Source organism: Malaclemys terrapin, chromosome 7, assembly GCF_027887155.1.
Source record: "Malaclemys terrapin pileata isolate rMalTer1 chromosome 7, rMalTer1.hap1, whole genome shotgun sequence".
NCBI classification, from domain to species: Eukaryota; Metazoa; Chordata; order Testudines; family Emydidae; genus Malaclemys; species Malaclemys terrapin.
Window position 1 is genome coordinate 69,421,801 of NC_071511.1, and position 72,089 is coordinate 69,493,889.

Below are 72,089 nucleotides of genomic sequence, written 5' to 3' on the forward strand. Positions count from 1 at the left end.
GGAGCCGGTGGGGAAACACCAGCACCGGGGCGCTGCCGTTCGAGGGCGCTGTCCCGGGTCCCAAGCGGGTTTGGGTGGGGGCTGCAGCTGCTCCCAGCGCAGTCAATGGCAACACCCTCTGGTAAGCAGGGGGCGGGGTCAGCTCCTCGCCTAGCTCAGTCAAGGGGCGCCTCCCTCCGCTCCCTGCCTGGTGTCACCGCAATACCCGCCCCCCGCCGGGCCGAGCCGAGCCGGCCAGCGGCTGTTTCCGGGCGGGAGGAGTTGGGTAGGACGCACTTCCGGCCGCGGCGCCCATGCGGAGTTGCTGGAGGCACCGGAGCGGCGGGGGTAGGTGGGACGGGCCGGGCTGCGAGTCTCCCTTCTCCGGCGGGTGGGTGCCTGGGGCGGGCAGCCCCGTTGTGTCCGGGGCCGGATCCTGCTCCGAGGGAAATCAGTGGCTAATCTCCCGCCTGTGGGGGCGGGGATTTGGGGCTGACCCCAACACCTCCCCCCCCCGCTCTTTTTTTCCTATGTGTAAAGAAACCTGCCTCAAACTAGGGGGGGCTGTTGGTCGCGTGGCAATAGCGCCCAGGGCGCTGAGAGCGGGGTCCCTATCGGGACCCTCAGGCGCCAGCTCCTCCGCTGTCCGCCCTGGCCAGTCAGCCCCCATCCTTTGCCAAGCTCCCCTGCTCGTGCGGGAGCTGCTGCGGGGGTTTCTTACAGCCACCGCGCTGATTCTGCGTGGGTGGTCTGGTCTCCCAGACAGCCCCGCTCCTGCAATGAGCTCAGTGAAACTTTGTGCCCACGTGGGGCCTTGTTGTCTGTGTTGGGACTCCCCACTGGCAGAGGGCTTGTATCGGAGGCCACCCCAGCAGACTCGGGTCTCCCTGTTATAGGATTGGGGCCTAACTGTTAAACGTGCATTTTATCAGTGATTATTGCAATACTAACTGTAAGATTGGCAGCAGTATTTTGCAACATATGGACTAGTAGAAATAAAGTTAAACATTTGCTGTATGTCTGGAATGAGAGAGTGCTACCACTGCTGTTTAGCAAGGCTGTGGAGTGGAGTGCGGAGCAGTGGAGCTGCAGGTTTTTGCCTGGAGCTGGAGTGGAGCTGGAGCACAGCTCCAAAGCCCTGCGCTTAGTTAACTGTTTTAATGGAGCCCAGTGATTGCAACTTTTTATGTTAACCAGGGAGTTGAAGCTGCGTAAAGAAATCTTTATTCCTGATACACTTCACAATTCGTGCTGATTATAGGGCACTGATGATCTTGAGGTTAAAATACAGGACTTAGGAGTCTGGTTATCTAATGGATTTGTTTTCAAAGGCATGTATTTTCATAGTAGCTAAGCACTGGCCTTAATAGACAATTCTTCTTGCTTTGTGTGTGTGTTTTGATCGTTTCCTTTCCGTTCCTCAGTTGTCTTAGTAGGATGCTGTTTCTCAGGGGATGTAGGGCTTGCATTTGGACCTGAACACTGTTAAGGTTAGTGTCAGTTTAATGAAAAGAGTTCCACAGCTGAAGTCTTCCTACTGAAAATACTTTGTCCCTTGAACCACATCTGGAGGATCTGAAACATTTATCCAACATCACTTAGTCCAAGAACTAAGCCTACTTCCCAGACTTAACTGTGCCTGTCAGTGCCCCATGCCTTGAGTCTCACCGCTTCCTGCCTGGTCTCCCACTTATTGAATTCTACCCTCAATTAGTGTAGGGCCCTACACCCCTTCCCCGTACCACATACTTACTTGAATAATGTTGCTCCATATAAATTAATGAATCTTGAGTCACTCCTAAATAAAACTGCTATTGCAGTCCATCCAATGATAAATTAATGCTGGGCAACCCCACTTCTCCCAAAATCAATTTATACCATCCTCACCCATAGATCTCTGTGGAGATGATGAGTCTTCCATGAACAAGGCCCTCTTCCACAATCATCAAAGAAATATTCAAGTGGCAACTTCATCTGTCAGAACTCACTTGAGTTTCCTTTCTCTTAGATAGGCATGACCTTCCTAGAGGAAAATTCAGCCTCTTATGTCTTAGGTGAAAAACAGGTTTATAAATAATGCTGCTTCTTTTTTCTGTGTTTGTTGCGTAATAAGTGTTTTTTTTCCATATGCCAGCTATGCTCTGTATCATTGGCAAAAGCAATCCATTTGACACTGGTGACAGGTGATCCCTGAGAAAAGAGATGGAGGAAAAGGACAGGAAGAAGCACCGTAAGAAGCACAGTGGGCCAAAGGCTGACAAAAAAAGGAAACGTCATCTGAATGATCTAGGACTTGGAGATGATGAGGATGCTCGGAAGAGAAACCCAAAGGCCTTTGCGGTCCAGTCTGCTGTGCGGATGGCCAGAACCTTCCACAGGTATGGAGTCTTTTAGAGCTTGATGGATGGGCTTGATGGATTTTTTTTTGTTTTGTTTTGTTTTCCCCAGTAAACTCATTTTTAGGTGCTGATAGAACTGTGTTTTGTGAATTAGGCTCTGACATGCTCAATCAGCTAACATGGTTTACCACATCCACACAGCAATATATTTATTCTCTGTTATAAATGAGGCAATAGTGTGGGCCTAACTGGGTCTATCATGCTGCACTACTGTGTTTGTCTGCATTATGGGGAAATCTGTTTAGCTCTTTAGTCGATGGGAGTTGTGCATCTCTATGGGAATAGCTGAATCCTTAATGATTACACCTACGTGAATGAGTCTCTGAAACACTTAGCATCTTAAAACAAGTGTTCTTGCTTTTTTATAACTTCACATTAAACTTTTTTATGAATTTCTTCATAAATAGGACTCAGGATTTGAAGACGAAAAAACATCACATTCCAGTAGTTGACCGAACTCCCTTAGAGCCTCCTCCTGTGGTGGTGGTTGTAGTTGGCCCTCCAAAAGTTGGGAAGAGCACTTTAATAAAATGTCTAATTAGGAACTTCACGAGGCAAAAACTGATTGAAATACGAGGTCCTGTAACGATTGTATCAGGTGAGGAGGAAAAAAAAAAACAACTTTTGTTTGATACACAACATGTAGGATTTGGATAAATAGTCATAAATAGAAGGGTGACTTGATCTTAGCACATGTGCATGTTCTCACACACACACAATACATTTTGTTGTGAGCTCACATATTTAAAGTATTGCAAACAGGCAGTATATATTGATACAATAATCTAAGGAAACTCAATTTGAAAATATCTTTTAAAAAAAAAATGAGTTAAGTCATTTAAGGTACCACTCCCCGTACTCATTTTTGTAGTTTTATAATCCGATTTCTTTTTAAAACATTTCTCTCTCTCTGGTGTTGTGTGGAAAAACACAAGCAAATGTGAGAAATTGACAAACTATTCACAAAGTGATGTGATATATACACGACGTAAGCAAATATTTTTCTCTTGTTTTTCAATTGCAGTAATTTTAAATGTTTGTAACAACAGCAGGTAAATATTTTCTAACAGATGCCTGGCTTTCTTGTACCTTAAGAAAATAAGATACTTTCCTTGTTATAAATTTTTAACAAATTTCATCTATACATTACACATACAAAAACTGTTACGATATAATTAAAGTTGCAAAATCAAGCATCCAAAAGTTAGGAAATGCCATAATTAAAGTTGTCCAACTTTGTGCATATTAGTTATGATACAGTCTTTAATTATATGATCATATACTAATTTTTACACAGTACCCCATTTCATTCAGCACACAGATGGTGCTCAGTTAATGATCAGCTAATCAGTATTTTGTTTTCTTCTCATTCAATGTGTGGTACCAGGCCTTATTTACCACATGCTATTCAAACTCTGCTCTGAAGACAGAATCTTTAATTTCTTCATGGACCTTTCTGTGGCACTCATAACTATAGTATCTGAGGCCTTCACAAATATTATTGAGTTTATTTTCACAACACCCCTGTGAGGTGACGGGAACAAGGTGGTATCGTCTACGGCACAGATTAAAGTCAAAAGTGTCTATTGATTTTGGGTACCCAATTTGAAGTTTGGCTGATCTAATTTTTTGAAGTACATTGTGCTTTGAATATATAAAATCCTAAACCCATTGTCTTCAGTTGCAGCTGAGTTCTCCACACTTTTGCAAGTGCAGAACCCCTGGTCTCCAGTCAGGTCCCCTAAAGTGAGGAACACACAATTAATGACTACTTGTGAATAGTTTGGTTTAAGTATCAGAGGGGTAGCCGTGTTAGTCTGAATCTGTAAAAAGCAACAGAGGGTCCTGTGGCACCTTTGAGACTAACAGAAGTATTGGGAGCATAAGCTTTCGTGGGTAAGAACTTCACTTCTTCAGATGCAAGTCTCAAAGGTGCCACAGGACCCTCTGTTAGTTTGGTTTAAGTGGCTTGATTAGCGTTGCATAGGAACTCTGTGGTAGATAGAACCCAGTTCTCTGGGGCAGCATTCAACTGCCTTAAACATTATCCTGTTTTTGTAATCTCCGTCAAAGTCAATACACACCTACTTTCTTTAAAAATGAAACAGGGATCCTATAGATAAGGCTGTGAGTCTGTCACGGAGGTCACAGGTTCCGTGACCGCTGTGACTTTTGCAGTGGCTGGTGCTGGCTCAGGGGCTGCTTGAGCCCGGCAGCCCCTGGGCCAGCAGCAGCAGTTTGGGTGTGTGGGAGGGGGCTTAGGGATTGGGGAGTGCGGGGGGCTCCCCTCCAGCTCCTAGGTGGCGGAGGGGCCAAGGGGGGCCCTCTGCGCCGCACACTGCCTGTGCCTGCAGGCCCTGCTCGCAGGCCCTGCCCCCGCAGCTCCCATTTGCTGTGGTTCCCAGCCAGTGGGAACTGCAGCAGCCAGTGCTTGTGGCGGAAGCAGCGGAGCTCCTGCCCTGGCCCATGCCTCCACCGTGTAGGAGCTGCAGGGACGCGGAGCTGGGTAGGAAAGCCCTGCCTACTGGCCCCGCCAAGGCCCCCTCCCCTCATCACCAGCGGGGGTCCCGGGCCATTTCCACGGCCCAGTCCCCTCTCCTCCAGTACCAGCGGGGGTCTCAGGTCACATCCCCCAGCACCCATGGCACCCCGGATTGCCCCCCCCAAACCCCCCCCCCCCCCCGAAAAGAACCTGCGGCTCCCGCCCAAATTTTAGTCAGGGTGGGTATTTTTAGTAAAAGTCATGGACAGGTCACAGGCCCGTGAATTTTTGTTTACGGCCCGTGACCTGTCCATGACTTTTACTAAAAATACCCGTGACTAAAACGTAGCCTTACCTATAGATAACTCTGTTCTTCATTACTCAGTCCTGCTTCATCTCTAGAACAGGACTAGCCTGTGCTCCAAGTGAGGCAGAAGGCCTGTGGAAAAAATAGTATATGATCATGTAACAGACTGTCATAATAGAACCTTGCAACCTGATCTGAACCCATCAGAACCAGATTACAAGTGCCTGCCTTGGGCCTGGTCAGATATGACTTTCCTGAACATTTGAACTTGGGTCTCCTGTATTGCAGGATAGTGCCCCGACCACTGGGTTATGGGATGTTCTGGGGCAGGTGTCCCTCACCTCTCCTCTTTTACAAATAATTAGTCATTGGAGCAGGGACTAGAACTTGGATCTCCCACGTCCCAGAGGAGTGCCTTAATCACCAGGCTAGAGAGCCATTCTCACTTTTTTCCTGGCCAAATGACTGCTGATTGTCATTATGAATTACTGTGCTTTACCACTGTGGATGACATTGAATAATCATGGAAAATTTCAGCCCAAGTGGTTAAAGTTTGGCAAAGTTACAAGCAACTGAAAAATGAGTCTTAGAAAGTGGGGAATATCAGCCAACCAGAAGAACCAGGGGGTACTCCTAGCCCCCCCCATCATTAGGAGTTTAAGAAGTTTGAACTGGGAAGAAAACGTTGGCTAATTTTAGTCCATCCCCTCTCTTATGGGAGAGCAACCTGTAATCCAGGAGAACAGCTGCACAATAAATCCGCACAAAGCCAACAGGAATTTAAAATTCTGCCGTCTCTGTGCGTTTAATCTCCCTGGCTGCTCTTCTGTTGGATATTTTTTATAGAAAAATAAATTTATCTATCAAAGGTGGCATTACTTGGTTTGATCACTAACAATAAATAAATTTGAGTAGCATTCCAACATGTAAGCATGGCTAATTAGGGAAGTCAACTGTATCAACACAGTATTGTAGCAGAATTGATGAAATAGCGGAGACCATTGAGGTTGTATAAAATATCTTTAGTTGGTTCACTTTTGTTTTTCATTAAATTTGCGTTTTCTTCACAGGTAAAAGGCGTAGGCTAACCATTATTGAATGTGGATGTGACATTAACACAATGATTGATCTGGCTAAAGTTGCAGATTTGGTAAGCCAGCAATTGTGGAAATAATACCTTTACCTAGATCACACCTACAGATCATTAACCCGATCTTTACTCCCATTGCAGTCACTGGTAAAACTCCCTTTGACTTCAGTGGGAGCAGGATGGGTCCCTAAAAGGCCTAATTTTCTGGAGCAGTCACTGGAACTAGACCAGATGTAACAGGAGGGAAACTGCTTTTGAATGCTACGTGACCCTATGTTGCCCATTCTACTTCTGAACCTTAGTGAAAAATCTCTTAACAAACCAAAATGGAACAGCAATTTTACGCTAAACAAATTCCAGTTAATCCCTATTGATGTTTGAAATGGTTTGTTAAAACATAAGAACATAAGAATGGCTATAGAGAGTCATTAATCCCTTTGCATCTAGGGCTTGTCTACACTTACGATTTAGCGGGTCTAAACTTTAGCGGGGAGAGCGTCTCTCGTCGATGTCGCGTAGTGTGGACCCCGCGGTAAGTAGATGTAACCTATGTCAATTTGAGTTATGCTATTCACGTAACTCAAATTGCGTAGCTTAGATCGACTTTTCCCTTTAGTGTAGACAAGTCCTTAGGCTCCTTGTTGCTGATGAGCTAATTAGCTTTGCCTCATGTTCATGTGACTACAGGAGACGATTATCCTATGTCAATGTTCTGCTCGGTTATCATCTCTCAGTGACACATTACAGTAATTGCAACATATGAAGGAAGTTTGTTTATCTCACTTGTACCAAAGATCTGTTTATGATCTTAGATGCTCTAGTCCCTTAAGGCATTAAGGCAGTAGTCTCTTGAGGTAACCTAATCTTTGGTTGCATTTTTCAGATACCCAAAACAATCAAGGCCTTTATCTTTACTAATTTAATCAGACATTCCTGCAAATATTGATAAAAGCTCAATCTTGCATGTTTTAAGAGGGGACAAAGTTTGTTAGTTGAGGAGGCCAGATTCCGATACTCTTACTCCTGTTCAGTATTATCTTGCTCCTCAAAGAGCCTCATTACTGTTTGAGCAGTAAGAGGCTACTTAACTAAATAAGGATCTGTCCCTCCTTGCTGGGACTAACACTTTTTTGGGGGGGAGGGGTCGGGGGAGGGAGGGAAGTGGTGATTGTGCAGAGGGAGACTTTTGTTCTGACTCTTGTCTGCGGGTGGCTTTTTTTTTGGTCCTGTAATGTCCCTGGAGAGAGGGAAGCAAAGTGAAGAAAAATTTATAAATGTCTATAGATTTAGGAGAGGGGATTTGATTTATTAGCCTTTTCTAAAGTAAGAAGGGCTTAAGACACAACTTTTAAGTTAAAAGGCCACAATTGTCTCTCTAGGCTGTGTAAAAATCCTTGGGAAGACTGCCTGACTCCTTGAGATTAAAAATTTATCAAAGCCAACACAGATTGGATGAAGAGATGGATCCTGTTTAAAAGCATGACTATTAAATTAGTTGAAGGTGCTGCTGAGGGCATCTCAATAGCACCAGAGTAAATTGTTTTCATTCACTTTCAGGTTCTTATGCTCATTGATGCCAGCTTTGGATTTGAGATGGAAACCTTTGAATTCTTGAACATCTGCCAAGTACATGGCTTTCCCAAAATCATGGGTGTCCTTACCCACCTGGATACCTTCAAGAACAACAAACAGTTAAAGAAGACCAAAAAGAGATTGAAACACAGATTCTGGACAGAAGTGTATCCGGTATAATACCAAACAGTTATTTTTCATAAATGTTTGAACTGTGGAAATTGATTTAGGGGTGGGGAAAATATTTAAGTATTTAAATGTACTACATTTAAATACACGGGAGGGATAGCTCAGTGGTTTGAGCATTGGCCTGCTAAACCCAGGAGTGAGTTCAAGCCTTGAGGGGGCCATTTAGGGACCTGGGACAAAAATGTATCTGGGGCTTGGTCCTGCTTTGAGTAGCAGGTTGGACTAGATGACCTCCTGAGGTCCCTTCTAACCCTGATATTCTGTGATTTGCATTTGTTTGTTCACAAATGTTACTGAAAGAGAAGACTGCTAATGTACCATTTAGTATTGAGACTCAGATTATACAATCTTTCTTGAAAATTGACTTGTGTAATTGAGCTCTACCACCAAACAATAGGTCTGTTACAGCACTAGAGTCCAATAGTCATTCACACAAGTAATGATGTGGGTAAGGGGTTGCAGGATCAAATCCTAGATTCATAAAAGGTAGATGGTGTTGCTTTGCAGACTTTAATGTGGTGTCTAGCAATGCTAATGTTGTGTAGCTTCTGTATTTGTGTTGTGCCTGCTGCTAAAAGAAGAAAAAAGGCATGGTTTCTGTGAAACATACATCTGCCTTTTAACAGATTTAAAAGCAAGTCTTTGCTGCTGTTGTGAGCCTTGCATACCTGGTGCCAAATTGTTGGTGATAATTTTTTGCCTTGATGAAGGGGAGATAATTAACAGAAGTTAACTCAAATCTGTTGGAGGTAATTGTAGCTTGTTGAATGGAGTCTCTTGTTTTAGTTTTAATGAGGTAGGAATTTAATTGGGGTAAGTTTTTTGTTAAACTTTTAATATAAATGTGATTGATTTAGGGTGCCAAACTGTTTTATCTCTCTGGGATGGTACACGGAGAGTACCAAAAGCAGGAAATTCATAATCTGGGACGCTTTATCTCTGTTATGAAATTCCGTCCACTTACATGGCAGACATCTCACCCATATGTCCTAGCAGACAGGTACGTGGTTTTCTTTTTCCCTCAATTTTCTGTTTGATATTGGCTAAGTTTAAAGTTTAATCTTTTTTTATTACTGACATAAATGAGGGGAAATCAGTGGTGTAAGAGGTGTATTTTTCAATCCTCTGCATGTAAGTTTAGCCACGCAGCTCCACTCATGTCAGTATGAGGGAATGGTGTAATTCTGTTCCTGTACACTTCTGAAAAAAGATATTTTAATAACACAGTTATGTAACTGTTGGGCATGCAAATGACCAATTTATTGTCTAGCTAGAATTTTATGGAGTTATCCATTACTGTGGTAGCTGGTGCATGGTATTTGTTGCTCAAAATGAGTGCAACCCCACTGATTTAAAAATCAGTTATAATAATTTGCAATCTGACTTCCGTGGAGCTGAGGCCACTTAAGTCAGTGGTAAACTTGGCCTGGTAACTTCAGTGTAAGCTTGATTTGTTCACAGACTTGTAGGATGAGGCACTAAGTGCGTATTTAGAATGTTACAGGATACTTGAACACTGTCCATAAAACATTTAAACAGAATTGCTGCTTGATTATGTTGAACTTCTCTGAAAGCTCGGCATCCCAATAGCTTAGCAGCAGACAGTGAACATATCACCATGATCTCTAATCACTGGAATGGCTCCCCATTGAATACAGAGTCTACTTCAAGGTCTCTATCCTGAATTTCAAAGCTCTCCATGGGATTGGCTCTAGCCACCTGAGAGATTGTCTCTCATTCTGTGTCCATGATCTCACACAGCAGTTAGGTTCCGTTGGAACAATGAATCTGTCTACCAAAATGGGGAGGGGAAGCTTGAGTTCTGAAGACTGAACTTTCAGAGGAGCTGGACCTAGCTTGCTCTTGGAAGAGATTAACCAAAATCAATAAAAAAAACCAACAACCTTTCTTCTTTCAAAGTCCCATTCACGCATAAATGAGTGGGGAAAAATACCTATGAACTGATCAGAATATTTTTCTTGCAACTTGGGAAAGAAGTAAAAAACAGACATTTTGTTTTTTGCTTTTAAATACAGGGGCAATGCTCAAGTGATGTGGTCGGAGAAGTACTTAGAAGGATGATGCACAAAGTTCTCTGAAATGCACAGAGCACATTTGGGGAAACGAATAAAAAATATTCTCGAATCTTCCAGTTCCAGTTTTACGTGTTTGCTTAATATTATTGTACATGACAGCCTAAAAGTGAAATTGGCTAGAAAGTGACTATAAACAAAAATGAAACTGACTCAGCTGTTTTCCCTTTCTGCCCCCAGAGAAAGGAGAAATGCCCCAAATGAACACATTTAATCTTTCAGAGGTGTAATATTAGATGAAATGTTATACATTTAAAAATAAAATTATCTTCTAAAATATTCAACACATAAGAATCTTTAAAAAAAAAAAAAAATGACTTTAACATGACTCTGTGCCTTACTGTGTTCCTATTATCAAACACTGAAAATTTCAAATAATGAGATTATACAATGTTTGTGATTTTTTGTTTTTGTTTTTAAATCTGCAATAATAGTTTAATGTAGCAAGTGCAACAATTTGCTTCCGTACTTTCTTTATGGAAGATCATAGTTGAGAAAATATATTTCTAATATTTCTTCTGATATTCCCTAGAATGGAAGACTTGACAAACCCAGAAGATGTTCGAGTCAATCCAAAGTGTGACAGAAAGGTGTCACTTTATGGCTACTTAAGAGGGGCATACCTAAAAAACAAAAGCCAAATTCACATGCCAGGTAATATATCCAATCTCTTAAAATTCTTATAATTATTTTGCTGATTTATAGCTTGTAATGCTATTACTGTTAAAGGGATAGTTTACAGCTGTAAAAGACCACCATGCTGTAGTTAATATTTTAATATTAGTATTTTGTAAAACTTTTAATTGAGAAATCTTCGTGCAGTGTTAAATCTAAACACAATAACAATGTACTAGCATCGAAAACCAGAAAATGAAATTGATCAGTGTAGATCTCTAGGATGATTGAAATGCAAAAAAGGTAGTGTCAATAGTGAAAAGTAAGTTAGGCTTATTTAAAATGAAAAGTTTTACATAGTGTAATAAATGAATACTAATTAATAACTTAATGATTTAAGTTATTTTCTTTTTAACAATGTTGATATGATGTTAGTAATGAAGGCAAGTATATATTTAAAGGAGTGTGTTGCCAGTGATTTATAGTCCACTAGCTGATTAACTTGTAGAATGTTTTCCAGACTTATGGTAGGTCTTAAAAGTATTGCATGTGGTTTATCTTTGCAGTGTACCATTGATGTTAAATCACTGCATGCCACGATAGAGCCCCTTTACCTCTTTATGGTGAATTGTACAGGTTTTTTTTTTTTTTTTAAATCAGAGCTTTGTCAAAATCCTTTTCTTCCTTGTCCGTCACCCCAGGTGTAGGGGACTTTACTGTGAGCGATGTGAGTTTCCTGCCAGACCCCTGTGCACTTCCTGAACAGCAGAAGAAGCGTTCCTTAAATGAGAAGGATAAACTTATTTATGCCCCACTGTCAGGAGTTGGAGGTGTAGTGTATGACAAAGATGCTGTTTATATTGACCTTGGTGGAAGTCATGCTCATCAAGATGAAGAGGTGAGGAGAAAGTCTGTTTGAGTTCTCTGTCCTCCAGTAGAATATAGTTTCTGCCTAAAGAGCTAAAGAGGCAAAGCAACGGTGCTTGGAAACAGTTGTTATGTTTTGGTTTAGATTTTTTTTTTTAAAGAAACATCATCAACCCAAATGATATGCAAACATATCCTTATCCTTAAATATCTTATTTAACAACCTTTCTTAATACAGTGATTGAGAAACAAAATAGTTTTTGTTTGTTTTTTCCCAATTTCCCTCTCTCAAAAGCTGTGGAAAACAACTAAGGAAGTAATTAATAATAATTACTTACATAGTTAATGCTCGGAAAGTATCTGAAGAGAAATGAGCTAAGTGTCATGCCATCCCTGAGAGCAGGGCCCATGTATTTAGTCTCATTTTGCAGGTGAGGAAATTGAGGGAGAATGGTTGTATGTCATCCAAGGAAGTTGCTCTCCGAGGCAGAGCTTGAACTTTTTCTGTCTTGTACTTAGACCATTTCAAATATTATGGTGCATGAGATAAAATAATATTAAATGTACAATATGTTTGTTACACACTGGTAAGGAGCCCATCTCTGTAATTTGCATGGTTTAATATTGAGTCTGTTCCTGTTGCCCGTTTTTAGGCAGTTTTAACAATTTGTTGATTGTTCAATAGATATTTGCATAATTGATCTGTTAAACAGAAAAAAATCTTTTGGTTTGTCAGGAAGAAGTGAGACCAAATCATGAACTAGTCCAGAGCCTCATCTCCACACATTCCACCATCGATGTTAAGATGGCTTCAAGCAAAGTGTCTCTTTTCATGGACTCCAAACCATTAGGTTCAGAAGATGTGGAAAACCAAGAGTAAGTTTTGAATTTTACCGAGCAGTGGGAGACAGAACAACTTGACTAGAAGAGGCATAACACAGGCAACAGCTTTGGCCATTTGTGTATCTTAATTAATAGCTGTTTCAGTGGGCTGATATTAAAGGTGTGTGGCTTGCTTGCATGGCAGATGCACAGAAAGAGTTTGGGAGAGGTTTATTGTAGAAGAGAAAAGGGAGTATGGAGCTCTGAAACTTAAAGCAGACCTGTTTAAACTTCATGACTCTGTTCCCACACCTTCATTAGAACCAGATTAAGATGAGATCATCACACTTATTTTCAGTAGTGATTTTATCAGGGTTTGAACTTGTCTTCTGAGTTAAAAAGCACAGTTTCAGAGTTTCCTACTCTTTTCTGTAGCAGTCCTCCCCTAAACATGGAAAACATAATTCAACCTCAACTGAAAAATAGGTGGGCATGGGAGTAAGGATGCTTCAGGATGTGGACGTGGATGTTTATAGGAGAAATAATTGTAGGACAGGAGTATATTTGCTTTCACCTTCAGACATGCATCTATTTTTTCTTCTTTTCTTGGACATTTCTATTTTTGGGCACAGTAAATTATGATTATCCATTAGGTATTAACTTTTCAGAATGGAATAATCAGTACAAGGTTCTCCTTTTGTCAGGTCTTAAGAGGAAAAGAAATCCAAGCTTTATTTGCACTTTCTCTGGTTAGTGTTGTTTCTTCTGGAAGATAAGTAATCATGGTTGTAAATATCACTGGTCTTTGTTTGAGCAACTCTGGGATTGCGGACTTTAAAGTGATGTTCAGAATCTGCTCCAGGAGTATATTTCTAATTATAGAAGAAGTTAGTAATGCCACCCTACAAATAGATTGCTTACCACTTCCCATTATAAGACTGTTATCTGTTGCCTTTAACTCTATTTAACTGTTCAGGCTGAAATTTTCCATGCTGGATGTCCACCTTCGGCTAATTAAGCAAAAGTTTAAAATAATAATAATAATAATAAAAAACAGCTAAGCTGTTTCTGAGAAGAAGATTAAGGGAAAAACATGTCTTGCTCCTGTTTTTTTAAAAAAAAAATCTTAACATTTCATAAAGATATCCTTTAGGTACCTCTGTTTTCTTTTAATGAAGTTTTTTGGATGTAATTTCTACATAGCTGCTGATGACTGATACATGTCTGTGATGTTTTTGATCAGTTTTTTGTTCTCTTTTTAGAGACAAGGGGGGAGAGGTAATATCTGTTGTTTGACCAACTTCTGTTGGTGAGAGAGACAAACTTGTAAGCTTACACAGAGCTCTTTTTCAGGTTTGGGAAACATACTCCGGGCAGGGCTACAGTTAAAATGCTGCATTGGTTCAGCTGCGTCACTATAGTGCTTTAATGAAGACACTCTGAGCCGACGAGAGCTTCTCCTGTTGGTTTAGGGCATGTTTACACGTACAGCAGTACAGCTGCATCGTGTCTGGTGAAGATGCACTATGCCGATAGGAGAAGCTCTCCCACCGACATAGCGCTGTCCATAGTGGCACTTAGGTCAGTGTAACTACACCGCTCAGGGGTGGAGTGTAGACCCAGGGCTCAGAGCACCACAGCTAAATACAAGGTAGAACAGATTGCTTAGGATAAGTAGTTAACACACATTTCAAGGGACCATTCAAGAAGAAGTGACCCTTCTGTTAACACCCTTCTGGTAGGGAGGAGAGGAGGGTGGGAAAGCAGCAATATAGGGGGTTGCTGGTGGGTTGTCGATTATTGTAAAAAGCCATATATCCAATGTCTCTCTTCAGTCCGTGATGTTTAGTGTCTAGCAAAGTTATGAAGTTAAGCTTCCAGACGTGCCTTTTGAAAGTGTGCAAGTTTCCTTAGGGAATAGGACTGATAGGTCAGATAAAGAGTGTTCACTTTGTGAAAAGTGTTCACCCATAGGTGATGTGGTGTTTTTGTCTTTCATCATTTTCCTGTGAGAGTTCATTTGAAAGCATAGTAGCATAGTAATTGTCTGGTTTCACCTTGACACAGTTGCTATTGGGGCATTTAATTCACTGGATGAGGTACATCATATGTTGTGATAGGCATGTGTAGGTCCCAGGGATCTTGAAAAGTGTGTTGTGCTGGGTGTCGATCATTGTAGCAATGGAAATATGTTTGCAGGTTTTGCATCTATTGTTCTGGCAGGGTCTGGTGCCGCTTTGAGTTATATCCTGGTCTAAGGGGAGCTTGCTTCTGATGGTGAGCTTGGATTTTTAGTCTTGCTAGACTCTAAAAACTCATGGACTGAATAGACATACTGGATTTTAAGGCTTCTTACAACAATCTATAACCTGCTACCCCGTATTCTCCCTCTCCTCCCTCCGCATCATAGAATATCAGGGTTGGAAGGGGCCTCAGGAGGTCATCTAGTCCAACCCTCTGCTCAAAGCAGGACCAAGCCCCAGTCAGATTTTTGTTCCGGATCCCTAAATGGTCCCCTCAAGGCTTGAACTCACAACTCTGGGTTTAGCAGGACAATGCTCAAACCACTGAGCTATCCCTGAAATTGGTGTGATTATATTGTGGTATTTTGACAAATAAAATATGCAGAATTTTAAAATATTGTGCACAGAATTTTTAATTTTTTGATGCAGATTTCCCCCAAGAATAAAGTGTGTCGGGTAGACCTAGCCTAAGCTTTAAAGCGTCTCTCACCAACAGAAGTTAGTCCAATCAAAGCTATTACCTCACCAATCTTGTCTGTCTAATATCCTGGGACGGACATGGCTACAACAGCATTGCATACAACAATAGTTTTTTCATTTATTTCTCCATATAAAACAGTATTTATCCCCAAATTAGAAAGGATTGAGACTCCATCACCATTGAACACAGTCCATTTTTCCTTCCTTCCTTCTTTCCTTCCTTCCTTTTTTTAAATAATTCACTGACATAGCAACATGTGATACATTTTTGGTTTTTGTGAGGGTCCTGGGAGCATGGCAATCATAATCTTCAGTAAAAACAAACAAACAGCTTTAGTGCAGGCACTCAGTCTAAACTAGTGGACAACAGTGAAGAATCACTAATTTAGTTGTGACATTACCACAATGAGGCTTGAACTAAGAGATTTCTTTAAGTCAGACAGTGTTGCCACTTGTTTTAATGGCACAGGTAGCCATGCTTCTGTTGAGGTCACCCCACCAAAATGTTCTACAGTATTTGTTGGTGACATCAAATGTTTAATTAAAGCCAATTGCATTTTTTTTATCTTGTTCTCCATTGGGAAAGCAGATTTGTGATGCCAAAAGAAGAGAAACAAATTGATTTGAAGACTGGGAGAGTACGTCGGAAGGCAGTGTTTGAAGAAGAAAATGATGATGGAGCAAGTGATGAAGAGGCGGGTCAAAATGAAGAAATGTCTGAGGACGAGATGGATGGAAGTGAAGATGGTGAAGGTGATGATGATGTTGAGGGAGAAAGTGACAGAGAGGTACCAGGGCAAGAGCTAGGTCTCACGAGTGCCAAGCGTCTGAAAAGAGAGGAGACTACAGAAGAAACTGCAGTGGAACTGCCAGCATTTGCTGATAGTGATGATGATCTTGAGATGAGTTCAGGGGAAGAAGGGGAAACTGACCTTGATGAAAGCAAGGAAGAAGCAGAAGACCATGGAGATGAAGAAGAGAGTGATGAAAAGGAAAGTTCAGACAGCGATTCTGAATCTTCGAGCAGACAAATAAGTAAATTCACACCCTGTGAATTAGGCAGGGAAGATAAAGAACGAAGAGAGAATCATAACCTAGATCACCGCTTGGGTAAAAAAGTGGTTCCCACTACAGATTCTGGAAACTGCACAGCTGAAGAGGCATCTGAATCTGATGCTGAAGGATCCTCCCTGGAAGAGGAGGAAGAAGAAAGATTAAATGATGACTCAGAAGCTGAAGAGTCAGATAGGAAAGGGATTCAGAATGCTCCAGAGAAGAATGTAGATGGTGTTGAATGGGCTGAATCGAAGGCTGTAGAAGATGATGATGTTGAAAATCTACTGAAAGAGGAAGAGGAGTATGGAGAAGAAAATGACTTTTCTGCAGACACAGCAGGTACATTTTCAATTTCTCATTTTCCTTTACTGTTCATTGCTGGAGGTAGTCTTTTTTTTTTCCTCCTTGGGAAGTAGTGTTGTCCAGTAGCTAGAGCAGGAAACTGCATCTCAGGAGACCTGGGTTATATTCCTTTGTAAACCATTGATTGTCTGCTTAAGCCTCAGTTTCCCAGACAGTAAAATTGATAATACCTAGCTTTTATAGAGTTCTCTGATCAAAGGCCCTAAAGACATGCAAAATTGTTATCTTTACTGTGATAAGTTTTCAAAAAAGTGAAACTTCTGTATTGTATTTGGAAAAAGTAAACCACCTTTCAGTGATTTTATTAACAGATGTAATCAGTGTCAGTGATGAATTTATGATGATGAAAATAGTCTAGTTTAGTCTGCAGGCTCTGGTCTTAATCTTTCTTTTACCCTTTTATTCCTTCAAAAGTTAGGAACCATCTACACTGCAAAACCAACCAAATCACCGGAGCGTGTTACAATACAGGATGAAAAATTAGAGCCATCCATGTATATCTGTGTCACATAACGAGGTTAAAGTCCTGATCCTATCTACCAATTTTAAGTGTATTATAATTGACTCCCTATTTAAGTTTTCTCTCTACTGCAGATGGTCCCTTAGTCTAATACATTGCCAGCGGAGGAAGGAATTTACAGTGTTCTCTCTCTCTCTCTCTCCCCCCCGCCCCGCCCTCTTCAGGTGCACTTAAGTGGAAGGAAGACCTTACCCAAAAGGCAGCCGAGGCTTTTCTGAGACAACAACAGTCGGCTCCCAACCTTCGCAAACTTGTTTATGGAACAGGTAAAAATCCCATGTGTATAAGTATAAGTTTCTCTCCCAGCATCATGATGCTATTGCTCTGATCCCTGTATAGCCTTTTAATCATAGCCATATCAGTTAGCCATAGCTTTTGGAGTCTACTCTTCCATGGGTGAATGAGGAAATAATGGATTTAACTCTCCTTATTGGTAACAGGAGTTCACATTTAGTTTTCCTATATAAAAAGAGAATTTTGTTCTCCTAATTAAACATATCTTAGGCTAGTTTGACCTAGTATTCATCCAGAGGCTTGCTAAACATATATTTGTTGGGTCCTTCCTTTTTGAGATACAGCAATATTTTTCCAGGTGGTTAGAAAGTGTGTTAAGTTCCCTTTGGTATATAGTATTTTTCCAAAACATTTAAGCTCAGCTTTTTAAAAATAAAAAAAAATCTAGTAGTAGATGCTGTGCACATACCACCTATTTTGGCAACTGGCTATTTATGATCTATCTAATCAGGTGAGATTTTTGCTCTGATACATTTCCAAGCAAGAGACTGGCCCCTAAACATGTACAATTCCTGTTGACGTTACTGGGAGTTCTGCATACTAAGATTTGCAGTATAATGCCCTAAGAAATTACCAATAAATTCACAAACCCAGTGTTAGCAGTTTGCAGACTGGTACAAAACAAATGGGATTTGATTTTGGAGAAATAGACAGCCTTTTTCTAATAGATTGGGTTTTGTTTTGTTTTATTAATTTTGTGTTACATATGGTGTTGAACAAAGACATCACAATTGCTTAATCAAAGAACAGATTTTTCAGATAAATCCAATAATCCGCAAGGCACATGATTTTTCCGTTAAAGTATGTGAAATTTTACATGTGGAATATATTTTTCCCCACTGTCATGTCCCGTCTAATTAGTTCTCCAACTGAAGACCTGCCTTTGGGTTCTGATCTCAATATAGAATAATTCACTTGCTGCTGCTTTCTCTATAAGGGAATCAAACAATGTATTAGTTTTTCTGCTTTCTTAATACAAGTTGGAACACTGGTCTCCTTACTAATACACCACTTTTATGATTTAATTCCTCTTTCCTCGAACTACATCAGGCATTTAAAGATTTATGGAGCAAGAGAAGTTTTTGATTAATCTAATAAATACATATGATTTGCAGATGATGCTTTTAACTATGGCATTTTATTTAGTGGCTGAGGATGCCGATGAAGAAGATGATGCTGATGAAGAGCTTGGAGGGCTGTTCCACGTCAGCCGTCCTGACAAAGAATCCAAACAAAAGGCTAATGCCCTTGACTGCTCCAAATTTCCAGTGGAAACCCCCCAGGATTGGGATTTAGATGAGGTACTGCTTTTGGAGCGACAGCTCTTACATTCTGTATCCTTAGGAGCATGTCCAGTATGTATCCACTTACACCAGTCTTGAATTACCCTAATAAAGAACTTCTGATATGTCATGGAGACATGAAACTAACTCATATGAATTACAGACAGTTCTGCCTATGTGTCGTCTTCAGAAATTCTCATCTCCTCTTTATCCTCACCAGAGACATTTACGCACAAACAGGATCTTAGGTTTTTTGCTTTTAAATAGGAAGGGGAAGTTAAAGTAAGTAAACTTAATGATAGTGAAAGATGCTGGATGGATTGCTGTGATGACTGATGTCATCTTATTTATTCACTAAATGGTTACCCCAGAGGCTCTGTAAACTTCTGTGCTGACTTTGTGCAAAAGTTAATGAGCTTTTGCTTTTTTCTGGCAGGATGATTTCTGGGGGTAGGGAGAGGTTAATTCAGTCTCCTCCAACTCTCTGTGGAGGTGGCCAGGAAGACAGTTTTGATAGTTGTGTTACGATGTGGATAGCATAGGGGTGGGCAAACTTTTTGTCCCGAGGGCCACATCTGGGTATGGAAATGGTATGGCGGGCCATGAATGCTCACAAAATTGGGGAGATGGAGTGCGGGAGGGGGTGAGGGCTCCGACTGGGCGTCCAGGCTCTGGGGTGGGGCTAGGTATGAGGGGTTGGGGGTACAGGAGGGTGGTCTGGGCTGGGACCGAGGGGTTCAGAGGGTGGGAGGGGGATCAGGGCTGGGGCAGAGGGTTGAGGCACGGGGGGAGGTCAGGGGTGCAGGCTCCAGGTGGCGCTAACCACAAGCAGTTCCCGGAAGCAGCGCATGTCCCCCCTCTGGCTCCTATGCAGCGGCACGGCTAGGTGGCTCTGTGCGCTGCCCCATCTGCAGGCACCACCCCCGCAGCTCCCATTGGCTGGCAACTGAGGCCAATGGGAGCTGCGGGGGCGGTGCTTAAGGCAGAGGCAGCGTGCGGAGACCCCTAGCTGCCCCTAAGTGTAGGAGCTGGAGGCGGGGACATGCCGCTGCTTCCAGGAGCCACAGAACAGGGCAAGCCCCTGACTTTGCCCCCTGGCTGGAGCGTCAGAGCAGGGCAAGCCCTGGACCCCCCTACCTGGGGGAGCTCAAGGGCCAGATTAAAATATCTGAAGGGCCAGATGTGTCCCCCGGGCCGTAGTTTGCCCACCCCTGGGATAGCAAATGGGCTGAGAGCAAGCAGTCTCTCTAAGCCAGAACAAGTATTACGGACAAAGTGTGTCAGCTGTTGAAGTGCTTTGTAGTCGTGAGAAGTGTACAAGTAACACTTTCATTTTACAGGTTATGAACAGTATTCGAGACTGCTTTGTAACAGGAAAGTGGGAAGCAGATAAAGATGCAGCAAAACTGCTGGAGGAAGATGGTAGGTTTGATGCTCTTAGAATATGACTAATGGAGGAAGAACTTCTAGTGAATGCTGTGACTTAATATTTAACCCAAAACTCTGTTATGTATTTAAAAACATTTTACATTAGTAACACCCTTGCCAAGTTCTCTACCTGTTTTACATATTTGAAGCACTATGCAAGCATTAACTGATTTTATTACTATAGCTGGTATCCATCTGTGCACAAAGAGGAGAGAAATAGCAGATTGAGATAGGGAACAGTTTACACTCTTTGAATATAGAATCTGTTTATCATATAGAATAGAAAATAGAATCCCCACTCATGGCTGGTTGGCTTACACTTAGAGATAATCGGCTTTCAGTTTTGTAGGTGAGCTTAGCTGTTCCTTTTGAACAGATGGGATTGAAATGAACAGAAATCCTATTTGCAGAAAGTAAGTCTTGTCTCTTTGCCTTGCTGAAAAGTTGGAATTTTAGTGTTGGAGAATTTATGGAGATACTGTTTTTAATTTCAAATATAATTATATTATCTCCAAAGCAAACTGTTTGACTATTAATAACTTTTGTAGAGCAAACTTCCATTTTTTAAAACCTTTTTGAAATTACTGGATCCATTTTAGATTTTTACTCTCCCTGCAGTGTCTGCCTCCACATCCTGATGGAAGCTGGAGGCTCAGGTTGCTTTGCTGATAACTTAGCGGGCAGTGTTTAAGCAGAGATAATGATAGGGTGGCTTCCAATTGTGTGGCTTTCACTTTGAGAGATGCAGAACTTCACTTGAATTTTGAGGAGCTGGAGATGTGTGAAGAAGGTTGCTGATGGTGCATTTCCAAAAGGAAAAAGGAAGAGCTACTGAAAAGCTGGGTTGCCGCTCACTTTCTACAGAACGTGGAAAAGTGGTGGGAAGAAAATGTGATAAATCTGTACAGCAACCAAAATGTGAAGTATTATGAGAAATAAATATGCACAAAATAACAAAGGGCTTAGAAGTGTTACAGAGCAGTGCAAAAATGTTGCTAACTTATGGATTTCTTGGCTGCTGTATTTACAGAAGAACTGTATGGTGATTTTGAAGACCTTGAAACAGGGGTTGTGCACAAAGGAAAACCAGCAGCAGGAGGAGATGAGGTATGATCTCTAGCTTGATTGTTCATCAACTGCTCACATTTAATGTGTGTTTCTCTGCATGGTGGGTTGTTCTGTTTAGAACATCCTTCAACTTCGTAGCCCAACTGGAAAGTCGCTCGTAAATCAGTAGAAACAAGGCTGCTGTAATGAAGAGAACCTTTTGGTATCTGAGGGACTGGAATGAAATAGATACAGTCTCCTTTCTTTTATTTTCATTAGGATCAGATGTGCTTTTAATTTCAGGGGATCAAATAAACTATATTATTCCTTACATGGAGCTCATAATTGTAGGGGAGCAGAAATCAATTTACCATAGTTAACAGTAGAGGGCAGGCTTAATCAACTTGCTGGGTCTGAAAATCAAGTTTGTGGGTGATGGATGGTACAAGTCGAACATGATCCTGACTGGTAATACCTTGTATTTTCATGTTGTTTTTTCCTAAGTAGTGTCATAAAATAGTGGAAAACAAATGGAAGATTAGGGTGGATCACAGACAAAAGTTATCAAAGTGGATTTATGCTGTAGTGTTAAATGCTGCTATATAACATGCCCTAGTCTATGGGCTTGTCTACACCATGCTCCAGAGGCACAGCTGTGCCACTGCAGCGCTTCAGTGTAGATGCTATCTATACCTTCTGTCGATCTAGCATTATCTGCACTGGGGTTAGGTTGGTTTAACTACTCCAGTCTGATGTGTGGATTTTTCACACCCCTGAATGACGTAGTTGAGCTGACTTAATTTTCTAGGGTAGATCAGGCCTACATGCTTTGAGATCAGTATTGTGCAATATACATTTTATGGGAAAGGGCACGGTTCTAAACTTGGTCTCGTAATAATGATGGGGAAATTTGTTTTATGTTAGTGCTATGTTGCTTTTAAGTTTGTCATCATTAGGGCTTTCTAATTTTGCAAGGCATAGTAATATAGAGTGTACCTTTGTATTGGTGACATTCACCTTTTTGCAGAAAGCCAGCCCTTTTTTGAGGGCTATTGTGGCACCTACTTGGTGATAAGGCCTTGCGCTAGTCCCAGGTGGATGAATTTCACCCAGCGTTTGATCTTTCATGGAATCATAGTTTTTTCCTTCCAATTTCTAATTTCTATTTGGCCCACCTAACCCTGACTGATACAGGATTGTTCCCTGCAGTATATTCTTTGGTGACTTCAAACAATGGGCTTCCACCATTTCTCTGGAGGGACTATTCCACTGTCTCATAGATCTCACTGTTATATATATTTTTTCTGATATTCAGTCTAATTTGTTCTTTGCTTAATGTCATCCTATTACTTCTGTTTAAACCTGCCTGAGTAGTTCTTTGTTGAGCAATATATAGAGAGAGATACTGGGAAATGCACCTTGCTATTATATTGAAGCAATAGCTCCACAATGGGTAACGATGAGACTAGTTTATTGTATAAAATGTGATTTTTCTAAGTATGCTGAAATCTACATACTTATTTGCAAATTACTGTGCCTCATGGTGTGTCCAGGGTAGGATTAGTGGTTCTAATTTGAGGTTGTTTAACAAGGGGTTTCTGAGATGCAGCTCCCTTAAAAAAATGCATGACACGAAAATATTACAGTTCTTATAATTTTTTCTGTACACACTTGGGCCTCAAACTATGGCTCTGATCCTTCCCAAACTGGTATCATCTGCTCAGGATTGATTTCAGATAAAGAGCTGACTGCAGTAATGAAATTTTTCTAAAGCTTACCTGCAAAGTAAAATTGTCTGGGGAATTGGTATTCCACAATAGGAACTGAGATAGACTTTGAGAGAGGGAAGAGGAGAAGGTACTTTAAGATGAATGGATCAGTCTGACAGGAGCGCTAAGAGCTATTATATCAGCTTCTGTTCATTTTCCTGGGGTGGTGTTATTGATTTGAGAACATCCCACTGAGATGACTGAACCATTTCATACCTCTGCCACCCTCCTATGCTGCTGAGCGTTGTGCAGAGCCATTCCCTCTGAAGAGGAGTCTGGGGCTCCCTCCACTCCGTTTTGCCGCCTCCTGCTGGTAGACGTGCTTTTCCTAGCCCATCAGTCACCATCTTCTCTCTTTTTCCCATGGCTTCTCCAACACTACTGGAAGGGACAGGAGACAGGCACAGCTGGTAGCTGAGTGGGAGTAAGGTTCCAAGGAAGCCTTCTTGTGCCCTTCCCACTCCCACAATCATGGTCCTCTCCTTATCACCGCCTACTAAAAAAAAAAAAAAAAGGAAAATTCACTGCCCCAAAACTTTGTTAGTGGAGAATTAAGGTTCACTGGCAGTGCCTTGTACCCTTCCAGAGCACAGAGTGTCTATCCGTAGACCTCTGAAAACCAGGAAATAAAAAGTTAAGAGGATTAAGTATAGGCGCATTCAATGTTCTGGAAGAGTACGTGAATTCAGTTGACAATGGAATCATGAGCTAATCTGTAGTAATCGGGACCAAATTTATTTGGGCAAATAAATGTTGAAGATATAGAAAATATTGCAAATTTTAGATTTTTTTTTTTTTAATTGAAGATTTCTTTTGCTTATTTGTGAAATTATTGCTAATGTCCAAACTTCCCCCAGTCCATCTCTGGCACAGTACCTCACTCCTGATGGGCAACACTCGTGTATTATTCAAGTCCTGATACACATTCTTTTTTATTAATATGTTTATTTTAACTTAAGAATGATAAATTATGCCAATTCCAAGCTCTAAGCACTCTTGGCATACATTAAAAATGCAGTCCATAGCAATAAAAATGCCATTTATTTTAATATTCGTTTGAAAAGCTTTCTGATGAGGACAAAAGGAATGAGAGACCATGGAAACACATTTCCACTTCTTATTGAAGGCATTCTTCTCCATCTGGTGAATTTATTATTAAATAGTTTATCATTTTTGGATGAAAAGCTGTGGTTATGACCGTTTGCATTATTAAATAGACCCTGGTCTACACTTGAAATTTAGATTGACCTACCTGTGGCGCACAGATGTGTGTGACCTAGCCATTGTTGTAGATGCAGTTAAGGTCAATGCAAGAACTCTTCTTTCGATTTAGCTACCACAGCTTAGGGAGGTGGATTGCCTACATTGATGGAAAACCGTCTTCTCTTTCTTGCTAGGCTGGAAGTGAAGGAGAAGAAGAGGATAAAGAAGGAAAAGAACCCAAAGCAGGAGAGGAGGAGGAGAAGAAAAAGCGCATGGACAAGAAACGCAAATTGAAGGAGATGTTTGATGCTGAATATGATGAAGGGGATGCCACATACTTCGATGATCTCAAAGGGGAAATGCAGAAACAAGCTCAGGTACAAGCTGTCAACTTGGCTATTTGTCTGACTATGAAGCTTCTTAAGTATCACACACTCTTTCTCTGAGGGACTCTTAGGGCACATCTTCACTGGCAACGTCAGTGCTTTAACGTGGCTTGTGTAGTCGCAGCAGAGCGCTGGGAGAGAGCTCTGCCAGCGCTCTTAAAAAAACCACCTTCACCAGGGGAATAGCTCCCAGTGCTGGTGACTTCACTGGAGTGACTTTAAGCTCGGCTCCCAGGGCGGGTGCACTGTCTACACTGGCACTTTACAGCGCTGAAACTTGCAGCGCTCAGGGGGGTGTTTTTTCACACCCCGAGCGAGAAAGTTGCAGCGCTGTAAAGTGCCAGTGTAGACAAGCCCTTAGATTCAGCAACCACTGATAGCTTTTCAGCATTTATGTGCAAAACCCCATACGTTTAGAGGGATGTTCTTAATGGGTGAATAGTGTGATTCCATTACCATTTTTTAAAAAACAAAATACTAAGTCTTTTGAAGCTCTTCCTTTTAATTGACTTATTGAGTCATTATTGCTACTAAAACGTGGCACTCGCCTAAAGCTACCGTGTAAATGTTAGCTGTTTAGGGGTTCCCAAGCTGTGGTCCGTGGAACACTTAATGGTTGTTTGCAGAGAGCTAGCTAGTCACGTGTTTTCAATGGAAAGAAATATCAGCTGGGAAGGGGATATGAAATTAAAAGCAAGTGTAGTCTGTGATTTACCTTTAAAGAGATCAAAATCTTTATTGTACTGACTACAGCTAAAAATACAGAAATACTTTGCTAATAATTACGTATTCTTTTAAGCAATTGCTGTGGTTGCCATATGGATATTAAGGCATCACAAGCAAGTATAAATAGATGTCCACAAGGCAAAATGTATATCAGAATGTATTCCACACTTGAAAAATGTGAGAACCTCTGTTCCAGATGTGTGGTGATAATTTTCAAAGACGTTTGAGACACAATTTGAACTGGTAACTCTGCTGCAATGTTTAGTTGTTAAATGAAACCCTGAATGTCGTTTTTAACATAGCTTTTTGTATTACACTGACATCTTTCTGAAGAACCTTGCCGATTTATATCATAGTGTAAGGTTATTTAAAAAAAAAAAAAAAAAGACCCATAGTGTACACCATCTTATCTAACAAAATCTTTTTTGCTCAGATTAGCCATTAACTCAGTTGTACCAGTTTGCATTAGTCTCTGACATAAGTACCAAACAACTAGACCTTGTGTTCTAATGTGCTTGCATAAGAACACTTAAAATGTAAACAAGCCTCTTCCAGTAATAGAGAGAGCCAATTTAGAGCTCCTGCACTTAAGGCCTGTTAGGGAAACGTATTCTAGTGATCCTCAAGCAGTGTATTGCCAACACAGGCCAGAGAGAGAGCCCAAGTATATTGGAGAAATCCAAAGACTTCAGAAATGTACTTGAACCACAGGATTTATCCTATATGTTAGACTCCAACATCTGCACAAACAGCATCAAGAACAATCGGTAGTGGCATAGCAAAATATAGATGTTCCTAGCAGTACAAAAACAGAGGGAAAGAACTCTCCTGTTAGTTTCAAGGATCTTTTGTTAATTACATAGAATCTTAGGGCACGTCTTCACTACCCGCCGGATTGGCAGGTAGCAATCTATCTATTGGGGATCGACTTATCGCGATAAAATCGATCCCCGATGGCTCTGCTGTCGACTCCGGAAATCCACCGCGACAAGAGGCGGAAGCGGAGTCGACAGCAGCGTGGCAGCGGTCGACTCGCCGCCGTCCTCACAGCCAGGTAAGTCGACCTAAAATACGCTTGCCCCCCGTAGTGTAGACCTAGCCTTAGGTACACATAGCATCTCGCCAATAAAGACAGGCCCTCAAATAGGGCACAAGTGTTAGATGATTTAGGAGCTCACATCCCATTTTCATAACTGATTATGGTGCCCAGATCATTTAGAACTATAGAAGATTAGGGTTGGAAGAGACCTCCGGAGGTCATCTGGTCCAACCCCCGGCTCAAAGCAGGACTAGCACCAACTAAATCATCCCAGCCAGGGCTTTGTCAAGCTGGGCCTTAAAAACCTCTAAGGATGGAGATTCCACCACCTCCCTAGGTAATCAATTCCAGTGCTTCACCACCCTCCTAGTGAAATAGTGTTTCCTAATATCCAACCTACACCTCCCCCTCTGCAACTTGAGACCATTGCTCCTTGTTCTGTCATCTGCCACCACTGAGAACAGCCGAGCTCCATCCTCTTTGAAACCCCCCTTCAGGTAGTTGAAGGCTGCTATCAAATCCCCCCCTTACTCTTCTCTTCTGCAGACTAAACAAGCCCAGTTCCTTCAGCCTCTCCTTGTAAGTCATGTGCCCCAGCCCCTTGATCATTTTCATTGCCCTCCGCTGGGCTCTCTCCAATTTGTCCACATCCTTTCTGTAGTTGGGGGCCCAAAACTGGACACAGTACTCCAGATGTGGCCTCACCAGTGCTGAATAGAGGGGAATAATCACTTTCCTCGATCTGCTGGCAGTGCTCCTACTAATGCAGCCCAATATGCCGTTAGCCTTCTTGGCAACAAGGGCACACTGCTGACTCATATCCAGCTTCTCATCCACTGTAATCCCTAGGTCCTTTTCTGCAGAACTGCTGCTTAGCCAGTCGGTCCCCAGCCTGTAGCGGTGCATGGGATTCTTCCTTCCTAAGTGCAGGACTCTGCACTTGTCTTTGTTGAACCTCATCAGATTTCTTTTGGCCCAATCCTCCAATTTGTCTAGGTCACTCTGTATCCTCTCCCTACCCTCCAGCGTATCTACTTCTCCCCCCAGCTTAATGTTATCTGCGAACTTGCTGAGGATGCAATCCATCCATCATCCAGATCATTAATGAAGATGTTTAACAAAACCAGCCCCAGGACCGATCCCTGCGGCACTCCGCTTGATACCGGCTGCCAACTAGACATTGAGCTGTTGATTGCTACCTGTTGAGCCTGACAATTTAGCCAGCTTTCTATCCACCTTATAGTCCATTCATCCAATAAATACTTTTTTAACTTGCTGGCAAGAATACTGTGGGAGACGGTATCAAAAGCTTTGCTAAAGTCAAAATATATCACGTCCACTGCTTTCCCCATATCCACAGAGCCAGTTATCTCATCATAGAAGGCAATCAGGTTGGTCAGGCATGACTTGCCCTTGGTGAATCCATGTTGCCTGTTCCTGATCACCTTCCTCTCCTCCAAGTGCTTTATTTAGGCACTTTTTTAGGCACTTTTTGAAATTTTACCCTAACTTCAGTATTCTAAGGATCTGTCCAGAAAGTCACTTGTTTCTTCTGGGCACTGTACTCCGGGTAGAGCAACATGCCCAGATGTGTTTCAGACTTTCCTATGTAAAGCTGGATCTGCTGTTTCCTAAAGGGAGCTGCAAAGGAAAGGATTTGTGGTGGCAGACATCTGTTACTCTGAAGTAAGTTACTAGAACTATTAGGGCTATCCAGACAGATACCACATAAATTAGTGTTAATTTGCTTTTCAAGTAAAACTGAAACCTTCTGCACAAGCCTTGCTCATACCCATTAAAATTTTTCCTCTCCATCTTTCTCACATAGCTTAATCGGGCTGAATTTGAAGACCAGGATGATGAATCCAGAGTTCAGTACGAGGGCTTCCGCCCTGGGATGTATGTTCGAATAGAGATTGAGAATATCCCATGTGAATTTGTGCTTAATTTTGACCCTCACTATCCAATCATCCTGGGTGGTTTAGGCAACAGCGAAGGAAATGTGGGATATGTACAGGTATGGAGCCAAAGCTGTGTGTGCTGTGGATAGTGGTATAGCTGTGATTCAGTAGGCATGGTATTGCTGTTTATTTTTATTTCCTATTTGGCAAATGTAATTAATAGCTAAAAAAAATTGAGATAGATCCTTCATCTAAAGTCCTTATGCTGAAAAAAGAAAGAGCTTTCGGCATGGTTAATTTAAAAGTCTAATGTTTGAGATTGTAACTTGGCTGCTATCCTGTTTTAATACTGGTTTGATGTCAGAAGGAAAATGTTATAATTTTTGTTATTTTGGTATTTATATTACATTAGAACAAGGAGGCCCCTCCCCCCATTGTCCTAGTTGCTGAACAAGCTCATGCAAACACATTTGCAGTTCCCTAGGGTCTATAATCTAAAGCTTTGTCTACGCCACAGACCTTACAGCGGCACAGATGTAAGGTCTCCCGTGTAGCTGCTCTATACCAGAGGGAGAGAACTCTTCTGCTGGCATAATTAAACCACCCCTAACGAGCAGCGGTAGCCATGTAGGTGGGAGAGCATCTCCCGTCGACATAGCGCTGTCCACACCAATGCTTTTGTCAGTGAAACTTTTGTCGCTCAGTGGGGTGTTTTTTCACCCCCCGACTAACAAAAGTTTTACCGACAAAAGTGCTAGTTTAGACAAAGTCTAAATAAGGAAATTACAATCAAAGGTTTGGGAAAAGGGATAGATAGATGTGTATGTATGTAATCTGTGTGTGTATTGTATACACAGTTTTAAAAAATTTTAAATAGATGAAATGCCAGCTGTCTTAGTTTAAGTCACCCTGACCATCATGAATAGACATGTTTTAAAAAAATAAAGTTCTTTGGTGGTTAAACAAGCATTTAGGAAGGATGGAAATTGCTTCAATAATCACTGATATTAGGGCTAATTCTGTGCTTTTAATATTGTTAATCTTTTCTTTTAACTAGTTACGTCTGAAAAAACATCGTTGGTATAAGAAGATACTTAAAACACGGGACCCTATAATCTTCTCCTTGGGGTGGAGGCGATTTCAGACTATCCCTATGTACTACATTGAAGATCATAACGGGCGTCATAGGCTTCTTAAGTATTCCCCACAACATATGCATTGTGGAGCAACGTTTTGGGGTAAGGATTACTTAGATTTACAATCTACAACCATGTGGTAAACTGCAAAACTCCCTAGCCTTAGAGGAGGCATTAGGATTTTCCTATACAAATAACCATCTGATAATTTTGGGGAAAGGAAGAATCACTTAAAACAAATGTTTATTCCCCACAGGATATAAAATAATACTAAGAATTAGCAAATGTGCAGTATGGTTAAGAGAGAGAAGGGAGGTCGAGAGGGAACTATCTAACTCCTTCATGCAGGGCTCCAGTCAAATTCTGATTAGCCTGCTGGGATATTGCATCAAGGGGGAACTGGTGACTGTATGTCCAGAAAGAGAGAGCATGTTAAAGGCCCAGTCCTGCAAACACTTGCTCATGGGAGTTATTTCACTCACAAGTAATTCCATTCACTTCAAAGTGGGACTACTTATGTGAGTAATGTGCTGAATGACTAGTTTAACCATCTTTTTTTTTGGTGGGGGATATAGAATACATCATTCTAAACACACTAATATTATTTCATCATTCTAAACACGCTAATATTATTTCATCATTCTGAGACTACCTTTAAACAATAGCCAGTTCTTGTCTAGCCAAACAGGTCATAATTTGTTTTATTCAATTTTGGTTTTAGGCCCCATCACTCCCCAAGGGACAGGATTTTTGGCAATTCAGTCAGTCAGTGGCACAACGGTAGGTTTATTATCACAAAATGTTACTTGGCTCTTTCTGTACATCATTGTATCAAACAGTGAATTTTATTGGAAAGCGTACTTATGCTAAAACAAGGATATGACAGGATCTTTGAAGATCTTTTAAAATTTGTAAGGCACTCAGATACTGTGATGATGAGCATGGGATGAAGACATAGAGAAGGAGCTAGATAGATACTTCATTTGGTAAAGGTTTGAATGGAGTGATATATTCCTACTCCTGCTGGGCTGATGTTCCAAGTGTATAGGATAACCTCATTATAGTGAGATCAGATTAACTGAAGGGCAGTGACATACCTGACACAAGAGTTTCTTTCTTGCACTGTGATTGATCTGAAACCCTATTTGCCAGAAATCTTACAGGTGTCTCTTCAACATTGTTGATCAATGGTGGTGTGCATACGGTATTAAAGTATGCTTTTGGTTGTGTATACATTTAGGCTATGTGTAATACTTAGAGCACAGATTCCCAACTGTGGGTCGCACCATCAGCAGCTGGATTTGGAGGTCCAGGGGATCAGTTTCAGCCTGCAAGACGATGTCATCTTTCCCCCGAACATGTCCGGACCTGTTTCACAGACACTTCACCAGAGGACTGCCATTTTGTAGATCAGATGCCTCCTGGTGTGGCATTTGTGGAGCAGGTCTGGACACATTGCCTATGTGGAGGTGGCTGTGCAAGCATCCAGCTGAGGGACTTGAATGCAGAAGATCCTTGACTGTGGGCAGCAGCCTCATCAACAGAGCATCCTTTCTACTAAAGCTGGTAGGAGCCTGCGCTAGCCTTTTCTGACATGGAAATCGGCAGTGGCTTGTATGGGCCCTACCTTAGGGAGTTTATCTTCTTTTATGCCACTCTGAGTACCCTGTTGGCACTCAAGGGTAAAGAATCATTGTAAGTCACTGTCTCTGTGCTGCCCTAGTTTCACCACATGTGGCTTTCCTGAGTCCTGGCCTCATGTGCTTAACAGTGAATTCCTCTTTCTGCTTTGTGATAAGAGGCACAATGGACTCATTTTTATGCATAGTATCTGCTTCAGCCTTCAGTAGAGTCTACTGATGCAGTTATGAACAAAAAACAAGAGTCCAAGAAACGTGCTCACAAATGATGAGGCTTTCTTTAATTATGGCTTCATCAGAAAATAAGAATAGCCCTACTGGGTCAGGCCAAAGGTCCATCTAGCCCAGTATCCTGTCTTCCGACAGTGGTCAATGCCAGCTGCCCCAGAGGGAATGAACAGAACAGGTAATCATCAAGTGATCCATCCCCTGTCACTCATTCCCAGCTTCTGGCAGTGTTTTAGTCAAGAACGAAGAAAGGCCAAAATGCCTGCTATGTCACACAGTATTATCTTGTGAAAGCATGAAGCCTAATAAACTTAAACGACACTTGGAAACGCTTCACAAGGACCACATAGGAAAAACAAGGTCACTTGTCCAGCTCCAAAACGAACTTTCCCATCAACATTTGCAATTCGAGAGAGCCATGTCTGTCTCTGACCAAGCTCAAAAGGCATTTGAGGGGAATTACCACATCACACAGACCAAGAAGCCTCTCAAATTGGAGAGACTTTGATTTTGCGAGCTGCAATCAATATGGTGAACATAATGTGCAAAGAAAACAAGGCAAACAATCTCAGAGCCATACCACTCTCCAATCCTCCGCTTCAGTGTGCTTTTGAAGTAATAGCAGCAGATCAGGAAAACACAGTGGTGGAGCGTCTGGAAAACCCGGATGCTTTTGCTCTTCAAGTTGTTGTGAGCCCTCAGTGCCATGATGCAAATTTCTTGGCTTTTGAGGGCCATGAAATACAAGTGTTTGATGTGCTACATGCAAGACAAAAATATACCATGTGATCGCATGGTGGGCTTTTTCACAGATGGAGCTCCAGCTATGGAAGGCCACAAAGCAGGTCTGCGTGCCTCAGTAAAGAAAAGGAGTACTTGTGGCACCTTAGAGACTAACAAATTTATTAGAGCATAAGCTTTCGTGGACTACAGCCCACTTCTTTGTTAGTCTCTAAGGTGCCACAAGTACTCCTGTTCTTTTTGCGGATACAGACTAACGCGGCTGCTACTCTGAAATCAGTAAAGAAAGTTGCTCTGTCTCCTGTGTGGATTCATTGCATACTTCACAGAGACCAACCGGCATCTAAAACTCTGAGTCCAGAGCTAGGTGAAGTTTTGCAGCAGGTCTCATCTATTGTGAACTACATCAAGGTTCGCATCTCTGCAAAACTGTATGAAGAAATAGGGTCTGATCATGACGTGCTGTTGTTCCACACTGAAGTTTATGATTCTCGAGAGGAAAAATACTGGGATGATTTTTTCAGCTGAGAGACTAGCTGCATGCCCTGCAATAGACTTCAAAAAGAGTGAATTCTTTGATTTTCTTTGTGACCAAAGGGAGATGTGCCTTCTTGCCTATGTCACAGATACATTTGGGAAATTGAATGAATTGAAAACAGGTCTGCAAGGAAAGAACACCCACATCCTTCAGCTGAGTGATAGAATCCCAGGATTCATAAAGAAAATTGTTTTCTGGAAGAATAATCTATTGAAGACAAACTATGAATTCTTCCCGCAGCTTTGCAAGTTCCTATTTGACAATGAAATTTTTCTGCCTCCCACACAGGTGATGGCTGAGCATCACAGCCAGCTGGAGGAACGGTTTTCATCCTTTTTCCACAACTTGGATGTGACAAAGTATAATTGGACGTGACACCCCTTTCAGTGTAAGCCTGATGCCATGGACTTGCCAGCAGCTGAAATCAAATAGCTCATCGAAATTTCCTGTGATTGATTCTTGTGAGGAACGTATGTCCAACTTTCTCTCCTGGTGTTCTTGTTCACTGTTCAGAATGAATATCCTGCACTCTCAAACATGCACTGTGAAACTGACGGTGCCATGCACAAGCACATATTTGTGTGAAGCTGGGTTCAGCACACTTGTGTCCATCGGCTGATATCAATCTACCGTTGATGTCACATTGGAGATTAGAGGTGCAATTTCCACCATGCCACCAGACTTTGAGAAGCTGTGTTGCAACACGCAAGCCCATGTGTCACTTGAGAGATTATTAAATAAGATGCTTAATGTGTAAATTCCTTGGATTCTTTGGCTGCTATGTTGCTGTCTGGGGTTATAGGAAAGAGTAAGTTTTAAAATGGGGTCACACAGGCAAAAGATTTGGGAACCCCTGATTTAGAACTAGAGTTGTAATTCCCAGCACACGCAGATGTACATGTGCTAGCTGTTGTTGAGCTAGCATGCTAAAAATTAGTAGTGTAGCTGCAGTGAGTGACAGCACAGGAACTTAGCAGGGGATTAAGGCGAGTTTGTTCTAGGCATGGCTAGCCTATGTTGCTATTTTTAGCATGCTAAATCCATGAGAGCTCGTGCAAATAAGTCTGTGTGAGGTGGGAATCACAACCCTAGCTCCAAGTGTAGGTATGCCTTTATTGTACGTACACTTGTATGCACTTACACCACATATTAAGGAATTCAGATCGCTCCCTGGCGAGCCCAGTAGTAACTCTTGAGGCGTTGTTTTGTTAACCCAGCCCTGAGAGAAGTGCATGTGTGTCGTCTTTTATATTGCCTTTCTGTTTGGTTTTTAAATATTTAAAGGATATCTTCATATCTCAACAAGAGAGGTATGATTGTTATTACAGTACACAAAGTCCCTTTGCTCTGAGCCCTTCTGCATGTGTGCATGTAAAATTCTTTTTCATGAAGAAACAGAGTGCAGAGTACAGTAGAAAATGGGGAAAAAATCTTAAAGATGACTTTTTCATTTGAATAGCCATTCTGAATAGCTCATTAATAGGTGCTAGGGATGTGACATTGGCAGTAACTCAACCAGTTTTCATGAAGTTGATTTTAGTTTGCCATGCTGCAGTGCTACTGTTGAAGTTGTACAGTCTGTGAACTCTGGTTATGACATGTCATGAAATAGTATCTGTCAAGTGAGTTCTTCAGTCACTGCATTAGGATTGTTGTTATACACATTTAATGATCTATCAATCATCTATACTGTTGTACATTTCAGCCTGATTTCCGGATAGCTGCCACAGGAGTCGTGCTTGATTTAGATAAATCCATAACAGTTGTGAAGAAATTAAAGCTGACTGGTTTCCCATTTAAAATTTACAAAAACACATCATTTATTAAGGTATGTGTGTATACTGTAATCCTGCTAGAATGAAGGTCGGAAGGAAATGCAACTTTGGGCTCTGTTCATCAGTCTCTTCAGGCAGAAGTCTCAAAGTAATGGGAATTTTGCTGAGTTAGGGATGTTGAATACGGTTTTTGGCCTTGTAATTTTTTTTTTTAAAGCATATTCAATACATTTTGTAAAAGTATCTTACAGGGAATATAAATTATTATGACTACGTCCATTAGTCAAACCTCACTCTTCTAAACTCTGTCGTGCCAAATACAGTACTGTCTTCCAGAGGGTTTTGTAAAAGTGGGGTGTGGATAATCAGTTGGCCAGTTTCCCCAGTGCCTGCCATCTCAGCAGAATATTAACCCAGTCTGTTCCTTCTCCAGCAGGGTTTGGTCCTATAGCATTTACAAACTGCAGGACGGAAACTGAGCTCCTGCAGAAATTAAAACTTCCTGTGCAGTTGTGGAGCTGGCTGGGGGAGGAGGTGGTGTAAGACTGAGTCTCCAAGGAGCCAAACCACTTTGGTGAAGCCTGCAGGCTACCCTAAATCAGGGAAACAGAGCTTCAGGTTAGGGGACTTGGGGCTTGAGCCTGCAAGTTGCTGAGTGCTCTGCACCCAGTCCAACAAAGCACTCAATCGCTCACTTAACTTTAAGCCCATGAATAGTCCCATTGACTTGTATTTTATAAATGCAGAAACTCATGTCCTAGAATGCTGCATTATATTAGGTACTTTCTCTCTCTTCCCCCGCCCCAGTAATTTAAGGCAATTACAGCTTACAAGACATCTGCCAAATGTTACGTTATGGCAAACAAATCTTCAAAGGAGAAATGGGAAGATGCTTTCTAACATGTTCATGGTTGAGATGGGTGGGTGCAAAGGTGAAAACCTGAATTTATTGTTAAGAAATTTTACCTCTATTTATATGGTGTAAATTAGATGACTCTTAGAAGAAAAAAATAATCACCATCATAGATTCTTAATGTGATCAGTGACCGTATAAATTTAAGAACAACATTTTATGATCCCAATTTCCTGTTTATGATAAACTGCTTGGGGATGATTGTGTTTTTGTAGCCTACACAAGTCTGTATAGAGAGTGGTGGGATTGTATTTTATTCATAATAAACATGCCATCTTTAATAAATGGTCTATAATCTTTGTGTTTCACAGGGAATGTTCAATTCTCCATTGGAAGTGGCTAAATTTGAAGGGGCGGCCATTCGCACTGTGAGTGGTATTCGAGGACAGATCAAAAAGGCTCTTAGAAAACCTGAAGGAGCGTTCAGGGCAACATTCGAAGACAAGCTGCTGATGAGTGGTGAGTAGCACTCCCCAAATAAGAGATCATCATCCCATGCCTTTCCTCCTCCTTCCCCAAGTATGGAAGCACCATTTGTATTCTTGACTCTCTAATAACCTAAATGTGAATTCAGAGAGAACAGAATCTTTTGATTATTTATCACGTGTTGATGAATGTGTGTGTGACAAAGAGTTGGGAAAAAAATCACTTATGTTTGGTTCTTTTCAATGATGCTATTACTGAGAATAATAGGAAATACAGATGAAGGTCTATTAGTGACCTATTTCTGCCCTCAGTGTTAGTTTGTTTTGTAAACTATATTCTGGAGAACTTAGAACTCCGTTTGCCTAGAGAACTCAAGCATATGCTGTATATAGCGGTGTGAGTGCTAGAAAGGGATTTTTATTATGAATCAGGGGAGAGTTGATAGCCCTGAATCAGAAGCTTTTCTCTCGTCTGATTTGTGATTACAAAGCAGATGTTTAATTTTTTAGTGATCTGCTGGGGATTCCCTACTTGACTGCAGTCGGATGATATGTGCATCAGGTCACTGTGCCCTATGCTCTATTCTCATATGATTGTAGTTACACCATGTTGAATTTGTGCTAGTGGAAAATTATAGCAGCATATAGTTTGGCTTTGAAAAACATGTAGAGGGAAGACTAATTTGGACATGCTGCTGTTGATAGGCACAGACTATATGTGACCTCCTTTGCTATGGATCATTATATGTTTTTTAATCGTGTAGGAATATCTAGTACAGTGATACTGAACTTGGGACTCTTCAGGAATATGCTTCTCTTTGTGTAACTTATATGCAGGTTTTGAGGAGTCCAGAGGTATTAATACATGCATTGCTCTGCCTGATGTTCTAGAGACTGAGGATAAGAGGAGTGCTCCTCTTGTAAAATAGAAGTTAATTTAGTGTGTGGGTTGTAATTCAGTTGACTTCTTATTCAAATGATGTTTATCTGTAGCGTGGATACAGTAAACCACATTGTCAAAAGTTCTTTCCTTTCAGATATTGTCTTTATGCGGACTTGGTATCCTGTTTCCATCCCAGCCTTCTATAATCCAGTAACATCCTTGCTGAAGCCGGCAGGTGAGAAAGATACTTGGACAGGAATGAAGACAACTGGCCAACTGAGGCACGAACGGGGCATCAGACTGAAGCAAAACAAAGATTCCCTTTATAAGGTATCTTTTATATTCTTGCAATCTGTGAGTTAAAATACGTGTATGTGACCACCTCTGTTCCTAAAATCAGTGTAAAATTAAGTGCAATGTACATAAGTGTGTGTTTGTATGTGTACATCTCTTCACTCACAGAATAGTTGTCATGGCCCTTTTTGGGTGGTCTGCAGAGCAAGAACCAAGTTGTGGGGGATCGAGGTGTTGAGTTGGATGGTGGATCAATGAGAATTTACAAAGTGACCCATGAAAAGTTGGAGAACCAGTGGGACATCCAGATAAAATGGCATTGAGGTTGATATAGGCAGACTTCTTAATTACCACAAAGACATTTGTCCTAGATGGCAAAGCTAATATCCATAATCTCGTAAAACCACATCATAAGATTTTTTGAAGACCCATAAGTGATAAGGGCTTTTGTTTTACATCTCATCCAAAAGATGTAATGAGAGACAGCGTCCCACAGCCTCCCGCAGTGGCAGGGAGTTGTGAGGTATCCCCGCCACCTGAGGCAGCGCGCCATCATGGGCAGTGGGGTACCTCGCAACTCCCCGGCCCCCACGGTAGGGCAGAGGGACCCCAGCTGCTCCCCAACCACCATGGCAGAGGCAGGGGGGCCCTGGAGCTCTGAGCCCCCCCATGGGTGGCAGGGACCCTGGAGCTCCCAGCTACCCCTCAGCTGCCCAGCCCCTTCCCATTTTATCATGGATATTTTTAGTAAAAGTCAGGGACAGGTCACGGGCTTCCATGAATTTTTCTTTATTGCCCATGACCTGTCCATGACTTTTACTAAAAATATCCATGACAAAATCTTAGCCTAGGTTCACCTGTGTTATACTATGTCTATCATCCCTAGCCAAGGGCAAGAAAGACAGAGAACTAATTTTATTTGAAATGTAAAGTACTGTGCACAGGAAAAGTGTTATAGAAATGTGACTCTTGTGTGTGTGATTTGTTTTTTCAGCCAATAGTGAGGGAGAAGAAGCATTTCAATAAGCTCCACATTCCTAAAGCACTCCAGAAGGCACTGCCATTTAAGAACAAGCCTAAGAATCATGAGAAGAAAGCGAAGCTTACGAAGGACCAGTGGAGACCAGCGGTTATCAGGGAGCCTCATGAAAAGAAGGTAAATATGTTTTATTGTGAAATTAACACTTCCTGTTTAAGATGGTGTTGCTTGCATCATGTGTGACTCTGTTTAATTTTAGGATCACTGAAATGTGCAGCTATTGCCAAAAATTTGTTCCTGGGATTATATCTTGCCTCCAGCCATCATTCCATCTCTGTATATGGTACATACCAGAGCTCTGTGCTGAATTGGTCCTGAGCAGACTACAGAGCAGATAGTTGCTAGGAATTGTTGTAGTAGATCATGTATGGCAAAAGTGTGTCTCCCCAATTCTCCTAGTACACCTCTACCTTGATATAACGCTGTCCTCGGGAGCCAAAAAATCTTACTGCGTTATAGGTGAAACCGCGTTATATCGAACTTGCTTTGATCCACCAGAGTGCACAGCCCCACCCCCTCCTCCCCGAGCGCAGCTTTACTGTGTTATATCTGAATTCGTGTTATATTGGGTCATGTTATATCGGGGTAGAGGTGTTTGTCCTAGTCCTTGTGTTCTCAAGATGTTTAGGTCAATGGTGTGCAGTTATTGCACCATATGGGAGTTTTAGGTATATAATTGCCTGCTTCTCTTTGCTCTTATGTTTGCCATCCATTAATAGTAAAGAGAGGCTTTGAACACAGATAAAGAAATGGATGCAGGATTTGGGGAAAGGTAGAGGGTTTGTAAGAACGGGAGGATGTAAACTTCAATTTAGCCTTCCTGTAAAGTTAAATAATCTTATAATAATGATGATGCACCACACTTTTCAATAATACCTTCAATACAAGGATCTCAAAATAGCTTCATAAATGATAATTAAGCCTCTTAATGTTTCTATGATTCGGCATGGTAATTATCCCCATTTTACAAAGGTGAAACAGAGTCACAGTGAGAGTAAGTGATTTGCCCAATGTCTCTGATCCTGACACTGTTCATTAAATAATATCTTTAACTCATGGTTTCCCAGGGGTTAAATTTGTTCTTTCTTTTGGGAGGCTGTTCTGTGGCTCACCCAAAATGTAACTATTTCTATATTTAACTCTGTTTTCTGTTTCAATCAGATATCAGCCCTACTTACTGCTTTGGGTACCGTGCATAGTTACAAAATAAAGAAGGCCAAATTAAACCATCGTCAGCACCTTAAAGATTACCTCAAAAGGAAGAACAAGGAGGAGGAAGAGAAATTTAAGAGGCAAAAGGAAGCCAAGAAAAAACTCTTTCGAATTATGGGACAGAAGGAGAAAAAGAGGCAGAAGTCAAGCTTGAAGGGATCTGGAGAGAGAGAGAAGTGAGTTTCTGGAGGTCTCATCAGATCTCAAATGGAACTGAGGGATAGTTATCTATGCAGTACCTACAAACATCAAATCAAAAGACAATATCTGAAACCATGCCTTGGAATAAATTGAACTTGCTATTGAGAAGACAAGGGGAAAAAAAAATACTAATACGACCTCTTATCATTTGGAAATGCATATAAATAAAAGATGTAAATTATTTTTTGGGGGGGGGGGAATTCATATCTACTGGAGAACTGTCTCCTTTGTATTTCCGTGCAGTTACATCAATACTGCATGCTCTGCAAGCAACCATTAAACTATTTTAATGTTAATTATTGAATGTCATTCATTTATGAATGGACTACCTTGATTTCAATGGACTGCTCCCGGAGTAAGGTGCTACTTAATGTAAATAAGGGTGTCAGAATCTGTCTCTGGGTTGGTAATGCTCAGGCCTGGTCTACACTAGAAAATTAAGTCAGCATAACTACATGGCACGGGTGTGAAAAATCCACACCCTTGAGTGGCATTAAGACAGTATAAGTACCTGTGTAGACAGCACTAGGTTGACAGAAGAATTCTTCCATCGACCTAGCTACCGCCTCTCAGGGAGGTGGACAGGAGAGGTCCTCCCATTGGCATAAGTATTGTCTACTTTGAAGTGCTGCAACGGCGCAGCCGTGCCTATGTAGCGTTCTAAGTGTAAACAAGCCTTTAGTCTTTTCCTAATTCTGCCCTGCAGCAGAGCTACTGTGAAAAGGCAGGAAGCTCACTACTCTACAACAGCCACGTCCTGGAAAGGGCAGGGTGCATTATTTGGCTTTGGTGTTATAGTAAATTCCATGGAAGTAGTCACTTCCCTATATCTGGGTCTTGCATTCCTGAACTTGAGCACTGCAGAAGTATTTCCCATATGCCTTCCGCTGTAGTTCAAAGCCAAGTGTTCAAAAGAAAAAATGATTCACCTGCATCCTGCCCCTGGTCAGTATTTGGGCAGTTCTTCATTGTCCACTTGGACTGTGGCTAGAACCGTGAATGGATACTCCACAACTTGTGCAAGTACTTTGGGACTCTGGCTGCCTGGGAGCAAAAAGGTGTGGATCATCCTCCACCCCCCACCCCCCCCCCCGCAAGTTAGCATAACTGTTGAAAACACCCTTAACACACCTTCTATAAAGCACATTGATCTCTATGGATGAAAAGCAATGCATAAAAACTAGGTATTTTTTTATTGAACTGGTGCAAAAGGCTGTATAGTCTCCCTTTACATCAATACAAACCCCTGGTTTATAATCAATTTAGCTTAAATTAGTTTAAACTACCCTACGATAAATCATTCTTAAACTGACCTGTTTTTAAAAATAACTTTAAGTTAAACTGATGTAACATCGGTGTGTTAAATGTGTTTTTGGGGAGGGTAAGTTATATCCATGTGAAACAAAAAGGTAGAACTGCTTTAAGTGGAAAACTCAACTCCACCTTAACTATGAAAGTGTAACTTCCTCCATAACAGAGAAAAAACTATTTTGAAATCACTAGTAGAGCCTTTTTATTTTGGAAATTTATGTGGGGAAACATATTAAGTAACCATCAAGGCAGATTTTTTTTTTCATTGTTTTGGACTTCAGGGGGCCCAGTATCCCCCACTTTTATGATGATAGAGATTCTGGCCAGGTTCCAATACATTTGCTAATTGTTCCTGTGCTTTGATTTAGGATGCTCTAAGGTAGGTCCCTATAAATCCCTGCCTATAACATGAGGGAAGTGTGACACACAATGTATAGATTAAAATGACTATGGAAAATAATGGCTATAATACAGACTTTGAACAGCAGGGAGATCACATTAATACTTTATGTACCAAAAGTGAACAGAGTCTTGGTCGCATGCAGCTACATGGTTTTCATTCAGAAAGACTGGAAAATATTTGTTTTTAATAACAATAATGGCCTCTAATACACTTCTTTGGCCTGTTTTTCACATTCAAATGTTTTAGTTTTCTCTCCATGGAATAGGAAGGGGAAGTGGCTTGCTCTCAAACATCCTGTAATGCTAGAGTGGGGCTAAATTCTAAATGGGTCCCTGGTGTGACACCATTGATGCTGGTGGATTTGCAGCTGAGAGTGAGTTGGCCCAGTTCTGTGAGAACACCTGGGAAGCTTTCTGAGATGAGCAAAACCGCTGGTCATTCTCTGGGCATGGAGAAATGAATGGCTTTGTATGACACTGGAGTAACCCCCAAAGTGGAAGGGGAATGCCCAAGGTTTGTACATGGGGAGTTTATTCCAGATTCTCCAGGGGTGGGGGGGAAGGGTTGGTTTTGCTCCTGTTCAGAATGGGCACAGAGTTTGACATTTGAACACAGATGATCCTTGTGGAGACTTTGTGCATCTGCACCCGCCCTTAGCTAATGTACTTTCCGTTAGCATACTGCCCAAGCTCCCCTGACCTCCGCTGTGCTGTCATAGCCTGGCAGGAGGTGCACAGACATGTTACTCCTCACTCAGCATTCACTCTCATTGGTTTTGCCCTTGGGCTTGAGAGGGGGGAAGGTGGCAAAGCCCAGCCAGCCCCCCGCTCCAGCCTGGCCTTTACCAAATACACAGCCTGAAAGCCATGAAACCCCTGCCACATGGGCTGGTGGGGGCATATCATGGAATAGTTGTTCCCCAACCCATTCTGTGCCCTATGGGCCAGAATCCATAGGTCCAGGCTCCTCTTGGCTCCCTTGAGCAGAGGTGAGAACATTTGGCCCAAAATTAGTCAGCAAAAAATGGCCTTTTTATGGGGCTGTTTGACAAACTAACTCTATCTTTATCTAGCATGTTATCAAATATGGAGTATACCTGATAGGGCAGGGTATTTGCAGATGGTTTCAGGAGGGTGTGTGGTAGGATCTGTCTTCGTGAACATCCCCTCTTTGCACTGTACTAGGTAATGAACAGAAGCTTGACCAGGCTCTGATCACATTTCACATTCACCTACCTGAAACAATCCGCCTCCTCCGTGTCTCCAAAGATTGTTACAAGGTAAGCAGAGTAGAACTATCCCTGTCACAAGAATAATGTCTTGGTAATACTGTATATAGTGGGGAGAATACTACAACAAAGCCAGAGTTATCTGAAAGAATCATTGGCAATGTTCCTACAGGTGGCAGAACAAGGGTCTGCAGCTGTTCTTATCTTGAGTGAACATAGTGAATGCCACAGGAGGTACAAATAACAAGCAATTTTGCTCCTGTCTAATCCCCAGGCAAACTTAAAAACAACAACAATCCCTTTACACATTTTCCACATACAAATCTTCCAAGTCAATACACCATCCAGCTCTCCCTGAAGGAGGCTATACATAATAAACTGTACCCAAAGTATTTCACAGAGCTAATGATCACAAGATATTTGCCACCTTCACCCACGGATTTCAGTGGAGATACAACAGGGCTGATTCAGCCCACAAAGTGACAAACATAATAGCAGGGAGAGCCTGCAAACGAAGAGGATTGGGCAATGCATCATTTTGAATGAGAGATGAGAATGGATGGAGAGTAAATGAGGGAGCTAGATGTGGAAGGAGCAGGAGGAAGGCTGCAGTATATGGGGGTTGGGAGGGGGGCGGTTCTTGCCTCAGCAGTGATGGGAAGGTGAAAGGACAGTAGAGGCCTCTGCTAGATGAGGACAATAAGAGGAGGTAGCATTTTTTAAATGTCCTGGGAAGCAGAAGGTCAGCTGATGAAAGTTCTTTTCTACAAGGCAGATTTTCTAGTGGACAAATTGCAGCTAACTGCGCTTTGAGTCTTTTGAGAATCTCTCCCACTTGTCTTCCTTAGTTTAAAAATGTCAAGTTGCTGCAGCTCACCACCATGACTTATTCACACTGAGGAAAAACTACTCTCTGGGAGATGGAATAAAATATGTGCTGTGAAATCCATTTGTATTGATGCATCCAGCTATGTAAGTTTGAAGCCAAGAGGAGTCATTTCAGTACCAACCAGCATTTGGGAGATTTTTATTTTATACCCATTATGTTTTTAAAATGGGAGAGCTACTCTGTAGTGACAAGAAATTATGAAATAAAAGCTCCATCCACATGGCAGAGCAAACCTAGTTAATGGATGCAGTATTTAAGCACAGTACAGGGGTTTCCTGAAGAAACTACCTTGTTAGAAGACTGTTAAAACACAGTACCCTCCTGATGTAATTAAAGCATGGGTTGACCTTTTTCGTGTAGGAGAGTGAAAGAAACACCCCCCTGAATGACACAAGTTTTGCCAGCATAAGTGGTAGTGTGCACAGCGCTATGTTGGCGGGAGAGCTGCTCTCACCAACCTTGCTCCTGCTGCTCGTGGAGGTGGTTTTATGTTCATAGAGCTCTCTCCTGTCAGCATAGAGTGGCTGGCTACGCAAGCAATCTTACAGCAGCTAATAGTGTAGACATGGCCTTAAACATGTCTTAGCTGTGTCTCCAAACTAGGACAAGGTTCTGGTATAATTCGGGGATACAGTTAAAAACATGGGCCTGGTTTTCAAAAAGACTGAGCACCCACAACTCCAAATGAAGTCTGGGGGAGCTGCGGATATTCTACACTTCTAAAAATCAGGGCTATGGTTTGTTCCCGTGTACACTGTACTGCGTTTTAAGATTCTTTGAGGGTGATTGTGTTGACAGCGCCTATTGCAATTAGGCATATTGCTTTCTCTGGAACCAAGCTTAAAGACCACCCTTGCTCTAGTTTTAAAGGTCACTGTTGATGGAGCCTTATATTCACAAACACCAGGCTTAATCATGTTGTCTGTTTTAATGTATTGTGCCCTAAATTATTGGGTTTTGAAAACAGAGTCTATTAGGAAACTTAATGGAGCACCTCATTCCAATTATAAGAAATGCATTGGTGGCAGAAATTGAAATGCATAGAAGATGAATGTGTTAAATAGTTGCCTAAAATGAGGCAATAGCTTGAAATTAACCTTCTTCTCAGGAGTAGCTTGCTACAGGATGGTGCAAAAATGTGGCGTCACTTAAATTGCAGAGTAGAAGAAACAGTGGTTCAGTGTGTAAATGGCTAGAAAAGTCAGATAACAAAAATATACCCACAACTTTTGCACAAGCCAAAATCCTTCTCCAGGATAGCGCTCACCATGCTTTGGCCTTGGCTTTGTCTTGACTCTTACTACATTGGGCTACACCCTCTTATTTCGGCTTTTCCCTATCTCCTAACTGGAAGACTTTTGTATAGTAAATTGATATGGCAACAGATTCATGTATCAATGACCCTAGTTCAGTGTATCCAGGACCGCTGGATTTAAAAGCAGGGGTTTCTACTGCTAAACAAGCAGGTCCATTAGCACCCATGGCAGTAGTGGACTCTCAAACCTCTGTGCATGGTCTAACCACTGGTGGGAAACAGAGCTATGCTCTGTTAACAGAGATTGCTCTAAATTCCTTGCACATTCAGTATGGAGGAAGGTTGTGCAAGAAGTTGCTAAGGTTTTGGGCAGGCATGTGCTAGTAGATATTAGAGATGGAAAAGACAAGAGCTGGTGGATTAATCTGCATTATATAATTTATTTGATAAATCTCCCTCTTTGTTGTTGTTGTGCACCAATTGTCCACAAACAATTGACATTTAATCATAATTTGCCATTTTATCATAATTTAATTAAAACTATTCATGGAATACTTCCTGTGAATTATTCCTGTTCTGTAGGACATTCACAAGCAAGAAGGCTGTTTGTAGTCTGCCCACGAATTAGCAGGTGGAGTTAAAGACTATTTAAAGTTGGCAATACAGAACTTCCTTGTTTTTGTGAGGATTTTACCTCAAGTTAACATGCATTAAGAATACATGCTTTTCCGAGGGAAGACAAGGCCCCAAGAGGGAAATCCTGTCCTGCCCTTGAGGGCTTCAGGTGTAATGCAGCTGAATTGGAAGAGGTCTGTGTTAGGGATCTGAAGACTGCCAGGTTATTCCCTGCCAGCGAATGATGTGGGGGGTGGGAAAAATGCATCTATGTAAATATATTAGTGCAAGGACCCCAGAACATCTTTAGAAGTGAATTTGGATATTGTACTAAAATGAGACTTACTGTTGCATTATTATTATTTGTATTTGGTTAATGGCAGCTGTCCCTTGAAGAATAGGGTGCGCCAGACAGCATGTGTTAGAGACTGAGAGCAATGTGTGGCTGACTTTACCTGTGTAAGCTCCAGAAAGTGAGAACTTGATGTAATGAAGATTCCAGAAAGCAAGTCTCATTCTGGAAGGGGCATCATTAACACTTATGGGGGACTGGGTGGCTCAGGGTATTACTAATTGATAGGTCACTAGTTAGAATCCCATGCAGCTAAACAGAGATTAAAAATAGTCCCAATTTAATGGATATTTGATAGTCCCCGGTCTGAGATGACTGTGTTTTGCTCTAGTCTGTAAACTTTCTGGTCCAGGAATTTTCTTATTTCTTCACTCCCTATGAATGTGTGAGCATTGGCAACACCGATATGCCTTTGGGGTGGTCAGGGGCATGTTTGGCACGGGAACATGAATCTTATGGGGTCTAGAATCTTATGACCTGCATATGTATGTTTGGCTCATGAGGTTAAAACATCATGTCTTGAGGTTGGCCAAACTGCTCTGCAGGTGCTATGGGCCAGGAGTTACCTGAAGAAATGGCTGTGGACAGGGCCGGCTGCAGGCACCAGTGTATGAAGCAGGTGCTTGGGGCGGCAAATGGAAAGGGGCGGCAAGTCGGTGGCAGGTCCTTCAGTCCCTCTCGGAGGAACAATCCGGCTGCCGAATTGCCACCGATTGCAGCTTTTTTTTTTTTTTTTTTTTTTTTTCCTTCTCTTTGCCACTTGCGGCAGCAAAAAAGCTGGAGCCGGCCCTGGCTATAGAGGCCATAAAGTGCTGGGTTGTGTTCTGTTTGTTAGAAAACCCCAGTCTTCCCTTGCCGCCTTCCCTACCACATCCAAAAGAAACAGAAAGCAGCACCCATGCTGGAGATGACAGGAGCCTGGAAAGCACCTTTGAGTGTTTGATTCACAAATAATCCTAATAGGCTTAACTGGCTTTAATTTGGGCTTTGATCATATCTCCCCATTGACGTAAATGGAAGGGATGTTCATAGCTTTGCTACTGCGACTAATGTTAACCTGGAGACACTTTCCCTCTACCCCACCCAGCACAGAGCTCTCTTCTTTCAGCAAAGAAGGGGAGATAGGATTTGCCACAGGATGCCCCCTTTGCTGCTGAAGTATACTCCAGGATCTAAGCTTTTCATTAAAAATGTGAATCCAGTGTAACCAATGCAACCTTATCTGCCTGACTCAGCAGACACAAAGCAGGAAACAATAGCTCTGAAAGATGTGAAATGCCCCATTCATCTCAACAAGGCATCAATTTTGGAATAGAATAATGCCAATTTAAATGTCAATGTCGTTAAGGCATAGACAACAAGGTCAACAGTGCAAGCTTAGTAGATAAAGCTTACACTTACCATAGGCATGGAATGGAAAGAGCACACTTGTCTAACGAGCTAGTTTCAGGCTGATTGGCTTCTGACTCAGCCAGTCACTGCACTGGGCCACTTAGAGAAGGGGCCCCTCCCCAAACAGAGACCTCAAAATTTGGATCTGTATTTGCCATCAGATGCAGACAGAGCCCTGGTGTTTTTACCACTGTGCCACAGAATTTCAGAGCAGGTTTCAGTGGCTGCAGTCTGTGCTAGTCACTTGGCACCCTTGCACCTAGTCTGGGGACAGTAGTTCCTGAAATACAGGTACTAATTTTGCCAGTGCAGATGCAGTTGGGCTTTTAACAAAAGCCTCAATTCCGCAGAAACTGATTGGGGCTGTAATAAAGTTCATTGTGACTTTGAGTCAATTCCAGCTTATTTTGAGACCTGTGGAAAACATGTTGGAATGAAATGCTTAGAAGGCTGGGATTTTTTATTGCACTCTATTACCCCCATACTATTTGTGAATGTACTAGGGTTACCATACGTCTGGTTTTTCCCAGACATGTCCGGCTTTTCGGCAATCAAACCCCCGTCCGGGGGGAATTGCCAAAAAGCCGAACATGTCCGGGAAAATGCCGGCCGGGCACTTCCCCTCCCGCGGCTGCTCTGCTCCTCCCCTGACTCTTCGGCTCTGTTTAAGAGCTGAGCTGCCCGAGCGCTATGGGCTTCAGGCAGCCCCCTTGCCTCCGGACCCCAGCCGCCCGCCAGGCACTTCCCCTCCCGGGCTCCGGCGGCGCAGGGTCTGGAGGCATGGGGGCTGCCCAAAGCTGGTAGCGCTTGGGCAGCTCGGCTCTTAAACAGAGCCGAAGAGTCAGGGGAGGAGCAGAGCCTCCGGCTGCAGGGGCTCTACTCCTCCCCGACTCTTCGGCTCTGTTTAAGAGCCGAGCGCTACGGGCTTTGGGCAGCCCACGTACCTCCGGACCCTGCGCTGCCGGAGCCCGGGAGGGGAAGTGCCCGGCTGGGGGCGCAGGGTCCGGAGGCATAAGGGCTGCCCGAAGCCCGAGCGCTACCGGCTTCACGGTTTGCCGGGCAGCCTCCAGACCCTGCGCCCCCGGCTGGGCGCTTCCCCTCCCGGGCTCCAGCTGCGCTGGGGAAGCGCCGGCCGTGGGCGCAGGGTCTGGGGGCTGCCCAGCAAACCGTGAAGCCGGTAGCGCTCGGGCAGCCCTTTTCACGTGGCTGGGAGTGGGAGGGAGCGGGGAAGGGGCAGAGTTGGGGCGGGGCTGGGGGTGGGAAATGGGCAGGGCCAGGGCCCCGTGGAGGGTCCTCTTTTATTTGTTTAATATGGTAACCCTAGAATGTACTACACCAAAATGAAGTAAGGGTACAGAGTGCTTACATCAGATGAGATGAGCAGAGGAGGCTGGTGCATTAAACCAGCAGACCAAGCACAGCTGTGGTTCAACACAACAGCCAATTATTGTGGGGGTTTTATTACATAAAGTTGGTTTTGAGTAGCAGAGACCAATTGAAGGGAGGGGGAAGAAAGTTTGTGCTAGTTAATGATAAACAGCTGCTGCCTCTTCAAAAATTCTCAGCACTGTGTGCTGATATCCCATAGTTCAGCTCTGTGCTCTAATTGCAATTATCCTACCTCCTTCCTGTGGGAGGGGCTTATTCTATAAAGGGGCTGCCCAGCTCAGGTTTGCTTTTGGCTACTGTTGTTCTATCAAATGCTGTTCCTGGTATACAGAAGAAGGTACAGTTGAAAGAGAAAGGGGCAGATGAAGAAAGAAAAGGCAAAAGGAGGAATGATCAAGTTTGGGCAGAGTGTAGTTGTCCTTACAGGCTACTCTCATTCTCTTTCTCAAGTAAGAAAGTAAGGGAAGGAAATAAATAAATGAAATTACAGGAAAATCTTCTGTTTGAGCTACCTCTGTGGGATATGAGACTATTGGGCATCTCCTTGTTGAGAATAGAAACCACTATAAGGCATGTTAATGCTATAAAAATAGAAGATATGTTTTAAAAATTAAATAACTAGTACAGCAAGGTAAGTAGAAGCAACAGGGATACGTTTAATAATCAAATATGATGTTACAAAAATTAGAACTGATTAGAGATGACCAGATGTTCTGTTTTTCCCCTAAGCATCTCTGATATTCAGTTTGTAGGTGAGATGTTAATGGTGATTAACTATCTAATATACCAAAATTCTAACCTACTTACCATTATAAAGAACAAAGAAAAATTGACTATGATGACCCATAACAAAGTAATGCCCAATCCTGCAAAGATGCAGGCATATGTTTAACTTTGAGTGTATGCCGTCCAGCCCGTCCCATTGTCTTCAGTGGGACTATTGCACATGTATAAATCTTTGCAAGCTGGGGTCCAAATACACAGGGATTATTTTACTCATCAAGGACATGTAACCATCATATTAGTGTGCTGCCAGCTGGCCTGAGCAGACATCTGAGTATATGTGAATGTATGGGGCAATGAGGCAATTTGGTTAAGCTTTGCCAGACAAGGAGTAGCCTTTGTCCAATAAGCAGTGCTACGTGAAAATGAAAGGGCTGAAAATTCAGACCTACGAGAACAATCACCATTTTAAGGAAGGAACTTTTTGAGGAACTGTACTGTATGCTTGTACTTGCCCATCTCTTGGTGCCTCCCTTTACTTGTTGTTTTAGGAGCCTACCTGCATAGTTTAATCTATTGTGTGTGTGGTGGGGACTGTGTTATAAAGGTTGGCCTTATTTGAACATGGTTTATGGGCAAGCTTAAGCCCACAGGTAAAACACAGTTTGGTTCTATCTGCACAGGCAAGAGACAACTGGTTAAAATTAAGGTCCCAGGAACACTTATGAACCCTAATACTTGCTTGTTATGTGGGTTGTGAGGTTTCATTAACATCTGTAAAGTGCTTTGAGATTCTTAGGTGAAAGGCAGGTGGTACTGTACGTATGGCTTGAATTAGTGCTGTCTTCTTGCCCATGTATAGCCAAGGTTCATAAAAGGAGATTTAGAAAGCATAAATCCTCAAGTAGTTAAAGCAAACCCCATTAATCTGAGGCAACTCCAGATTTAGAGTTTTTTGAAAGCTTCACAGTGCTTTATAAACCATATCTGATACTCTCTGAAATCTGAAAACTCACTCTCTCCCCTTGCAAGCCAGCTTTGATGCCAAGAACACTTAGAGCTAATTCTCTCTTCTTTGCCCTTGCCGTTGACCTCATTTACAGAGATGAAAGGAGAGAAAACAATTAGTTCACTGAGAAATTCTATTATGTGCAAGGGATGTGGACATTTGATCAATACTCTAGGGTTATGGTCTCAGCTAGAAGGGGATATTTGTCTCCGGATTGACTGATGCCCATTAGTCCCAGAAGTCTTTGCGAAGGAGTAAGATAGTGATCCAACCTTTTACTGCTGAAAATCTAAAACATACCATTTAATCTTCTCAAGTGGTGGACTAGGATGGATTTTAAACTTAATTCATCATGATGAGGAAGAGTAAGGGCTAATTAGGGAAATGTGCCTGCAGTTTAACTAATTTGTAAAAAGATAACCGATTATTTCTTTGTATGTTTGTGTCTATATTCTCTACCTCCCTCCTTCCCCTTAAGAGGCTACTGGAAGTCCTAGTCCTATAAGTTGGTCAGTGCAGGCTGGATCCTTCCACCCACCTGGAACAATATGGGCTTCAAGTTTGGAGCTGGTAGTGTTCTAGGAACCTACACACTGCTGCTGTTCTGCAAATGTTCTGTCTGCTGCCTACTACAGCTCTCATTTTAGCCTTGTCAGTTAGCTCAGTTGTAACAATTCCAGATTGTCAAATATTTTGAATAAGAGATTCTTAAAATATTAAATATGTTCATAACCATAAACTGTAGCGGTCACTCATGTACTCTTCTTTCAGCTACTTTCAAGTCGCTGTGAATTACTGTCTTTTTAAGATGGGACACAAATCAGCTGCATACAAGATAACAGAGGTTATTTCTCTGTGTCTGCATTATCTTACCTCCCTCCATCTCCTTAATATGCTGCCATAGAACATAATCTGATGAGCTGATCTGTGCAGGCTGGATACTTCCATCCACGTGGAAAAACATGGCCTTCAGCATATCTGTTAACAGGCAGTAAAGGTTGAACGAATCAGTGTTCCATTCTCCAAGTCTTAAGCAGAGACATAGCTGGCCCACAATTGTATAGCTTGTCAAGTTAATAAAATCTCATTGAATTGAGCATCAAGGTCAAGATCGTGTGACTCTGCAGACTCCCTGTTCAAGTCAATTGGGCAGGTGAAATGGCCCTGGCTCCTTTTTAAATTGACACCTCATTGAGGCATTGTATGTGTGTATTGGGGTTGCAGGGGGCAATAGAGTTATCTTTGAGGCTACTATTGTCTGGATGGGAGACGGTTTTCTGCAGGGCTAGACGCAAGTGTAGCAGTGAGTCAGTTGCATTGTTGAAGGCTCTTTGAAACACAAGTGTTAAATACTGTGCAAAGCAGCAAATGTAGGGCAAAGACACCAAAATTGTGGGTCTGATTTTTTTTAACAGGATCTATGCAGATAATTTCCAATGAATGAAGCACTGACGCTGTTATAAGAAAAGGGCTAATTCAACATAACACCCCTATGAAATGTACAGAAGGATGGCTGGTGATATTAATCATAATCAGCACTTCCTATACTAAATGCACTTTAAGCACATTTATTAATTTCATGCCACTAGCAGCCTCCAGGAACAGATGATTTGCCAGATTGAGTAAGACAGTTGGTCCTTAGAGTCAGTAATCCTGCCTTCAGAAGTGGCCTATGTCTGATGTGACAGAGAACAGATATTTTGCATTTGAATAGCACCTTCCATCCATAACGTATACCTCACAGCAACCCTGATAGGTGGTTATGAGCCATGTTTACAGAAGGGGAAACAAGCATAGAAAAGTTAAATGACCTGCATAACTTAACAAGCTACTCAGTGGCAGAGCTGGTGAAAGTGCTGAAAACCCCTGGTTAACCTTATCTTTGCATGTATGCCTACATTGTTATTAAGCATCAGAGCTGCTGCTGTGGGGCAGTACAGAGGGATGGCCAAGAAACAGTGTAGCTTCTGGATGTAACCATTTTGATGGGTGGGGGGAGGGCTTCTTTCAAAGAGCCATTTTGCAATGCTGCTCCCCTTTCTGGTCACTCAGTGTGTTCTCCTGAGCATTGTTATCATTACACATTTATATGGAGAGTATGAGGGGGGAAAACGTCCTTTGTTTGACATATTTCAGAGTAGCAACCGTGTTAGTCTGTATCTGCAAAAAGAACAGGAGTACTTGTGGCACCTTAGAGACTAACAAATTTATTAGAGCATAAGCTTTCGTGGACTACAGCCCACTTCTTCGGATGCATACAGAGTGGAATAAATATTGAGGAGATATATGCTCTCTGTATGTGTGTATATATATCTCCTCAATATTTATTCCACTCTGTATGCATCCGAAGAAGTGGGCTGTAGTCCACGAAAGCTTATGCTCTAATAAATTTGTTAGTCTCTAAGGTGCCACAAGTACTCCTGTTCTTTTTGTTTGACATAGTTGCTGAAACAAACACCACTAGGCCTGCTTGTGGTAACAGTGCATTGCACTAAAACAAACTTGGTGGGTACGTTACAGGGAGGGGGTTATTGTTAGTGCTGCGATTGAGACTGGGGAGGCAGTGTGATTTTGGGATTAGGACACTGGATTAGGAGTCAGGAGATCTGAGTTGTAATCCTGGCTCTGGCCTGCTGCATGACCTTGAGCAAACCATTTCAACCCTCTAGGCCTCTGTTTGTGTTTGCATCCTTTGTCCGTCTTGTCTATTTAGACATGCAAGGATTGCGTGTGTCGCTATGGATACGTCTACACTTAAGCTAGAGGTGTAATTTCTAGCTCGGGTGGATGTGCATGCGTTAGCTCTGGTCGAGCTAGCATGCTAAAAGTAGCAGTGCAGCCATGGCAGGGCGGGCAGCAGGATGGGCTAGCCACCTGATGCCATAACCTAGGATCCCCAGCGGGATTGTATTCAGGGCGGCTTGCCTGTCCTGCCACCCACGCTGCTATGCTGGAATTTGTAGCACGCTAGCTCGATCAAAGCTAGCACATGTCTGAGCTGGAAATGACATACCCTAAAGTAGGGTTACCATATCTATTAAATAAAAAAAGAGGACCCTCCACGGGCCCTGGCCCCGCCCATTTCCCCACCCCCAACCCCGCCCCAACTCTGCCCCTTCCCCACCCTAACTCCGCCCCCTCCTCGCTCCCACTCCCAGCCACGCGAAAAGGGCTGCCCGAGTGCTACCGGCTTCACGGTTTGCCAGCTGGAGCCCGGGAGGGGAAGCGCCCAGCCGGGGGCGCAGGCTCTGGAGGCTGCCTGGCAAACCGTGAAGCCGGTAGCACTTGGGCTTCGGGCAGCCCCCTTGCCTCCGGACCCTGCGCCCCCAGCCGGGCACTTCCCCTCCCGGACTCTGGCGGCGCAGGGTCCGGAGGCATGGGGGCTGCCCGAAGCCGGTAGCGCTCGGGCAGCCCGGCTCTGTTTAAGAGCCGGGCTGCCCGAGTGCTACCGGCTTTGGGCAGCCCCCATGCCCGGCTCTTAAACAGAGCCGAAGAGTCGGGGAAGAGCAGAGCCGCCGCGGCTGGAGGCTCTGCTCCTCCCCTGACTCTTCGGCTCTGTTTAAGAGACGAGCTGCCCCAGCGCTACCGGCTTCGAGCAGCCCTCGTGCCTCCGGACCCTGCGGCGCCGGAGCCCGGGAGGGGAAGTGCCTGGCTGGCGGCTGGGGTCCGGAGGCAAGGGGGCTGCCTGAAGCCCATAGCGCTCGGGCAGCTCCGCTCTTAAACTGGTTCAAAATTTAAGTCAGGGGAGGAGCAGAGCCGCCATTTTCCCAGACATGTTCGGCTTTTTGGCAATTCCCCCCGGACGGGGGTTTGAGTGCCGAAAAGCTGGACCTGTCCGGGAAAAAGAGGACGTATGGTAACCCTACCTAAAGGGGATCTTGATCTCAGATTGGGGGATCGCAGCACTGCTATAATATAAATTATAAGCTTCAAAGTTACTGCCCAGCTCTTTTTAGCTCTGATTTTTGTTTTCACTTTCCATTCCTGCCTCCTCAAAGATTAGACTGGCTAAATGGGGAATAAAGAATGGTTTATTACGTTTGGTTTATATAAGAGCTGCGTTAGTGGGTCAGACCATGGTCCATCTTGCCCTGTATCCTGTCTGTAACAGAGCGCATACTGGAACTTCAGGGAAATTACGGAGTGATCCACCCCGTCTTCCACTTCCAGCTTCTGGTAGTTATAGGTTTAGAGTTGCTTTGAGCATGAGTTTGTTTCCCTTTCTATCGTGGCTAGTAGCCAGTGATGGACCTATCTTCCATGAACTTATGCAGGTTTTTTTGTAACTCATTTGTACTTCGAGCATCACAACATCCCATGACAATGAGTTCCACAGGTTAGTTGTGCATTGTGTGGAAAAGTGTTTCCTTTTGTTTGTCTGCCTATTACTTTCATTGGGTGACCCCCCCAGTTTTTGTATTGTATGAAAGGGTAAATAGCACTTCTCCCACGCCAGTCATGACTTTACAGCCCTCTATCATATCACCCCCCTTGTAATCTCTTTCCTTAGCTGAGCAGTTCAGTCTCTCCTCTTATGGACGCCATTCTGCATCCTTGATCATCTTTGTTGCCCTTCTCTGAACCTTTTCCCGTGCTACTATATCCTTTTTGAGACAGGGTGACCAGGACTGGACACAGTGTTCCATTTGCATTGTGGGGGCTACGGCCTCTCGGAGCTACATTGTACTACCCTGTTTCCCCGAAAATAAGACAGTGTCTTATATTAATTTTTGCTCCCAAAGATGCGCTAGGTCTTATTTTCAGGGGATGTCTTATTTTTCAGAAATAAAAAATGCCTTATTATCGGTGGATGCCTTATTATCGGGGAGGTCTTATTATCGGGGGGATGCCTTATATTACAACGAGAGGCAAAACTGTAAGTAGGCCTTATTTTCGGAGGATGTCTTATTTTCGGGGAAACAGGGTAGGTGCTGTAGATGATGGACCTTGTCCCGAAGACTTTCAATCTGTAGATTCTTGCTGAATTAAAAATCAACTCTGCAGGAAAAACAAGGCTGGTAAGACTGGACACACCCGTCATTCCTCGAAATGGGACAAACTCCCAGTGCAGGCAAGGCATTGCTGCAAGGGGAACATAGCATTTCATGCAGAGGCAGTGGGCTCAGACGCGTCAATTGTAATTAAGAGCTTAAGACAGAGCGTTGGGGGGAAGACCACCACAATGGATTCATAGTATTAAGTCATCTAATCTACGGCACTGTTAGGCCATTATTTCTTTGCTCAGGAAATCATGTTTTTAAAATATGTTGGGAAATGGTTCAAATGCAGTTGCAGACCGTGTTTAATCCCAGGGGCCAATTTGTAATCCCTTGGTTAGAAACTGTGCTTGAGACTACAACAGACCTAGGGCTTGTCTACACTTGTGATTTTGAACCAATTTTTGCACCGATTTGCAAGTAACTTTTTACATTTTTGCACTGTGTCTACGCTGCAATTGGAGGTGTGCTTGCATACCCATGTTAGTCTAGCATGTGTATAAATAGTAGTGAAGACACGGCACATGGGCTTCAGTGTGGGACATCAATGTGAGTGCATATCCTGGTTCCCTGACAGGTCCATATTGTCTTTCCTGTTATTTTTAGCCATGCTAGGTAGATTAAAGCTAGTGCAGGTATGTATGTCTGTACCTTCACTTGCAGCATAGACACCTACTAGAGTTCCATAGTCAGACTCTAGGGACAGGCTAGGGCTCTTTAAAACAGATTGCTAGTTAGAACATGGACTGAGGGCATGTCTACACTTGCAGAGTTTTTGCGCTGTAAGTTTCACCGGTGATAGTGAAACAGTGAAAGTAAAGCACTGGTTTGTGTACTCACTTAATTCATCAGGCATCAGAGTGTGTTTACATTAGCAGTACTTCCATTTCTGATGAGATCAGCACTCTAGGGCAGCTATCCCACAGTGCAGCTCTCTCTGTTTTGACGATGGGTCTTGTGGAAGGGGTGTGTGTGATCGCGGGGCATCCTGAGTCTCTGCACAGCCTCCTCTCCCCAAACACTGATCAGCTCCAGTAGCTCAGCATTGCTCCCAGCAGGGGATCGTTTGCTCTCTGGAGCAGGCATTGTCACCTGGCCAGATAAGTGAGCACTTGCCAAGAAAACAGGAAGGGGAGTTTCAAAGTTCCCGGGGCTTTACGGGGGGGGGGGGGTGAATATCTGTTACCTGGCATCAGGGCACTAGAGCTGCTGGCTAGAGTGGTCACCTAGGCACTGTGGGATATCCTGCAGAGGCTAAAAGCTCTGTAAACAGGAAGAACGTTTCTTCACTTGCACATCACTGCAAAAGTATCACCAGTAAGAGCTGTACACCTCTTGTGGAGCTGGTTTTCTTTTTGAGGTGAAACTTCTGAGTTTAGCCGCAAATGTCATTGGCAAGTGTAAACACTCTCATGGTTTCTGCATAAAATAGGGACTTTTTCCGCTTTAAATGGCACATGTAGACGTGCACTAAGACCTTGTCTAAACACACAAGTTGTACAGCTTTAACTATACCAGTGTAGTTAAAGTGGTATAGCCCCCTCCCCCCCACGCCCCCCGTGGATGCAGTTATATCAGTATGGCTCATTCTCGTAGGGGGAGGGGAATAAGCTATACTGGTATAAGGCAATATTACAAGGCGTAAAGGCAAAAGAAAATGCCTGATTTCTTTCTAATGTAGATGAACAAGTGAGCACCAGGACCAGGCTTTCAAAAAGAGCCCATCTTCGATGCCGATGATAAGATTTCATGTAGTTAGACTGGCCTTGGTTAATAGTGTTAGGCTTAGCTGACCGAGCTGGGTCAGGGGTGTGAAAAAAAACATACCCCTGACTGCCATAGCAATGCTGAGTCCTAACCCTCAATCTAGACATAGTTATGTGGACAGAAGAACGCCTCTGTTGGTGTAGCTACTGTTGCTCAGGGAGGTGGCGGTCCTACATGGACGGAAAAATCCCTTTGGGATTCCGTAGTGGCATAGTCTCCGTAGTGTAGACAGAGCCTGGGTACTTAAATGGCTCTAATTAAGGGTTGGTCTACACTGAAAAGTTACATTGTGAAAAATCCACACCCCTGAGAGATCTAGTTAAAATGACCTAACCCCCGGTGTAGACAGCCCTTAAGCCTGAAGAATTCCTCCATCGACCTAGCTACTGTCTCTTGAGGGGGTGGATTACCTACAGCGATGGGAGAAACTCTTCAGTCGTTGTAATAAGTGCTGCTATAGCATTTAAAGTAAGATATGGACTAAATTGTGAAATCATCTCAGGGAGGTGAATTAGACATCTTTTGCTGCTGCTATTGTTTGCCTAGGTCTTGCTTTTTCCATACTGGATCAAGGGCAGCAGCACATGCGGTACCGTTGTAAAAGCTGCTTGCAGTGAAAAAAGCTGGGAGAAGTTTTTGTAATGAAATCTCAGGCCTGGTCTATGCACTGTTTTTGAACCACTATAACTGTTTAGGTTAGGGGCTTGATGCTTTATTAAATTAGGGATGCTGTGAATGTAGAAGCAAGAGGGCTGTTGGAAGTTACAGAATCATCCAAATTTTTGTTCTTTGCTGAGTTTATGAGAGTGAGAGTTTTTGCTCCTGTGAACAGTTACCTTCAAAAGGAACTAATGCACCTTGGTAAAGGAGTTGAATTGATTACTGTCGCCTGTGAAGAACTGCAACAAAAGAAAGAGACATTTGAAGATATTTTCTCAGAGATTTCATCCAAGCGCCCTGTTTTGCAAGATGCATGTGATGAAATCTAACATTAACATGTGCCGCCAAAAGAACCGAGATATTCCCCCAGAATTTTAAAATACCATAGTCACTGAGGATTTAGCAGAATTCCAAAATGTAAATGAGCATCAGTGGTCAACAGATTTGTCAGGAATTGATTGATGAAACCAGTGATGAATTGCAAAGGAGATTTTCTGAGAAGAACTCCAAGTTATCCCAATACTTGTCAATAATCTATTCCACCACCTTCCCAGACTTCATGAAATGGGAATCCCTGTGCTCTTTGATTGAATTGCTTGGATTAGATATTGAGAAAGTGGCTGTATTTAAACCACTGATAGATGAGAGAAATTGCAAAGAATTTAAAGAAGTTCTAGGTACTGCCAAGGAATTAAAGGATGCTTTCCTATTGTATTTTTGAAATGTCTATAGTGGTCTTGTTTGGAGCATCAACTGCAGCTTGTGAGAATTCCTTTTCTTGTTTGAAAAGAATTTTATCACACCACTGGATGAGAATGATCCAGGAAAGGAAGAGAAACCTAATTTTCATGTCATGAGAACTGAACCTGGATGTCTTTGTGGAGGAATTCACATACCATTATCTAAGAAGACTACAACTTTGGTTTCATGACAGTCTTCGTTACATAGCACTTTTGTGTTAAAATCCCTACTTTTTCTGTTTTTGAATCTTTGAATTTTTGGAATGCTTGAATATTTTCAATGTTATATTGAACAATCACAAAAATATCATTTTTTCTTATTGCATAAAAACAAAGTTTTAAAAAAAAAGCTGCTGACTGAGATTGCATTTTTCACTAAGTATGTGAATTTCTGAAGGCCAGGACAACTGCCCCTCTTGTCATGCATTCAATCGCCCCCCCCCCCCCCCCCCCCGTCTCCCATGTCAATGTCCTAGCTACGTGGCTGTTGTAATACCAAGTCTGCACAGCCCGACCCAGCTCCAACATGGGTTTTCAGATGGGCTCAGATTATTTTAACAAATAAATTGCTCATCCTGGAAAAGATTTTGAATTTAGCCAGTCAGCAGGAGAAGGCTTTCATCCAGCCATCCTGCTCTTAGGCATAGCATAATCTAAATGGTTTGCTACTTAGGCCTTTACATATCAGGTGGCACCTCAGTTAGCACTTGATCCATTGTGATCTGTCATCAATAAACCAGTCCTGAACTGCTGTTCTCCACTGTGGAGCGCCTGCAAACAATTGAGCAGAAACGGAGGTATCCTTTAGAAGGAGGACATGTTACTGAGTGGTCTGCAGAGCAAAAAGACTTTGTCTTTGTTCTGAGAATCTATATACCTATGGCCAGTCCTGCACTGTGGGTCACTATTCTTCCCCTATCCCTTGTCTTTCACCTGGGTGCTTCTCCCACATTATGGGCAGAAGGAATAGAATCTGGTTTTAGAAAGCTACAGCTCAATGCTTATGAACTGCGAATTAGCACATATAGCATAATCTAACCTACACACAGTGTTTGCCCTTTATTCAGTACACCTTGGAAACACAGCGCTATGTCTTAGGAGTCTATTCTAAAGGTGGGAGTTTGTGCCCTTGAACTTGCAACACTATTTCACATCTACATTGGGTGAAGGTCAAAAGTTGTTTAAAAAAACAGATCAGGAATTATACTGGAAATATTGGAGTGTTGGGGCAGAAATCTCAGTGAATTAGACAAGTGTCGAGAAAAGGAAAGCATTTGCGAGGTGCCAAGGAACCTTTCATTACTTATTGATTCTCTCTGAGTTAATAGAAAATGACAATCTAAGGTGTTTAAAAAAAAAAAAAAATGAACGAGCATGGAGAAAAATACAAGGACTGATTAAAAATTTGAGGCTGATCTCCAAAACCTCAGGAGGATTTTTGTGTCAAGGTTCTTTTCCCTAGGAGTATTTATAAATAATCTGGAGTGGATTAGACCTTCATGATTGAAAATTTCATTTGGGGTCATCTTTAAATGAACTCTAAAAGCATTAGATTTCACTTGACTGGGCTCTTTGCTTTGGGCTTAGGCCCAACATATCTTCAAATCAATTCCAAGGTCCCTTTATAGCCCAAGCTGCTATTGATTTTTTTTCTTCTTTTTACAAAAACTCGTCTCTAAATTGATTGTGTTATATATCTTGCCTAGTAAATCAATAGGGCTGAATTCAGACCAGGAGACACTACTGTACCAGGAAGTATGAGCACCCTGGCTTTTCTGTGACTGGTGAGGACATCTGGCAATTCCAAAAAGGATCAGCAGGTGGCATTTCAGGGCTAAGACTCAAAGTCAGCTAATGCTGTTTCTGTTCTTACAAAGCTTTTTGTATTCCTTATAATGGGTGTACAACCGGAGTGCATATTCATATTCTAATCTTCTAGTATTCCTTGCTGTCAGAAGGCCTGATCGATACCATACACCTAATCAGTGAAACATTTTGAGGAGTTAGAGAAAATGTGCTATGAATTAAATGCTTTTTCTTGTGAACAGCTGGACATACTTGAAGGGTGTGAGGTGGCATATGTTTTTAACAGAGAACACACACCGCATGCAATATCAGCCTGGGCATGTGAAGCCCTATGTAGGGCCTTATTTACAGCACATAAGTTGGTATCTAGTGCATTTCCTGAGAACCCATTCACTGGGAAAGCTGACAGCATACTTGACTGGACTGACATGACATCCTGCACAGTGACAAGGATAGGAAATCAGCACATAAGCAGTTCTCTTTCTAGTCCTATCAGTGACAGGTCTTTCAGATTCAGGTATTCATTCATTTGTATGTGCACTGATGTCAGGAGCAAATGTGGCACGACACAATGTATTCTGGTGTCTTACTGAAGGATAATGTTTTATATATTCTGAGCACTCTTTTGCTGGGAAGGCCATTCACAGGCAATAGGACCATATAATCCAGAGTACAGTAATAGTGAATTCACTGTAAGGGGGGGTATATGATCCAGGTCTATAAAATCATGAATGATGTGGAGAAAGTGAATATGGAAGTAGTATTCAGCCCTTCACGTAATACAAGAACCAGGGGTCATCCATTGAAATTAATAGTTTAAAACAAATTTAAGGAAGTGCTTTTTCACATAGTCATAGTCAACCTGTGGAACTTGTTACTAGGTGATATAGTGATGGCTAAAAGTATAATGGGGTTCAAAAAATAATTAGATACATTCATGGATGATAGGTCCATCAATGGCTATTAGCTGAGATGGTCAGGGACACAACCCCATGCTCTAGGTGTCCCTAAATCTCTGACTACCAGAAGCCGGGACTGGACAACAGAGGATGTTGTCCAGTCCTTGATAAATTGCTCTGTTCTGTTCATTCCCTCGGAAGCATCTAGTACTGGCCACTGTTGGAAGGCAGAATACTGGGCTAGATGAACCATTGTTCTGACCCCATAGGGCCATTCTTATGTTGTTCTGAATTGTTTTTCCATTTCAGTGGCTCGGTTGCTTTTTTGACCAGAGAAGAATGTGCTTTGCTATAAGGTCTCTTGGTTTTAACGTGAGTCATGTTTACTTGCTACAGAAAGTGTCAGAAAATGATTGTTTCTAGGAGAATATTGAAAAACACAACATCTTGCTGGTATTGTTTGTGTTTTCATATTTTGGACTGTTATTTTTAACGTGTGTGTGTGTGTGGGTGGGTGGAGGTGTGGTGGTAAGGAGCCGCTTGTAAAGAACTACCAGAGGATGGGTTTCAGAGTAGCAGCCGTGTTAGTCTGTATCCGCAAAAAGAACAGGAGTACTTGTGGCACCTTAGAGACTAACAAATTTATTAGAGCATAAGCTTTCGTGGACTACAGCCCACTTCTTCGGATGCATATAGAGTGGAATAAATATTGAGGAGATATATATACACACATACAGAGAGCATAAACAGGTGGGAGTTGTCTTATGCTCTCTGTATGTGTGTGTATATATATCTCCTCAATATTTATTCCACTCTATATGCATCCGAAGAAGTGGGCTGTAGTCCACGAAAGCTTATGCTCTAATAAATTTGTTAGTCTCTAAGGTGCCACAAGTACTCCTGTTCTTTTTACCAGAGGATGGGACATCCTTTTTCTTTCTGCTCACTTCACTGTCTTGTTTTAGGCTCTGGCTACACTATAAGGCTTTTAGCAACACAGCTGCAGTTTGTCTGCAGGAGAGACCTCTCCTTCCAGCAAAAAACTTCCATCCCCCACGAGCGGCAGTGGCTTTGTTGGCAGGAGAGCGCTCCTGCCGACAAAGCGCTGTTCCCACTGGTGCTTTTTGTTGGTAAAACTTTTGTCATTCTGCGGGGGAGGGGTTTAACACCCCTGAACAACAAAAGTTTTGCCGACAAAGTGCCAGTGTAGACAAATCCTTAGAGAGACAAGGTGGGTGCAGGTAATATCTTTCAGTGAACCAACTTTTGTTGATGAGACAGACAAGCTCTCAAGCTTACACAGAGATCTTCTTCAGGTCTGGCAAATGTATTCAAAGTATCACAGCTACATACAAAGTGGAAAAGATTGTTTAGCATAAGTAAACACACATTTCAAGTGACCTCTCAAGGGGAAGTGGCTGTTAACACCTTTCCAGTCAGGGGAGAGGGAAAACTAGTGTGTAGGGTTAGTGGGTGATAGATTGTTGAAATAAACCATAAATCCTGTTTCTCTATTCAGTCCATGATTTTTTGAGTGTCCAGCAAAGTTATGAGTTTAAGCTCCCAGGGTCGTCTTTTGAAGGTGTTGTGCAGGTTTCCTTGGAGGATGAGGATCGAGAGATCAGATACAGAGTGATCGCTTGTTGAAGAGTGTTCAGACAAGGTAATATGGTGTTTTATCATTTTTCTATGCGAGTTCATTCAAGAGTGTAGTGATTGTCTTGTTTTGTAGTTGTTGTTGGGTATTTAGTGCACTGGTATACCACATGTTGTGATAGGCATATGTAGGACCCAGGGGTCTTGGAAGGTGTGCTGTGTGGGAGTGTTGATTGTTGTACCAGTGGACATACTTCTACAGATTTTGCATCTGTTGTTCTGGCAAGATCTGGTGCCAGAAATTGGTCCAATAAAATATATTAGCTCACCCACTTTGTCTCTTTAATATCCTGGGACCAACATGGCTAGAACAACACAGCATATCTTTTTTTTTTTTTTTTTTTTTTTTTTATCTTAGATCTACATACAAAGTTGCACTGGCTTTACTAAAGGGGTGATTTAAACCAATTTGGTTACATCAATGCAACTGTGTGTGGATGCTTTTAAACTGATTTAAATCTGGATTATAAATTTAGCATTCCCCTATAAATAGGCTAGGCAGAATTCAATTTTTATGTTTGAATAATTTTGATGGATAATATGAGTGTTTATTTTTAAGCATTTTTCTATTTTTATCAATTTAAATGTTCACAGTTGCACAAAATTATGAGTTTTATGCATTTTTATTTGTTTGTGTGATGGCCCTGTAAAAATTTAAGCAAAGTGTGTGTGTGTGTGGGGTGGGTGGGGTGGGGTGGGGTGGGGCGGGTCAGACAATAATTATGACAATGACAGCAGATATTGAGATTCAAAAAGTTAAAGCTTTATAACTGTTAAAACACAAATTATCAACATTGAATGTCAAAATATACAAAGTAAATATCCTCACATCAATCTCTGTTCTCAAGCAGCATTTTTCTCATTTTGCCTATCTGCAAATTTCTGTTATCGATGGAAATATTTTTTTCCATGGGTTTGTGTGTGTACTGGGAAATTTACATTTACTGATCTTTACCAATAAAAAAATGAATCCTAACAAGCCGACCTATAAATTACTAGTTTTAAACCAATATAAGTGGGTCCTCCATACAGGGGTTTGCACTGATTTAACTAAACCAGTTTAATTAAACTAATGCAAGCTCACATGTAGACAAGCCTCATGTCTCTTATGTTAAGCAGGATGTATGTATATAACAGTGGATCTCAAACTTTTTTACTGGCGACCCCTTTCACATCGCAAGCCTCTGAGTGCGACCCCCCCCAGTAAATTAAACACACTTTTTAATATATTTAACACCATTTTAAATGCTGGAGGCAAGCGGAGTTTGGGGTGGAGTTTGACAGCTCGGGACACCTCATGTAATAACCTTGTGACCCCCTGAGGGGTCCCGACCCCCAGTTTGAGAACCCCTGGTATATAAAGACCAGCATCTTGGATGTTTCTAGGGGGGGTTCAACCTGGGATCTCCAGACCTAATGTATGAGCTTCTACAGCTTAAGCTAAAGGACTATGAGTTAGATTTTCAAAGGTATTTAGGTGCTTAAAGATGCCAATAGGGGTCAAGTGAGATTTTCAAAGCATGTATATGCCTAATGCCCATGAATTTTAAATTTGCTTTTGAAAATGCTACTAGGCATCTATTTGCATCTTTAGGTGACTAATGCCTTTGAAAATCTAGCCCTAAATACCCTAGCTTGCAGCTGGCACAGAGGAACACATACAATAGGGTTACCATATTTCCACAAGCAAAAAAGAGGACACTGGCGGGGAGGAGCCCCGCTTGAGCCCCGCTCTAGCCCTGCCCCTGCCCTGCCCCCATCCACCCCCCCCAATCCTTGTCCCCTGACTACCCCCTCCTGGGACCCCTGCCACTAACTGCCCCCTAGGATCCCACCTGCTATCTAAGCCGCCCTGCCTCTTGTCCCGACTGCCCCCTCCTGAGAACCCCCCAACCCCACTGCCCCCCTACGACCCTACCTGTCCCCTGACTGCCCCGACCCTTATCCACACCCCCGCCCCCAGACAGACCCCCGGGACTCCCATGCCCTATCCAACTGCTCCCCACCCCCTGACAGGACCCCCAGAACTCCCGACCCATCCAACCCCTCTGCTCCCTGCCTGCCTCGACCCCTCTCCATACCCCTGCCCCCGACAGCCCCCCAGAACCCCAGACCCATCTAACCCCCCGCTCCCTGTCCCTGACTGTCCCAAACCCTCTCCACACTCCTGCCCCCTTGACAGCCCCCCCCGAACTCCCGACCCATCCAACCCCCCCTCCCTGTCCACTGACCAGGGCCGGCTTTAAAGAGCCCAGGAATTGGGCTGCGCTCCGGCCGGAGTTCCGGCCGGAGCTGTGGGGCTTGGGGTTGGGCCGGAAGTGCTCGGCCGGGTCTGGGCTAGCGCGTTCGGCCGGAACTGGGGCCGCTGCCCTGGGGCCTGAGCCGGGCCGTAGCTGCTGGGGCCGCCGGGCGCTGCTCGGCCCGGGCCGGAGGGAGCCGCTCGGCCAGGGCCACGCCTCCCCGGAACTCTCCTCCTTGCGCCCCCCCACCCCAGCTTACCTGCTGCTGCCTCCCACCTGCCCCTGCTTCTTTTCAGGCTTCCCGCGAATATCTGATTCGCGGGAAGCAGGGGAGGGGGAGGAGCAGGTGGGCGGAGCGTTCAGGGGAGGGGATGGGGAGGAAGACAGCTGCGGGGCTGGACAGCGTGGTAAGGCTGTAGGGGATTCGGGGAGCCGGGAAGGGGCTTTGGCTGCCCAGCGGTGCTTGGCCACCGCTTTTCTGTCTATAAATAGCGGACCCGGGGGGGAAATCCCAGACATTTCTAGATTTTTAAAAATCCCCCCCGCCCCGGACGGCTATTTATAGACCGAAAAGCTGGATATGTCCGGGGAAATCCAGGCATATGGTAGCCCTAACATATAACATACATTTAACACTTGGTTACATGTTTATACCTTCTCTCCCTACCAGCACTACCTTCCACTTGGAAGAGGAGAAAGCTGTTAGGATGTCTTTTCCCTTAGCATTTGAACAATGTTGATGGATAGAATGTCTATGATTTAGTCTTAGGGACGGGGAAGGAGACTTGCTTTTGTGATCTTGTGAGGAAACTGAGCTGAAGAAGTTTTTGTCCACCTGTAATACATGAGTATTTACAGGGCTTTATTGAAATTTGTAAAGTGCTTTGAAATTCTCAGATGAAAAGAATTGTATAGAAGGTGTACATTGTTATTGGAGTCCAGTATAGTGAAAAATAAGGAACAGATCTGAACATAATCTTGAACAAGGGACACAGTTAAGAAATAAGAATTAGTCTTTTAAAATAAAGACCAGGTGGCAATGCAAACCAGAGCATCAGAGCCCTATATGCTGGCTACTAACTTGGTTAGTGCAGTTACCAATAATTACCACATCCTTAAATGACCATATTGTATTCACTAATGTCAGAGGTCAATTCCCAGTCATAGGATATAAAGAGGGCAGTGCAGTAGCTCCTAATGTGCATCAGGATGAGAAGATTGATGCTGACAAGGTGACCTCGGGCTCTACAGAGGCAGTTTATTTTGAATGCCTCTAGTTTATCCTGCTTATGTCGGAGACCGCAAGTGATAGGACTTGTCTTTTATTTCTGGCACAACACAGGTTACACAGGCTGTTTTAGAACAGGACAGCAGTGGTGGAAATAAATGGAAACTGGTAACTCACCCTATGGAAACTTGTTGCCATCCTAATACCCTATGCCCCCAGGATGCCCTTTGGTCGGTCTCTGAATGACCGCAGTGCTGTGTTAACATCTGGCAGACAGTTCCGCAATTAAAATGTTTCCTGACATCAGTTCTGAATTTGTCTGTCTTTCAATTTTTCATGTCCATCCAAATTATCTCCTTATCCACTTAACCATCTCTGTGCCAGATAAGTATATATATGATTCTAATCCTCATGTTTGCCTTCAGTTACCAAGTTTACATGCAGCTGATTTTGTTTGATCTGTTTGTTTTTACATTAAGTTTTGTGTAGGAAAGGATTTTCATTGATCTTCTGTTCGGTTTGGAATCTGTGGTTACCTCCGCCTTGTTAATTTGTTTTAGTTTTTCAATTGATGGCAATTTTGCTTTGGAGGAGTTTGGCTACTATTGTCCTGTAACTTTAGTCTGTTAACATATTTTTGTCAGGGTTTTGCATCCGCAGATCTGTCATTGAAAATCCATTGATATATATAATTTTTTTTTTAAAGTCATGGAGCAACAGAGTCTAGCATTTGTAAATGCTAAGAGTCAGGTTGTCAGAAGTATTCAATCAAACTGTAACTGAAATTTTGCACATGCTAATATATTTGTATTTTAAAACTCTCATTTCTGTTTCTAAGATAGATAAGTTCAATGTTATAGCCTAGTTGATGTGCTTTATTTTGAGAGGCAAAGAAAGATGGGAAGCATTTTTAATAAAATTGCATCTCCTTCAGGATTTGAACTCATTACTTTTGCAATACAAGGTGAATATTTTGTCCATTATGCAGCACAATCTGTGTTTCATATGCTGTAGGAATTAACAGATGTAAAATCAGCTACAGAAAAGTGTCTGAGATTGTTCCTTGAATGAACAGAACAATTGTATTGCAACATACTGAGTTGTACCAGGAAAATGTGAATAAAAGTGCACGTACATACCACCATTAGCTTATAAGAAGCATATTTCCTTCTTCATACTTAATGTGTATGCACAATGTCCTGGCAATTATGGTCAATTTACAGAATATTTTGCTACAACAAAATAGTGAAATAAAGAGCAAGAGTTCTGCATTTTACCTTTAAATTTGTCCTTCATTGGGGCAGATTACTAATGTAACTTTTTGTATGATTGTGTTTGCATGAAAACACAAAAATGACGTGGGTTTAAATAATGCTGTCCATGGTGTAAAATGAGCCCGACAATTAGGAATCCCAGCCTTAAAGAGCTTATTGTCGTCAACAATGTAAGGATACAGTACAGAGCAGAGTGGGAGGTTGTCTTTGCAGGCAGAATGCTCCCTGGAACAGGTTAATGCATGGGATAAAATTCCCCAGTATTTGGTGTTGTAAAGGCAATAGGCTTAGACTCACCACTAGGTTCTGTTATACATGTATAGATAATTTAATTCTCAGTCTGAGTCGGGGGAACTCTCAGGCCCAGATCTTTAGCTGGTGTAAATTGACGTAGTTGCATTAATTTCACTAGGCCTGTGCTGATTTGCACCAGGTGATGATCTGGCTGTCCATAACCAAAACCGTACTTACGGCTAACGGCACTTATATGTGAATCTGCACAGAAGTACTGTAACTTAAGACCCAGTTAATCTATGCTTGCCATTTGCTTGTCTCCATATGTAGTAGCAGTATGTGTGCTTATACTACACTGTGTATTGTTGTCTAACATCCTTAGGGCAGGGGCGAGAGAAACACTCTTTTCCAACTAATTTGGTTAAGCTAGGTATAACCGTCTGCCTTGTAATTTTTCTGTTAACCAGATCATGGGACTGTTCTGAAGAAACTTTGGCCAACTATTGAAAACAAAGTCAATATGTACATGTTGTAATAAGCTTGCATCGATTTTGCTCATATATTAAGATTTATGCCCTCCAGAGTGTAATAAATCTGAGGTGGAAGACAGGTCAATATATGTCATTATATGCTGTCACTGGGGAAATAAACTTTCCAAATAGATGTCTGGCCCTAGAGATTCATACCATCAGTTTGCATAGCTAGAGTTGAAAAGGCTATTATTTTTACTTGTGATGGTTTGATGTTCAGTACTTTGCCTGACAAACGTGCATAGCAGTTGTTTCAGATCAAGGTGGCTCTGTGGTCCACTAGGGCTGAAGGAGAGCTATAAAATAATGTAAGGCCTGGTCTAGACCTAAAATGTATGTTGATTTAGCTGTTGCTCAGGACTGTGAAAAATTTCACTCTGCACTGTAGTTAGGTTGACCTAACCCTGGGTGTGATGCAGCTAGGTCGAGGGAGGACCCTTCTGTCAATTTAGCTACCACCTCTGTGAGAAGTGGATTAACTATGTAGATGGAAAAAACTCTTCCATCAATTTAGGAAGTGTCTATGGCTCAGTAGCACAGCTGCAGCATGGCTGTGCTGCTGTAGTGTAAGCATATCTTGAGTGAGGTATTTAGCCCATTCTGTTTTACATTTATAGGTCCGAGTTTGCATCATCCCTGCAAAGTGACTTTTCTCGTATTCACCTTGACAATATGGTGATGCTAATGTACTTTTTAATCTAGTACTTTACTAGAAAGCCTTCATTTTTAGCACCAAAGGTGTGAATCCCTGCATCCCTTAAATGTTTTCCCTTCGACTTGCCGATTAAGATGTAGGGAAGTGTGTGTGTGTGTGCGTGTGCGCGCGCACATGCGCCCACCCCTGTCTTCAGAGATCTGGTGTTCAGTTGTTCACCCTTTGAGCAAAGCTCTGGGAACAATAAATAGTGAAGTCCTAGGTGCTTGTTTAGTTTGGCTATGAATGGCAAAAGGCTGGGAGATCAAAGGGCAGCCTCCTGATTGCAGCTGGTGCTACACGTTCTGTAAAGAAAGCATGTGAGGTAGTTTGATTTCTGTTGTTCTATTATTAATTTTAAAGGGCTTGTTGTTTTGATAAACCCTCCCCCACGTTGCAAGCTCTGTCACCAGCTCCTCTGGCACAGCTAGAATCTGGGCAGGGTGAAAACAGACCCTAGTATTGGGATTTACCTGCGAGACTCACTGCTGTAAGGCATTTAACGTGGCCTGTGCTGCTCTCATGCAGGTAGAGAGCCCATTCCCTAGAGGGGTAGTTTATCAGTGAATGCTCTTCACCCATGATTCAGATGAATGCAGCTGTGCAACAGAGGAGGGTACAAACCTGCAAGGTCTCCTTTTGTGGCTGGGAGCATCCCACTTTCAGCTGCATTCTGTGCAGCCCCTGCCCTGGAGCCTAAACCTCCAGATTTGGAGATCTGAGGAGACGCTCTAAACTATTTCTCAGTGATTAGGGCCATAGTAGGCTGGAGTCTTTCAGCTTGAGGACTTTAACCATAGATATGTAGCCTAGAGCAGTACTAGCCTAGAGCAGTACAGCCATAGCTCTCTGGCCACAGTGGCAGGCAGGACCACAGATAGAGTGCCCCCTATCCAGGGATCAGTAAGCCCAGGGCAAGAGCCAGGCCTTCTAGCCAGACAAGGGAAAAGGAGCAGCAAGAGCCAGACTCCCGAGCCAGGGTCCAGCAGCCCAGCCAGAGTATCCTCGGTGGATGATAGTTAGCAGCTTATTCCAGTCCCAGCCCAGAGTAAGCAGCAGCCAGTACCAGGATCTAGCAACCTAACCCTGGCCCTCCTCCTGGTCCACGAGAAGAAGCAACAAAACCCAGAGCCTCAGGAAGCCACTTCTGTCTGGAGGCCGACCAGACCAGGGCAATTCCAGAGCCAGCTGGGAGCATAGCAGTTCTTGTGTTCCCAAAGCTCATTCCATGCTGGAACCTGTGTAACTGTGCCTCCGTGGGCCACAACTGAGAGTGCCAAATTCAGGACAAACTACTTTTGTTGCTGGTTTGGTATATCTTATGGGGGCTTACACACCAAAACTGGTGGTTATCTGCCCTATTTCTCAGCAAACTTCTGTTTCACCACACTGGCTAACAAGAAGTCAGAAAAGCAGTTTCCTTACATATTCCAGTCCTTGTATCACCACCAAAACTCAAGACTTACAGATTAAAACCAGTTTAATCAAACAAAGGGTTCTTCTGATCCCAAAGGACCACCACACAGCCAGGTCAATATATCACTTGGATCTTACCCAATAATCATGCTGCTGCCAATCCTTTAGTATCTAAAATCTAACGGTTTATTTATAGAAAGAAAGGTGAGAGTTAAAATTGGTTAAAGGAATCAAATACATACAACAATTGCAAAGTTCCTGGTTCAGGCTTGATGGAATAAACTGCTAGCTTGTTAGGTCTCTGGTTGCTTCCAAATCATTGGAAGGTCCTCAGTCCCTTGGTTAGAATGCTCCCATTAGTATAAGTCCATAGTCCAGAGGTTTGAGCAGGAAAGAGGCAAAATAGAGGGGTTTCCAGCACCTTTTATAGCTTCTGCCATGTGGAGGGAAACCCATTGTTTCAAACAGCACGGCTAGTGGAAATTCACAGGTGACGAGATGGTGTTTGGAGACACATGGGAAAATCACATGTCCATGTATGATTCCGCTTAGTCACAGTAGAAGCCATTACCTATACCTCAAACAGCACGTTCCCAGGAAAGTCCAGTCAGGGTAGGTGGGCATCTTCCATTGTGAGTTAAATGTTCTTTTGATAGGCCACTCAATTTGAATAGTCCCTCCAAGATGTGCTGGCTAACTACCTTGTGGGCACTACCCAGCAGCAAACATTTTGAAATACAGGTTTAGAGCCAACAGTCATAACTTAAAATACCAAAATGGTACATGCATACAAATAGCATAATCATAACTAGCAAATCATACCCTTTCTATTGAAACCTTACTTGACACACTTTGTATAAGATTTTTCCAATTATATAACAGTGGTAGCCACAATCATTTGCATGATCATATTATAATCATATAATGTCACAGCCTGGGTCAGTGTTAAGTTTGGATAATCAGCACATTTATCACTACTTATTTAACAAAGGTAATGAATATTCATCTGATTTACAGGATATATATAAAATGCCCTTTTTTTCTGAATCCTCAGGCTGAACAGGTATGAGCTTTACGGCCTGGCCACAAGATGGCTAGTCAGGTGCTCCTGAGTCCCTAATCCTAGTTATGGCAGAGTTCCTCTAAGGCAATTTCATCTGACCTCTCTGCCTTTGTTCCCCTTCAGTAAAACAGAGAAAATGCTTCCAAGGGGTGTTTTGAGGACTAATTAATAACTATAAAGCAGTTTGAGGGCTATTAGAGCTAAGTATTATTACCCTGCAGATTGTGTTCACTGAATAATTTATTTGTTAAAATTGTTGCCAGTGTCTTAAATTCACCCAACTCCTCCCTTCCCAATTTGATACCTCTAATTGCAATTGTGTCTCACTCATCAGCAGGACAAGGGTGGAGGATATTGAACTCTAACCTTTGTCCTTCATTAGAGTATTGAATGTGTCAGCTTCATGTGGAATGGTTTGCCATGTTTGCCTGAACAATACCTGTATAAACTCACTCGTGGGAGGGAGAGGAATGGGGACAGCGTTGGCAAAGATTTAATTCTTTGCTAAAACATATAGCTTTTCTAATATTTGTGTGTCCTTATTACTGCACCCAGGTGCATGGTATCTGATTATATTGTTTTATATATTCACTTAGATGAAGGAAATTATATAGAGATCATGGATGATATTTGATATTTGGTCAGTCTGTCCCTGCTGAACAGAATATTACTGTAAAAGCAGCAAAGAGTCCTGTGGCACCTTATAGACTAACAGATGTGTTGGAGCATGAGCTTTCGTGGGTGAATACCCACTTCCGGGTATTCACTCATGAAAGCTCATGCTCCAATACGTCTGTTAGTCTATAAGGTCCCACAGGACTCTTAGTCTGGATCTGTAAAAGCAGCAAACACGGATACCCCTCTGATACATAATATTACTGGGGTCTCTTGTACTGTCATTGTGGACAAAGCCCCTGTGAACAGTCACATCTGTAAGTAATAATAATAATAATTAATAGAGATCTCCTATCTCCTAGAACTGGAAGGAACCTTGAAAGGTCATCAAGTCCAGCCCCCTGCCTTCACTAGCAGGGCCAAGTACTGATTTTGCCCCAGATCCCCAAGTGGCCCCCTCAAGGATTGAACTCGCAACCCTGGGTTTAGCAGGCCAATGCTCAAACCACTGAGCTATCCTTCCCCC

General features: G+C 42.6%; 1 protein-coding gene across 4 annotated transcripts; it reads left to right on the top strand.

Annotated features, from left to right (window-relative positions):
- The first annotated feature begins 243 nt into the window (after positions 1-243).
- BMS1 (BMS1 ribosome biogenesis factor) lies at positions 244-39,474 on the top strand. Of its 4 annotated transcripts, none has more exons than XM_054035045.1 (23): positions 244-327; positions 2,114-2,357; positions 2,786-2,976; positions 6,238-6,317; positions 7,815-8,003; positions 8,876-9,018; positions 10,644-10,765; positions 11,428-11,624; positions 12,330-12,469; positions 15,725-16,533; positions 17,242-17,343; positions 18,518-18,672; positions 19,995-20,076; positions 21,113-21,189; positions 24,296-24,478; positions 28,081-28,269; positions 29,211-29,391; positions 30,011-30,069; positions 34,142-34,264; positions 35,436-35,583; positions 36,587-36,762; positions 37,721-37,882; positions 38,927-39,474. In XM_054035045.1, the coding sequence occupies exons 2-23, from the start codon at positions 2,182-2,184 to the stop codon at positions 39,155-39,157; spliced, it is 3,915 nt and encodes a 1,304-aa protein (XP_053891020.1). In that variant the 5' UTR covers positions 244-327; positions 2,114-2,181; the 3' UTR covers positions 39,158-39,474. The 4 variants fall into 4 exon arrangements, with proteins under 4 accessions (XP_053891020.1, XP_053891024.1, XP_053891023.1 ...); XM_054035049.1 differs by having other exon boundaries at positions 15,728-16,533; XM_054035048.1 differs by having other exon boundaries at positions 313-331.
- Positions 39,475-72,089: the final 32,615 nt, after the last annotated feature.

Excerpts from the sequence above, each read along its gene's own strand:
- BMS1 (XM_054035045.1), top strand. The coding sequence starts at position 2,182 with ATGGAGGAAAAGGACAGGAAGAAGCACCGTAAGAAGCACAGTGGGCCA. Across the intron at positions 6,318-7,814 it reads TGGCTAAAGTTGCAGATTTG|GTTCTTATGCTCATTGATGC; the intron begins GTAAGCCAGCAA and ends ATTCACTTTCAG. Across the intron at positions 18,673-19,994 it reads AGGATTGGGATTTAGATGAG|GTTATGAACAGTATTCGAGA; the intron begins GTACTGCTTTTG and ends TTCATTTTACAG.